This window comes from Ascidiella aspersa, chromosome 5 (assembly GCF_963924565.1).
Source record: "Ascidiella aspersa chromosome 5, kaAscAspe10.2, whole genome shotgun sequence".
In the NCBI taxonomy this organism is placed as follows: domain Eukaryota; kingdom Metazoa; phylum Chordata; class Ascidiacea; order Phlebobranchia; family Ascidiidae; genus Ascidiella; species Ascidiella aspersa.
Genome location: NC_139451.1, coordinates 29,572,695 through 29,636,291, shown reverse-complemented (window position 1 = coordinate 29,636,291; position 63,597 = coordinate 29,572,695). Strand labels below are relative to the sequence as shown.

General features: G+C 42.8%; 1 protein-coding gene and 13 non-coding genes across 14 annotated transcripts; 5 read left to right on the top strand and 9 right to left on the bottom strand.

Moving 5' to 3' along the window:
* Window positions 1-2,991: 2,991 nt before the first annotated feature.
* LOC146146278 (uncharacterized) lies at window positions 2,992-21,271 on the top strand. The gene is made up of 11 exons (XM_083390701.1): window positions 2,992-3,060; window positions 3,294-3,321; window positions 3,566-3,679; window positions 9,192-9,305; window positions 9,634-9,768; window positions 10,274-10,387; window positions 12,638-12,772; window positions 13,278-13,391; window positions 18,473-18,652; window positions 19,056-19,203; window positions 20,544-21,271. The coding sequence occupies exons 1-11, from the start codon at window positions 2,992-2,994 to the stop codon at window positions 20,794-20,796; spliced, it is 1,404 nt and encodes a 467-aa protein (XP_083246827.1). The 3' UTR covers window positions 20,797-21,271.
* An 18,757-nt stretch (window positions 21,272-40,028) lies between these two features.
* LOC146146277 (U2 spliceosomal RNA) lies at window positions 40,029-40,221 on the bottom strand. The gene has a single exon (XR_014499690.1). It is a non-coding gene; the product is annotated as a U2 spliceosomal RNA (small nuclear RNA).
* Window positions 40,222-48,678: 8,457 nt separating this feature from the next.
* LOC146146276 (U6 spliceosomal RNA) lies at window positions 48,679-48,785 on the top strand. Its single transcript, XR_014499263.1, has one exon. It is a non-coding gene; the product is annotated as a U6 spliceosomal RNA (small nuclear RNA).
* A 132-nt stretch (window positions 48,786-48,917) lies between these two features.
* Window positions 48,918-49,082, bottom strand: LOC146146275 (U1 spliceosomal RNA). The gene has a single exon (XR_014501188.1). It is a non-coding gene; the product is annotated as a U1 spliceosomal RNA (small nuclear RNA).
* Window positions 49,083-49,316: 234 nt separating this feature from the next.
* On the bottom strand, window positions 49,317-49,509 carry LOC146146274 (U2 spliceosomal RNA). Its single transcript, XR_014499688.1, has one exon. It is a non-coding gene; the product is annotated as a U2 spliceosomal RNA (small nuclear RNA).
* An 8,432-nt stretch (window positions 49,510-57,941) lies between these two features.
* LOC146146273 (U6 spliceosomal RNA) lies at window positions 57,942-58,048 on the top strand. Its single transcript, XR_014499262.1, has one exon. It is a non-coding gene; the product is annotated as a U6 spliceosomal RNA (small nuclear RNA).
* Window positions 58,049-58,180: 132 nt separating this feature from the next.
* Window positions 58,181-58,345, bottom strand: LOC146146272 (U1 spliceosomal RNA). Its single transcript, XR_014501177.1, has one exon. It is a non-coding gene; the product is annotated as a U1 spliceosomal RNA (small nuclear RNA).
* A 234-nt stretch (window positions 58,346-58,579) lies between these two features.
* LOC146146271 (U2 spliceosomal RNA) lies at window positions 58,580-58,774 on the bottom strand. Its single transcript, XR_014499683.1, has one exon. It is a non-coding gene; the product is annotated as a U2 spliceosomal RNA (small nuclear RNA).
* A 360-nt stretch (window positions 58,775-59,134) lies between these two features.
* Window positions 59,135-59,241, top strand: LOC146146270 (U6 spliceosomal RNA). The gene has a single exon (XR_014499261.1). It is a non-coding gene; the product is annotated as a U6 spliceosomal RNA (small nuclear RNA).
* Window positions 59,242-59,373: 132 nt separating this feature from the next.
* Window positions 59,374-59,538, bottom strand: LOC146146269 (U1 spliceosomal RNA). The gene has a single exon (XR_014501165.1). It is a non-coding gene; the product is annotated as a U1 spliceosomal RNA (small nuclear RNA).
* A 234-nt stretch (window positions 59,539-59,772) lies between these two features.
* On the bottom strand, window positions 59,773-59,967 carry LOC146146268 (U2 spliceosomal RNA). Its single transcript, XR_014499682.1, has one exon. It is a non-coding gene; the product is annotated as a U2 spliceosomal RNA (small nuclear RNA).
* A 360-nt stretch (window positions 59,968-60,327) lies between these two features.
* Window positions 60,328-60,434, top strand: LOC146146267 (U6 spliceosomal RNA). Its single transcript, XR_014499260.1, has one exon. It is a non-coding gene; the product is annotated as a U6 spliceosomal RNA (small nuclear RNA).
* Window positions 60,435-60,566: 132 nt separating this feature from the next.
* LOC146146266 (U1 spliceosomal RNA) lies at window positions 60,567-60,731 on the bottom strand. The gene has a single exon (XR_014501154.1). It is a non-coding gene; the product is annotated as a U1 spliceosomal RNA (small nuclear RNA).
* A 234-nt stretch (window positions 60,732-60,965) lies between these two features.
* LOC146146265 (U2 spliceosomal RNA) lies at window positions 60,966-61,158 on the bottom strand. Its single transcript, XR_014499685.1, has one exon. It is a non-coding gene; the product is annotated as a U2 spliceosomal RNA (small nuclear RNA).
* Window positions 61,159-63,597: the final 2,439 nt, after the last annotated feature.

Below are 63,597 nucleotides of genomic sequence, written 5' to 3'. Positions count from 1 at the left end.
TGTTTCAGACCGTTTTTTGTCCGAAGCTTTATAGAAAAGTAGACATCGTAGAACCTTCAAATTTTCAGACATGGCGTAGAGTGATATGTAGGTGCTTTGTAGAAGGTTATGAGGCTGCAGCCCCAGGGGCCTTTGCTTGGGGGGTAAAAACCTGAAATATTGCGTTTTAGCTCTTTGTAGCTAACGACTGCCATCTGGTAGCAGAAAAACTTTCATACAGAATTCGTTCATATTCGCTTGCTTTGTCAAGCTTGTGAAGTGACGAAGCGACTCACCGCCTGCTGCGCTTTATTGTCCCGCGCGTGAGACTTTCATTGTGCGAAGTGGCACGTCCAAAACAATTACCGAGTAAAAGTTTGCAAAAGTATAGCAAACCATAGGCGTTAAACCATTTTTAGTCTTTAAGAGAATGGTAATATTTGATTTTCAAACACGTAAGCTGGTCAAAATGTAATAAAATGGCCATACGCATTATCTACGTAAATTCTATTTATCAAATATATGTTTCGATCATTCCCCAAAATCTACGCCATATTTGAACCCCTTTCGCATCAAAGGCATAAGTTAAGTGGGGAAGTTTTCGGCCCATATCTGTTTTTGCTTGCAGAAACAAGGTAAGGAAAATGAAACACAAAATATATAATATAAAGTACACAATACAAATATTAAAAAAAATTAAAAAAACAAAAAATTAAAATAAAGTAAAAATTGAAAATAAACACTAAGCCCTGAAAGTATACAACAACCGCACCCCGTCTAGTTTTATTACTAACTAATAGCAAATGCGCACTCTGAAACTATAAAGGGCTCACAACAAAGAAATGATCTAAGTGCTGATGTCTGTCAGTGAACAGGATAATAAGGCGTCCGCGATACACGTTAATTTATTCACAATACTGAATGTTAAAGCGGTAAGTTATACTTGCTGACAAATTCGGAACATACCAAGTTCAAAATACTTGCCATTGATAAGATATCCATTTTTCGCTTTAATTAGATTGATTGTTAAAAAGTATCCTCAACGTAGTACACCTCTGGGAATGTCGCGGCACTCCGGTTGCGGAGCACTGGTCTAGGCAACAACTGTAATGGCAATAGTGTACTTAGAATGGAAGACTAATTTGCGAAATAAACCGCAAAGTAGTGAATGGAACAGCATCCTGTGAATTTTAGCAACCATTTGAATGTAGTGTTCAACTAACGATTTTAATTGCAATATTTGTATTTGAATGGCTACTATTCGAATTAAACAGCAATATATTTATGCTGTTTGATTTGTACGCGCCCATATCTGCAAATTGTAAACAATTGTTGTGCACCTTAAAACAAATTATTGTACGTTGTAAAGTTAAGGTTGCTGTCTTTTAGTTGCCGTTTCAAAAGCTATTTTGCTATTGCAAGTCTGGAAATTTTAAATGAAGTAGTTGTTAAGGTCATCACAAATAAGACTTGTGAATTACAGATTGCAAGTTAGTCATTAATCACAAAGTAGCGGTGTAAAGCAGAAAGGAGGGGGAACACACAATAATAACTAAAATACAATAATACCTAAATCAGAAAAATCTATAAAACCATAGTATTAAAACCAAAGACATAATGAAGCCAAATACGCCGTAATATCCGCGACAGAATATTCAGACATAAACCTGTCTGAATAAGTTTTAAATTAATCGGAATGAGGCCTAAAAGTCACATATAACGCCTGAAACTGTAGGGAGGAAATGGGACGATGGGGGCCATGGTTATGGCATCGGCTTTTTTGGTGTCGACGTTTGGGCGGCCTAGTTTGACCGGCAACGTTAGGGCGCCGCTGTTCAAGAACCGGGTTTTTCAGGCTGTTTGGGGTTATTGGTGGGTAATGAGTGGGTTAGAAAATGGGTTGGGGTTGAAATTATTAGAGGATTTAGTGAGGTACTTAGGGGTGGGTGGGGTTTGGGGTTAGGTAAAATATTGTATAGGCCTGATTCTGGCCATTTAGGTGTTGTTCCAAAGGGTTTAGGTCTTAATCCGATTTGTTTCGTATTACGACTAGTAGGTATTAATGCTATTTTGGTCTTATTCCGAAATGTGTTTTATTTCAACTTTTATGTTGTTCTTATTTTGGTCTTATGGCTGGAGTCCAAAGGAGAGAAGTAAATCGCCAAATGTTTGAATCAAAAGTTTCTAAATAAAAAACAATGTTGCTATTTCATTTAAAAATATGATATGTTAATCAACGTTATACCGTTAAAATGCGCCTTTGCTTAATAGATATTTAAAAATCTATAAACTGCTATTTTTGCGGCTTTGGCTTATCATATGTTATTGTGAAAATTCTACAGCTATGTAGGCGAGTTGTGAAAAGACAGGGCAGTAATTTTTGCCTTTTACCCTGCAATTATTCTACTCTAGATCAGATTTTAGTGCAGTTTTCGCGTATGCAGTGAATCTAATTCTGGCCTTAATTAATAAAAAAATATTATCATTCGTCAAACGTTTTTCAGACGTAAACGAATGTGATTCAAGTCCTTGTCAAAATGGAGCCCAATGTTCAGACAACCCTGGAAGCTTTTCCTGCTCGTGTCAACCAGGATTTACTGGAACTATTTGCGACACAGGTAATTTGCTATGTATGCTCAATGCTCATGTTCGAGCTGTAGAAATTTAAACAAAGCAATCCGCAAACGTTTGAAATGATAAACTATTGGACTATTTTTGTGGCTTGTAGCAAATTAATTGCTAAATCTTAGTAATTAAGGCGCTACAGCTTGGTCAAAAAACACAGCTAAAGCTTGTTGTATCTATTATTGCCAATCGGTTTTGCAACTTGGCCTCACGAAAATTAGCTTGACGGTCAAAACTATAAGTCTTGTCCGGAAATTAAAACCCAACTTCAGTAAAAAGAACATGTAATTTGTCGTTTCATCACTACAAGATTTAATGCAGATATTAATGAGTGCAGCGACCAAGGAGCGACCAACTTTTGCGGAATGAATACTGATTGTATGAATAATGTCGGATCTCACACTTGCCCATGTTCCCAGGGTTATCAAGGACAGGGGTTCAACGGTGACTGCACAGGTAAAGTGCTGTTTATCGCAAGGTTAAGCCTCACATGGTATTGTAGGATGGACTCTTAATGTTCACACTAAACTGTAATGTAATGAGATTTAGCCTAACCTTTCCTCAATATATAAATCTTCTTGCGTTTGAGCTAGCATTCCTCGGAAAACAATTCCATTGTTTAATAGCTAGGGTGCTTTAGCTTTATTTTCATCTAGTTTTCAAATTTTATGTTTCTTATTTAATTTTAGGTTTTTGACGAATTTCAACATATTACTGGTAATTTAGTTTTAATTCAAATTGTGAATAGAGATTATTTTACTTGTTATTGCTGAAGGCCAACAGCTATGAAGGCGAGTTATGAAAAGATAAGGCTGAGGGCAGTTATCTTTGCCACTTGTCTACAATTCGTTCTACTCGAGATCAGATTTTAGTGCAATTTATAGTTTTCACGTTCGTAGTAATTCTAATTCTAGTCTTAATTAATATTAAAAATTATTATCGTTCGTCATTCGCTTTTCAGACATAAACGAATGTGATTCGGGTCCTTGTCTAAACGGAGCCCAATGTTTCAACAACCCTGGAAGCTTTTCGTGCTCGTGTCAACCAGGATTTACTGGACCTCTTTGCAACACAGGTAATTTTCTGAATAGGTTCTAGTAAACCAAACCGCAAAACGATGCATTGCGAAACCTTAGTAATTGAGGCGCGACAGACTTGTCAAAACACAGCAAAAGTCCACAATGACGAGGGTCTAAACGCAATTACTTGTTATTATGGAAAGCCAAAGCCGCAAAATAACAATTTAGAGATTTTAACGAAAAGTATTTGTTATGTAAAGGCGTATTTTACCCTTCATTCACATAACAATTTTTGAAATGAAATAGCAACATTGCTTTTTATTTAGCAAATTATTATTCAAACACTTGGCGATTTACTTCTCCATTTTCTATTTTATACAGCTATACTTTATCATTATAATTATTACTTTGAAATCCATTTGTCTACTTTGTAGTTTACATATCTTATTTGTGGTTACGTAAACAAAATTGATTTACAACTTTCAGACATGTAATAGAAGCATAGCTTTAAAAATGGCAACTAATAAGACACTACCGTTGGCGTTACGTGCAACAGTTGATTTTAACACGACAAAGCCACAATTGTTTTAAAATTGCGGATACCGCGCGTACAGATCAAACAGCATATAACGTGGAATGACATCTTTGCGTTATTCACAACATGTTGAATTCAAGAGCAACTGGGACAATGGCATAGCGTATTTAGGACTTTGACGTGTCAAATGAAACGCATAGTGAACGAATGGCTGCTGTGTGAATCAAACAGCAACATTTCGAATGAAACGTCGAGTTCAGTGCTCCGCAACCTTTTTTACTTGCGGCACACCAACAGGGCTAAAACAATTCGGCGGCACACCTACAAAATTTATTTCTTAGACAATAGACAACTTCGGCAAAAATGCTAGGCAGCAAAGGGAAAAGAAACGATTTTTGTAATGAAACGAATTTAACGTATTGCATTCCTTTATCTTCTGTTTTTGCGATTTTGAAACATTCTAAAATTTCTGAAGCCGACCAAAGTTTTGAAAGTTATACCCCGTTGCAACAACTACCGTAATAAGAGAACAGGGGGCTTTACTATACATAGCGTTCAAAAAATGAAACCTGAAATTGGCGCTTTGTACTTCTTGTTGAGTTTTTTTTTTTAAACAGCTGCCAAGACTACTTATCTAATCGCAAACTGCCAATTCATAATAACATTAATGAGCACCGGACTTTCAAAAATCCAGGGCGTTTTTGTTAAATCAGTACAAATTCTTACTTGTCAGTAATCACCATCAAATTGTAGCAGTACTTGGGAAATCGATTTAGCGCTTCTGTGTTTTATCATTGAAACAATACGTTTTGTCTCTCATCCCTCATAATTATTATATGGGCCGAAAATGTTTCAGACCGATTTTTGTCCGAAGCTTTGCAGAAAAAGTAGACATGGTAGAACTTTCAAATTTTCAGACATAGCGTAAAGTGGCATGGAGGTGCGATGTCGAGGTTTATGACTGTACCCCTAGGGGCCTCTGACTGGGGGGCCAAAAACCTAAAATATTGTGACGTCATCGTTTTAGCTCTTTGTAGCTATCTACTCCTACCTAGCGGCAGAAAAACTCGATACAGAATTTGTTTATATCGCATCGTTGGTTCAACTCGCGAAGGGACTAAGTGGCTGCGTTGGTAAAACTGGGCGCGCGCGACTTGCATTTAAGAAAAGGTTTCACTTAGTAAAATAACCTACTACTCTTACAAAGCAGCATATTTTAAATGCGAAATCTGGTTGCAGTGTTCCCCTCTCTATATGCACCTGCTGCGCATGTTACTCCAATCAAAATAAATCTAAGAACACTGCGTTTATTGGATTTCAATTGGCAAAACTTTCAATTTAAAAGGTGGTTTATTAGGCACATAAACTTGTTTTGCACATTGCTCGAAACTACAGATTTAAAGTCTGTTATAACTGTGCTTGCTCGGACCAAGCCATGGCAAAAATTTACCCAGTAAAAGTTGGCGAAAGTATAGCAAACCAAGGACGTTAAATCATTTTAAGAGAATGATAATGGTTTTTAAACAAGTTAGCTGGACAAAGTGTAATAACATGCTTGTACGCATTATCTACGTAAATTCTAATGTTTCGATCATTTCCCAAATACTACGACGCCATATTTGAACCCTTTCGCATCAAAGCCAGAAGTTAAGTGGAGAGGTTTTCGGCCCATATCTGTTTTTGCTTGCAGAAACAAGTTAAGGAAAAATATAAAATATCTACATAATAAAAGAGAAAGTTTGTGAAATGTGTGTATGTGTGTGGAAAAAAAGTTAAAAAAAAAATTTTAAATTAAAAAAAAACAAAAAAACACCAAGCCCTGCAAATATACTCTATGACAAATATACAACAACCGCACCTCCGTCTAGTTCTTTTTTGGTTTCCTATGGTTTCCTATGGTATGTTTCAGACCGATTTTTGTCCGAAGCTTTATAGAAAAGTAGACATCGTAGAACCTTCAAATTTTCAGACATGGCGTAGAGTGATATGTAGGTGCTTTGTAGAAGGTTATGAGACTGCAGCCCCAGGGGCCTTTGCTTGGGGGGAAAAAACCTGAAATATTGCGTTTTAGCTCTTTGTAGCTAACGACTGCCATCTGGCAGCAGAAAAACTTTTATACAGAATTCGTTCATATTCGCTTGCTTTGTCCAGCTTGTGAAGTGACGAAGCGACTGACCGCCTGCTGCGCTTTATTGTCCCGCGCGTGAGACTTTCATTGTGCGAAGTGGCACGTCCAAAACTGGGCTCGCGCGACTTGCATTTTAAAAAAAGGCTTCTCTTTAGTAAAATTACTTAATGCTCTTAAGAAACAACTTATTTTATCGCTGCAAATTTAAATGCGAAATCTGATGGCAACTCTAATCCAACATATCAACACCAGGCCTACGCAACTTAAAATTGTGTGTTGATATGTTGGATTGGAGTAACATACTATACAGGTGCAAATAGCAAATATTCTCCAAATACGATTTTTTCAAATATTCTCCAAATCGTATTTCATCGTATTGTCGAGTTAAGGCCGTGAACTGGAAGCATTGCGAGTAGAGGTGTTCAAAGCAGAATATCGGCGACTCATTTATAATGCTTGCTTTCAATGCGGCGTTAGCTTTTCTTCGGGCGACCAATAACTTCGCGATAAGCTTCGCCTAATAATCAAGTGTCAATAGGGTGTATTTACCGCCGCAAATTTAAATGCGAAATTTTAAGGCAGTCTACGCCTCTCTGTTAGCACCTGTTGTGCATCTTGTTCCAACCAGCATTCCAACATCAGGCCTAAACATCTAGCAAAACTTTCGATTTAATAGTTTGCGTATTGAGCACATAATAGTGTTTTTCATATTGTTTGAAACTACAGATTTAAAGCCTGTTTTAACAGTGATTGCTCTGACCAAGCCAGGGTAAAAAATTACCGAGTAAAAGTTTGCAAAAGTATAGCAAACCATAGGCGTTAAACCATTTTTAGTCTTTAAGAGAATGGTAATATTTGATTTTCAAACACGTAAGCTGGTCAAAATGTAATAAAATGGCCATACGCATTATCTACGTAAATTCTATTTATCAAATATATGTTTCGATCATTCCCCAAAATCTACGCCATATTTGAACCCCTTACGCATCAAAGGCATAAGTTAAGTGGGGAAGTTTTCGGCCCATATCTGTTTTTGCTTGCAGAAACAAGGTAAGGAAAATGAAACACAAAATATATAATATAAAGTACACAATACAAATATTAAAAAAAAATTAAAAAAAAAAAAAATTAAAATAAAGTAAAAATTGAAAATAAACACTAAGCCCTGAAAATATACCCCCTGACAAAATATACAACAACCGCACCCCGTCTAGTTTTATTACTAACTAATAGCAAATGCGCACTCTGAAACTATAAAGGGCTCACAACAAAGAAATGATCTAAGTGCTGATGTCTGTCAGTGAACAGGATAATAAGGCGTCCGCGATACACGTTAATTTATTCACAATACTGAATGTTAAAGCGGTAAGTTATACTTGCTGACAAATTCGTAACATACCAAGTTCAAAATACTTGCCATTGATAAGATATCCATTTTTCGCTTTAATTAGATTGATTGTTAAAAAGTATCCTCAACGTAGTACACCTCTGGGAATGTCGCGGCACTCCGGTTGCGGAGCACTGGTCTAGGCAACAACTGTAATGGCAATAGTGTACTTAGAATGGAAGACTAATTTGCGAAATAAACAGCAAAGTAGTGAATGGAACAGCATCCTGTGAATTTTAGCAACCATTTGAATGTAGTGTTCAACTAACGATACTATTCGAATTAAACAGCAATATATTTATGCTGTTTGATTTGTACGCGCCCATATCTGCAAATTGTAAACAATTGTTGTGCACCTTAAAACAAGTTGTTGTACGTTGTAAAGTTAAGGTTGCTGTCTTTTAGTTGCCGTTTCAAAAGCTATTTTGCTATTGCAAGTCTGGAAATTTTAAATAAAGTTCGTTAAGGTCATCACAAATAAGACTTGTGAATTACAGATTGCAAGTTAGTCATTAATCACAAAGTAGCGGTGTAAAGCAGAAAGGAGGGGGAACACACAATAATAACTAAAATACAATAATACCTAAATCAGAAAAATCTATAAAACCATAGTATTAAAACCAAAGACATAATGAAGCCAAATACGCCGTAATATCCGCGACAGAATATTCAGACATAAACCTGTCTGAATAAGTTTTAAATTGATCGGAATGAGGCCTAAAAATCACATATAACGCCTGAAACTGTAGGGAGGAAATGGGATGATGGGGGCCATGGTTATGGCATCGGCTTTTTTGGTGTCGACGTTTGGGCGGCCTAGTTTGACCGGCAACGTTAGGGCGCCGCTGTTTAAGAACCGGATTTTTCAGGCTGTTTGGGGTTATTGGTGGGTAATGAGTGGGTTAGAAAATGGGTTGGGGTTGAAATTATTAGAGGATTTAGTGAGGCACTTAGGGGTGGGTGGGGTTTGGGGTTAGGTAAAATATTGTATAGGCCTGATTCTGGCCATTTAGGTGTTGTTCCAAAGGGTTTAGGTCTTAATCCGATTTGTTTCGTATTACGACTAGTAGGTATTAATGCTATTTTGGTCTTATTCCGAAATGTGTTTTATTTCAACGTTTATGTTGTTCTTATTTTGGTCTTATGGCTGGAGTCCAAAGGAGAGAAGTAAATCGCCAAATGTTTGAATCAAAAGTTTCTAAATAAAAAACAATGTTGCTATTTCATTTAAAAATATGATATGTTAATCAACGTTATACCGTTAAAATGCGCCTTTGCTTAATAGATATTTAAAAATCTATAAACTGCTATTTTTGCGGCTTTGGCTTATCATATGTTATTGTGAAAATTCTACAGCTATGTAGGCGAGTTGTGAAAAGACAGGGCAGTAATTTTTGCCTTTTACCCTGCAATTATTCTACTCTAGATCAGATTTTAGTGCAGTTTTCGCGTATGCAGTGAATCTAATTCTGGCCTTAATTAACAAAAAAATATTATCATTCGTCAAACGTTTTTCAGACGTAAACGAATGTGATTCAAGTCCTTGTCAAAATGGAGCCCAATGTTCAGACAACCCTGGAAGCTTTTCCTGCTCGTGTCAACCAGGATTTACTGGAACTATTTGCGACACAGGTAATTCTCTATGTATGCTCAATGCTCATGTTCGAGTTGTAGAGATTTAAACAAAGCAATCCGCAAACGTTTGAAATGATAAACTATTGGACTATTTTTGTGGCTTGTAGCAAAGTAATTGCTAAATCTTAGTAATTAAGGCGCGACAGCTTGGTCAAAAAACACAGCTAAAGCTTGTTGTATCTATTATTGCCAATCGGTTTTGCAACTTGGCCTCACGAAAATTAGCTTGACGGTCAAAACTATAAGTCTTGTCCGGAAATTAAAACCCAACTTCAGTAAAAAGAACATGTAATTTGTCGTTTCATCACTACAAGATTTAATGCAGATATTAATGAGTGCAGCGACCAAGGAGCGACCAACTTTTGCGGAATGAATACTGATTGTATGAATAATGTCGGATCTCACACTTGCCCATGTTCCCAGGGTTATCAAGGACAGGGGTTCAACGGTGACTGCACAGGTAAAGTGCTGTTTATCGCAAGGTTAAGCCTCACATGGTATTGTAGGATGGACTCTTAATGTTCACACTAAACTGTAATGTAATGAGATTTAGCCTAACCTTTCCTCAATATATAAATCTTCTTGCGTTTGAGCTAGCATTCCTCGGAAAACAATTCCATTGTTTAATAGCTAGGGTGCTTTAGCTTTATTTTCATCTAGTTTTCAAATTTTATGTTTCTTATTTAATTTTAGGTTTTTGACGAATTTCAACATATTACTGGTAATTTAGTTTTAATTCAAATTGTGAATAGAGATTATTTTACTTGTTATTGCTGAAGGTCTACAGCTATGAAGGCGAGTTATGAAAAGATAAGGCTGAGGGCAGTTATCTTTGCCACTTGTCTACAATTCGTTCTACTCGAGATCAGATTTTAGTGCAATTTATAGTTTTCACGTTCGTAGTAATTCTAATTTTAGTCTTAATTAATATTAAAAATTATTATCGTTCGTCATTCGCTTTTCAGACATAAACGAATGTGATTCGGGTCCTTGTCTAAACGGAGCCCAATGTTTCAACAACCCTGGAAGCTTTTCGTGCTCGTGTCAACCAGGATTTACTGGACCTCTTTGCAACACAGGTAATTTTCTGAATAGGTTCTAGTAAACCAAACCGCAAAACGATGCATTGCGAAACCTTAGTAATTGAGGCGCGACAGACTTGTCAAAACACAGCAAAAGTCCACAATGGCGAGTGTCTAAACGCAATTACTGCCAAAGCCGCAAAATAACAATTTAGAGATTTTAACGAAAAGTATTTGTTATGTAAAGGCGTATTTTACCCTTCATTCACATAACAATTTTTGAAATGAAATAGCAACATTGCTTTTTATTTAGCAAATTATTATTCAAACACTTGGCGATTTACTTCTCCATTTTCTATTTTGTACAGCTATACTTTGTCATTATAATGATTACTTTGCAATCCATTTGTCTACTTTGTAGTTTACATATCTTATTTGTGATTACGTAAACAAAATTGATTTACAACTTTCAGACATGTAATAGAAGCATAGCTTTAAAAATGGCAACTAATAAGACACTACCGTGTTGGCGTTACGTACAACAGTTGATTTTAATACGACAAAGCCACAATTGTTTTAAAATTGCGGATACCGCGCGTATAGATCAAACAGCATATAACGTGGAATGACATCTTTGCGTTATTCACAACATGTTGAATTCAAGAGCAACTGGGACAATGGCATAGCGTATTTAGGACTTTGACGTGTCAAATGAAACGCATAGTGAACGAATGGCTGCTGTGTGAATCAAACAGCAACATTTCGAATGAAACGTCGAGTTCAGTGCTCCGCAACCTTTTTTACTTGCGGCACACCAACAAAATTTATTTCTTAGACAATAGACAACTTCGGCAAAAATGCTAGGCAGCAAAGGGAAAAGAAGCGATTTTTGTAATGAAATAAATTTAACGTATTGCATTCCTTTATCTTCTGTTTTTGCGATTTTGAAGCATTGTAAAATTTCTAAAGCCGGCCAAAGTTTTGAAAGTTATACCCCGTTGCAACAACTACCGTAATAAGAGAACAGGGGGCTTTACTATAAATAGCGTTAGAAAAATGAAACCTGAAATTGGCGCTTTGTACTTCTTGCTGAATTTAGTTCTTTAAACAGCTGCCAAGACTACTTATCTAATCGCAAACTGCCAATTCCTAATAATATTAATGAGCACCGGACTTTCAAAAATCCAGGGCGTTTTTGTTAAATCAGTACAAATTCTTACTTGTCAGTAATCACCATCAAATTGTAACAGTACTTGGGAAATCGATTTAGCGCTTCTGTGTTTTATCATTGAAACAATGCATTTTTTTCTCGTCCCTCATAATTTTATTAGTAACTAATAGCAAATGCGCGCTCTGAAACTATAAAGGGCTCACAACAAAGAAATGATCTGATGTCTGTCAGTGAACAGGATAATAAGACGTCCGCGATAGACGTTAATTTATTCACAATACTGACTGTTAAAGCGGTAAGTTATACTTGCTGACAAATTCGTAACATACCAAGTTCAAAATACTTGCCATTGATAAGATATCCATTTGTCGCTTTAATTAGACTGATTGTTAAAAAGAATCCTAAACGTAGTACACCTCTGGGAACGTCGCGGCACTCCGGTTGCGGAGCACTGGTCTATAATTGACAATTGTAATGGCAATAGTGTACTTAGAATGGAAGACTAATTTGCGAAATAAACAGCAAAGTATGGTGAATGGAACAGCATCCTGTGAATTTTAGCAGCAATTTGAATGTAGTGTTCAACTAACGATTTTAATTGCAATATGTGTAATTGAATGGCTACTAAACCGCAAATTGTAAACAATTGTTGTGCACCTTAAAACAAGTTGTTGTACGTTGTAAAGTTAAGGTTGCTGTCTTTTAGTTGCCGTTTCAAAAGCTATTTTGCTATTGCAAGTCTGGAAATTTTAAATAAAGTTCGTTAAGGTCATCACAAATAAGACTTGTGAATTACAGATTGCAAGTTAGTCATTAATCACAAAGTAGCGGTGTAAAGCAGAAAGGAGGGGAACACACAATAATAAGAAATGTGTTTTATTCCAACGTTTATGTTGTTCTTATTTTGGCCTTATGGCTGGAGTCCAAAGGAGAGAAGTAAATCGCCAAATGTTTGAGTCAAAAGTTCTTAGTAATTAGGGCGCGACAGACTTGGTCAAAAAACACAGCTAAATCTTGTATGTAAGTGCGATATTATTGCCAATCGGTCTTGCAACATGGCCTCACGAAAATAAAAACCCAACATGAGTAAAATGGACATGTAATTTGTCGTCTCATCACTACAAGATTTAATGCAGATATTGACGAGTGCAGCGACCAAGGAGCGACCAACTTTTGCGGAATGAATACTGATTGTATGAATAATGTCGGATCTCACACTTGCCCATGTTCCCAGGGTTATCAAGGACAGGGGTTCAACGGTGACTGCACAGGTAAAGTGCTGTTTATCGCAAGGTTAAGCCTCACATGGTATTGTAGGATGGAGTCTCAATGTTCACACTAAACTGTAATGTAATGAGATTTAGCCTAACCTTTCCTCAATATATAAATCTTCTTGCGTTTGAGCTAGCATTCCTCGGAAAACAATTCCATTGTTTAATAGCTAGGGTTCTTTAGCTTTATTTTCATCTAGTTTTCAAATTTTATGTTTCTTATTGAATTTTAGGTTTTTGACGAATTTCAACATATTACTGACAATTTAGTTTTAATTCAAATTGTGAATAGAGATTATTTTACTTATTATTGCTGAAGGTCTACAGCTATGTAGACGACTTGTGAAAAGATAAGGCTGAGGGCAGTTATCTTTGCCACTTGTCTACAATTCGTTCTACTCGAGATCAGATTTTAGTGCAATTTATAGTTTTCGCGTACGTAGTAAATCTAATTCTAGTCTTAATTAATATTACAAATTATTATCATTTGTCATTCGCTTTTCAGATATAAACGAATGTGATTCGGGTCCTTGTCTAAACGGAGCCCAATGTTTAAACAACCCTGGAAGCTTTTCATGCTCGTGTCAACCAGGATTTACTGGACCTCTTTGCGAAACAGGTAATTTTCTGAATAGGTTCTAGTAAACCAAACCGCAAAACGCTGCATTGCAAAACCTTAGTAATTGAGGCGCGACAGACTTGTAAAAACAAAGTAAAAGTCCACAATAGCGAGTGTCTAAACGCAAACTCTGCACAAGGTTTTAAGTTCACCGTAATACCCGCAACGATTGTTATTTCAAAAAAGTAGGGCTTTGTGAATTGTTGGCGGCGAAACAGGTTTTAGGCTTCGCTAATGCCGAATAGGTTAACCATTTTTCACAAACGGCTGCTTTACAGCCACTTTTAAGAGGTTTGAAACGTAAAACTTATAAAAACATCACAAAATAAACAGGACTTGTCTGCCATAGCTACAGGCGATCGGACGCAACCAGTGTTTTGCAACAGCAACTTAATGCTTGCCTAGGCCCTAGGGCAGCGTTTCTCAGACACTGAGTGCAACGCTATTTCAAGGTTTTAAAAACCTGCATGGATGAGACTCTCTTATAGCCACAACGATCCGTACAGGCGTTTCGGTAAAATAATTTTTGCCGGTATTGTAAATCGGTGAAAATCCATCCATGTCCCTTTTTTACACGCCACATTTAAAATAAGTGTTCAGGATATCTGTGCACTACATCGAAAAAAAGTGTTTTTAGGTTACGTTTTAAAACATCTCGTTATGATAACATCATATTAGTGTTTGTTGTATATATCTGCGAAATAATTGCCTATCGGATTCTATTTGAATAAGTCGTATTTCTCTCGATCTTGTATTCATTCGAATTAAGATAATTTTAATACTGTGATGGCTCACAGCCTAAGAAATGCACAGAGCAAGATTGATTGAAGCACAAGAAACAAGAAACTAGACACTTTATTAAAAGAAGTACAAACATATCAAAAAACAAATGATACAAAGCTTTCTGAAACACAGAAGATAATTTAAATGACTTGCAACAGTACTCTAGAAGAGATTGCTTAGAATTTAAAGGCCTGCTTCAAACTGCAGATGAAAGGACTGATGATCTTGTAATAGCTGTATGTAATAAAATTGGAGTCAAAATCAACAGAAACGACATATATATTTCACATCGACTACCTCAAGCAGTAAAAAATGATAGGCCAACTATTATTGCCAAATTTACAAAAAGAACAACTGTTGAAGAAGTCTATCAAAAACGCCGTCTATTAAAAACAGAAAATATGACTAAATCGGATGATGCCAAGCTATTCATTAACGAAAGCCTAACAAAAGCCAACAGAAGAAGATTTGTTCAATCCTTAATATACAAAAAGCAAAATAAACAATAAGTAAAAGTGGTATTATTGCATAAATGTATGTATTTTGTGAATTAAGCTATGGATGATATATCTGACTTGCTTGTGAGTGTAACTATTATGACGTAGCAAAATTCTCAAATCTTGTAAACAATATTAATACTAGTGACTTTTTCTTAATCCACATAAACATCAGAAGTATACAAAAGCATTATGATGACCTTCATGCACAATGGTTAGCAGTCGGGGTAAAACTCCTGATATAATTGCATTAAGCGAAACTCATCTATCAGATAATCATATCTCCAGTAACATTACTTTCGAGGGATATGAAAAACATCAACTCCGATCAAAAATGTGGTGGTGTAGGAATTTATATAAAGCAACCACACCTGTACAATATCAACCAAAAATTACAATTAAATGTGACGAACTGTGAAAACATGTGGATTGATATTCAATTTAATCAACAAGTATACACTATTGAGGTTCTAAGTATACACTATTGAGGATCTACAGACATCCAGGATATAATTTTAGTGACTTTCAGGATACATTTTTAAATAAGCTTGATTTACTTAACATGTCAAATCGGTCTTTTTTCATATGTGGTGACTTTAATATAGACCTGATGAACAAAACAAATTTGCAAAACATCCAAAACTACTGGAGCAACATAAATAGTCTTTCAATTGGATCGTAACAAGCCCACAAGAATCACCCCGCATCGCGCAACTTTACTTGACCACATCTATACAAATAGTTCCCTTTCACAAACCAATTTTACCTCTGGTATTGCAACTGCGGATATATCTGACCATTCACCTATATTTGTCATTTCACACTCCATAAAAAATGTCTATCCTAAACAAATAGCGCAATATATTCGAGATATGAGACACTTTAACGAAGAAATGTTCCTAGATGATTTGGAGTCCACACTCCAAACTTCCCTTGCAAGCAGCCAAACCACTGGATCACCAAACAATGCCTTTGTAATCTTTTGCACAACTCTTGAATCAGTTGTTAATAAATATGCCCCTATTCGGAAAAAAACTAGAAAAGAAAGAAGGATGTTTAGAAAGCCATGGATTACCAATGGGATAATAAAATCGATCAAAACAAAGCATAAAATGTTTTCAAAGATGCATTGAAACAAGGAGTTTTTTGAAGCATATCAATGCAAACGCTATCGAAATACATTAAGTCGTGTAATACTTACATCAAAAAGGAACTACTATCATAACCTTCTATCAAATAACAATAGCTCAGGCAAAACATGGAAAATAATAAAGGACATAATCAATATAAAGTGTAGGTACAATCACATTTCCAAAATAAAATCTCCCACTAATACCTTAACCTATGATCATCAAAAAATAGCTGAAACATTCAATAATTTCTTTTCTGAAATAGGCAAGAAATTAGCTGACAAGATACCTTCACCACAGCAACCCAGTCAAATAAATGTAATAATAACTCCACAAAATTCCTTCTATTTAGCTCCAGTAACCACTAATGAAATTTCTGCAATTGTAAGTTCAATAGAATGTAAAAAAGCAACTCAATACAATGACATACCAGTAAAGTTTATTGAAATGGCTGTTGAAATTATTGCACCACCGTTAAGTGACATATTTAACAACTGTTTGCAACAGGGAATTTACCCAGATAAGCTGAAAATAGCTGAAATCATTCCAATTCATAAATCTGGCTCAAAGGATGAATGCACAAATTACAGGCCTATATCTCTACTTTCCACATTTAGTAAGGTATTTGAAAAAAATGATTCAAATTAGGCTCTACAACTACCTTGAAAAATATAAATTTCTGTATGAACACCAATACGCATTTAGAAGTAGTCACTCCACTGGTCTTGCATTAAATAAAATACAAGATGAATTATTATTGAATGCTGATAGGGATCTAAATACCTGTTTTTTTTTTTGAAAAAACAATTTTTGAATTTTGAATTGAATTTTTTTGAATTTTGAATTGAATTCATTGGGTTTCGTATCCCATTAGGCTGCTTGAATGATTAGAATGTTGTCCAATCAGAGTTAGAAGAATTTTAATATATTATTGACAAGTCCAGTTTTAAATCAATTTGTCAATATAGATGCTTTTGGAACTAACACGGATCTGTTCATTATCTTCAGTAGAAAGAGAGTGGCCCAAATAATAGATAAAAGATTCATTCTTTTATTAGCAAACGTTTCGGCAATTTCTTTTGCCATCATCAGTGCAGTAAGTGTGGCTAAGTGTTTTCTAACCATCATATTTGTGCGTGTTTAAAAGCAACTTTTTATGTTTTTACCAAATGGGGTTGGATATTGTTGTATAAACAACATACATATAAAATATTTTAGTGTTGATTCCTGTCAAAAATTTAAAAGTAAGCTCACAGTTTTATAAAGAATATTAAAAAAAATACTTTTCAAAATTAAGCGGTCCGCTCCTGTATGACGTCACAACTTCTATTTTACAGAGTCAAGTTACGCCATGTTCAAATTTTATGAAAAAAATTTGAAAATTGAGTGGAAAAATCGTTGATTTTTAAGATATTTCAATAATGTGTAACTGTTTTTTTTAATAAGTCACGTAACTTGGATTAGATGACTTTTCAAAGATTATTCTCAACATTTATCGACCCACATCTTGAGATTTAACGCAAATTATATTGTATCTGAACCGGAACTTTTAAATTCTTCTGAACCCTAACCGGAACTGAACCGAATTCCGAAAAAATTTTTGAACCCGAACCGAACCTGAACCGGAAAAGTCCAACGGTTCGACTCCCTAAATTTTATCGCAATATTTGTAATAGAATGACTGCTTTTCGAATTAAACAGCAATATTGTTATGCTGTTTAATTTGTACGCGCCGTACCTGCAAAAACTGTTTCAAAAGCTATTTTGCTATTTATTACATGTCTGAAAATAATAAATAAGACAAGTGAATTTAAGTTTGCAAGGTAGTAGTCATCACAATCTCAAAGTAGCTGTGTAAAATAGAAAGTAGAGAAATAAATCGCTTAGTTTTAAATCATAGTTTGCTAAATGAAAATCAATGTTTCTATTTCATTTAAAAATGTAATATGTATATATAAACGTATTACCGTTAAAATGCTCGTTTGCTTAAAATATATTTTAAAATCTATACTGTTTTTTGCGGCTTTGGCTTTTCATGTATGGGGCTGTGGAGATTCTGAACATTTTTGAAAACGCTATACGTTGTCTGAACTGTTTCCTATTGTTTAGACCAGTGGTTCTCAAACTGGGGTCCGCGAAGCACCTAACAAATATCAACACGACGCTCCTGAAGAATAATTTTTTCTGTGCATTAAAATTTTCAGGCAACTTACTTTTCCAAACAAGCTGATTATAGTTGTTTATTTTACAGCTGCTGCGTTGCCACTGTAAGCTGTACGGTAACGGTTTTAAAACTGTATATGATTATATTGCTTTACTTAAATAACGTGATTCGTTAGAGGTTACAAAGCCGAGTAAATAGCAAAGAAGCAAGTGCACCCGTCCCATTGATACCACATTAAAAACAACGTGTTATTTTGTCTTTATTTGTTTATATTTTCAATGGATCGTGAGCAATTTAAAAAAAAATTGGGGGACCGTTGCGTAATTTTTTTTAAAAAGTTGAGAACCACTGGTTTAGACTTTCAAAACAGGAAGACTAAAGATTAAGTGAAAAAAATACTATTACTTCGTTATGCTCAGTAACGTCAATCTTTGGGAATAAAATCATCAATTTTCGGATAGCCCTGTTCTGATATTTTGCTATTAACTCCAACTAATGTTTTAATAGCTGCCGTCTGCCAAATTGCACCTATGACCTTCGGTGGCTCCGTTACAATCCCACCTGGTGGTGCAACAGGCAGCCTAACAATAGAATGCAGGTGTGATCTGGCGGTGGTGGCAGGGCAACCAGACACAACAACCTGCACCGGAACAAACGTTTGGGTACCTCCTTCCCTCTCTTGCCTAGGTACGACACAAGAAATCAATTAAAAAAGAGTAATTAAATCATGTTTTGCGTTATTTGTAAGACGGATTATTTTTACTTTGGATGTTGAGAGATATTTTTAGTGTTCCTCTTGGTAGCGATCAAAAAAATCGTAAAATAAGTGTGGTGTCATCGTATAAGTGCTATACCTTTATTGAGTGGACAGATCGAAAGTGTAATATATATAGTACTACAAGAATCAACCTGGTAAATAACCCTAATTATAATGAACCATTTATTTTGACAAATCACCCTTACAAATAAGGCTCTGAAAAATACCCCATCTAGTTCATATCTTATACAATTTATTTGTATTTAGAAATTCATATGTTTTTACAATTAATACATAATGTATTATAATACAACTCGTATGTATTGCCTTCAGGTTGTCATCCGTGTAAACACGGTTTGAGCTTTTACCCTCGTGGAACGACTGGCGTCAGTTGGTCGAATGCGAGAACTTTGGCATGTCCGGCACTTGGAGGTAGCGACCTTGCGGCTGCTGGGATAAGATGCCGCGACGACGTCTTCGAGTAACAGCCCTTCTTAGATTTAAGTAGTGTCGGGTTTAATTTCACCCAAAGGTTTATTTGTGAAATATTCCCGAGAAATCAAATTCAAAGATAAAAAGCCTAAACATTAGAGAAAAACTTTTTTAGTAACACATTCTGATACTCTGTTTAGAGTGGTCTAACTCAGGATCGCGGGCAACTCATTTTATTGGCGCCCACAATCTTATTTGGTAACAGTGATAAAATGAAAACAAAAAAACTGATTGGCTCACGAACCGATCGCCAGGTTTATAGATTGCTACCCTTTTATTGCTGCACCAAGTGCCCCATCTCAAACTTCATTTTTTTATTTTCTACCAAGCTATGTATCGTATATGGTCTGCGAATGTTTTCAGCATGAGGACGCTGTTTAGTTGTGTGGACTGGGACTCTACAAAATGCTATTTCGGCCGAATGATTTAGTTAAACCAAATAAGCGATTTTTTCCCCGCGCGCTTTTTGGGAGATACTTAATCAGGGTGTTTTTTTTTTGAACCGCGGAACACATCTTATGCAGGAAACAAGCAAAAATTTAGAAAAATGCACTAACTGGGTTATGCGGAACACCAAACACTTTTTTTCAGTTTATTTTAGTGCTATATCTGGACCTGTTTGGATAAGAACGAAATTGACATTGGGGTTCTACTTAATACTTCGCAGAAACAGGCCCACGCTATAAATTACAATCCTGTTAAACAAACCGATTATATATAAAAGTATTGAAAAGAAAATCACGCTGATATGAGTTAAACTAGTGATTTTTGTCGACATGTGCTCTACATTGAATTATTAATTATTTCGCAAACACTCATAGCTTCTTCAAAAAGTAACGTCGAAAGTAAGCTCTAGAAACCTGCTGCTATTAATTTTGGAGAAGACGTGTTTTTTTAAGCACAGACGTAAAATGTTAAGATGATACGTTTACCTTATTTAAATCTCTCCTCAAACGTTAAAACCTCAAACCCTCTTTCACAGTCGCCAAAATTACAAAGTATCGTTCGGCGCAAAAATGTTAAATCAATTTGGCCGAAATCGCATCTTGGCCTATCTACATTCACAAAGACAACCTGTAAAAAATACTTCGCGATAATATTTCATTGTTTATGTGAAAAGCAATTTTAATTTTAATATACTATGGCTACTTTATACATAACAAGACCTACTATTTTAACTGCATTAGTACTAAACCTGTAATGTTGAACTAACTTAAATGCCCAATGGAAACAATTTACTATAAAATACGTTTAAACTAGTTCCACCTTAAAAAAAATGCACCCATACTCTTCCTTGCACTTTCTAACTGGCACTATCTTGTATTTCAGCCGTTTAGTAATGTTTCTTGACACAACCAAGAAGTATTGGATAGGTTTAAGCAGAACAATCGTGGGTGACTTCGTTTGGGTTGATGGCTTTCCTTCCACTGGAACAACTTTCTTTGGCAGTAACGAGCCGGACGGATCAGGCAACTGCGTTGCACTTGAACATTCAGGCAGCGAATTTGTGATGGTCGACCTTCCTTGTAGCGATGTTGATGTTCTTCCCTTATGCGAAGCTCAATGTAATCGGTGTAATTAGTTTTTTATGTCGTCGAGTTTTAAAAGGTATGGCAACCACATACAGCATCTTCTTATTAATCGCTGCTATTGAGTTTATCTGCTATTCACTCACACAATAAAATTTTACTTTTCAAAGAGAAAAATTAAAAATACAGTGTTTAATGTTGAATAGAAGGAAATTGTCACTTTTTAAATGATAATTTTAAACCTTATAAACTGGTGTACAACAATTTATCATTACCGAAAAACATTGCTTTTTCTACATTTATTTGCTTGCCAGTCGTTTAGAGTTAAATAAATAGCCCCCCAAAAAGCCATTTCAAGTAGACTACAATTAAACAGCAATACAAAATAAATTTTATTTAATCGCAATTTATTCGTATAAGAATGTGAATGCTAATTTTTGTGTCCCAATATTCATGTTGTAAAAGTCATCTACCTACCAGTCGTTCGGAATAAAGGGTATTAATTTAAATTCTTTGTTTCGACTAAGAGACTAAAAATGCCAACTTTCAAATATTGGGCGAGTTATTATAGATTTCGGGTAAAGTGGCTGCTATTAAACTTAAACTGTTTATGCATAGACTCTTTCTAGCGTTGTAATTCGTATTTAATTTACAGCAGCAGTATTTTCCATTTCTCCATAATTAGCCTTATCTCTGATAAATACTTTTATGGCTTCTTATTTTTATCATCAGTACTCTTTTAATAGAGAACTTAACTTTGGATAAAAGATATAAAATTTAGTCAAGGAAGCCGGATGATAATGAACATTCTGGACATGTCTTAGGACAGCTTAACATGGGCCAAATAGTAGCATTCGTTGTTAAACTTAAATTAACTAAAATTTACATTAATTTTTTAATAGACAGCTTTCCGAAGGTTGATGAAATGGTTAACAATGGAGGGTACATAACATAAATGGGACTAAACTTAACTTTTAAAAAAACAAGGAAATTCCAATGAGCTCAAATAGAAGATTTTTTCCGTGAAAAAAAGGTCATTCAAAATTACTTTTGCGAGTTTTTCACAAGGCGCCGGGGTGCGCTAAAATCTCCAGTTATTAGTGGACCAAGCTCATAATGACGACCATATTATGTTTTTAGACCTCATATAGCGAACACAAATAGTTTGCCAAAGTTAGACACAAGTTGTAATGATGGTGCACCTATGGATGCTACTTATAAAACAAATCTTGTGTGCAAAAAACATAGTTGGTTATCAGGTAAAAAATTAAAGGACCACTTTTTTTTAAATCCTGGCGCCTTTAGCGAATCGAGGTCTGTAGTTAGGAGTAAGAGGGCGCTGGCTCTATAGACGAGAACCGACGGCTGCCTAAATCCCTTATAAGTCCTTAATCTGACTCCAAAGGAACAGGCCGCAAAAATACCTGTCCTTAACTTCTTGAACACTAGATCAAGTCACACTTCACTCAGTAGATAATTGCCCGTTGAGTATATTCACAAATCTCAGAAACACAATGATGTGACAAATCGGTGATTCAAGCCGCATTTAGAAGACGTATTCAATAAAAACCATTAAGTAGAACCCATCGAGAAACGCGAAAAAGCCGTTGGCTGACGCTTCAGTGGAAAACGGTCTAGTGTATAGTGACGTAGAAGTAGGGTTTTATGGGCGTTTTTATAATTTTTTGGGGGGGCTAATTTTTAAAAGATTTTTCTCTACGGTTCATATGTACACACACGATTGAAAATACAATTCAGGAAACAATCAATTCTTGGCCTTCAATAGCTACGGCTTCAGGTCGTCTGTTCTATAAACAATTTTTCAACACTTATTTGTCTTGGTTGCTCGAACCCTTTGTTACACAAATAAGTTACGAACGTACATTGATGAAATGCGATACATCGATTTACAGAGATACAGGGCGATAAATTTCATGCACAATTCGGTAAGCTTATTAGCATTTGGCGTTAAGGGTATTTAGCAAACATATAATCTGTATCGCTATATTAGCGGTGTCAGACACCAATTCTGTCAGCAGTAACGCTGCGAGTATTAGTAAGGGGGTGGGGGCTGTCGATTCTCTAGTTTATTGTGGGTCACATTGCCCATGGAATTTCGCAAATCTCACTACACACGCGATATTACAAAGCGGTGATTCCAGCCGCTATAGTCTAGCTCAGTGGTTCCCAAACTTTTCTAAAAATTTCGCCTGGTGGACACCCGTTGCAATTATTTTAATATTTCGCGGCCCTATAAAAATTCAACGGTCAGTTAATCCATGTTTCTTGTAGTACACTAGTGCAGTCACAATTCTCTCTAATGTAACAACTTTCTGACTAATGCTAACGATTCGCTGATAGCAGGTATAGTACAGCATAATAGATGCTTTATGATGTAACAAGATACATCACAAGACTAGCTAGACCAGCGGTTCTCAACCAGTGGGCCATAGACCATTATAAAAAAGCTAGATTTATATACGAATTTAGTTTTATTTGTGCCATTAGTTTCTAACGGTTGTATTTAACATTCTTTGTTTATGACATTTACAACTAACAGTTCGGTGTTACGTCACAATGCCTCAAAAGTGGCGTGACGTTTACTGTGTTAAAGCAGGGCATTTGAAATAAAACGTGGTAAGGTAAACACGAGTGGTTTATGTGCGATTGGAAAACCAAGCGAAAGCGAAACTAGTAGTTGACGCTTTTCACGGGTACATTGTTGTGTTCATAACAGTATCACTACAGGAATAATTAGTACACATAGTTATTGCAAGTATAAATAGATAAATTTCCGAAACAGCTTCTTCTGGGATACAAAAAAATAGTTTAAATTTAGATTTAAAACACTTAAATAAAATGTTAAAACGAAAGTTTAATGAAAATTACATCAAGTAAGGATTTACATCAATACATGACTACAGAGAAGAAAAAGGACAATGAAATGTGTTTTAAAGTTCTTGGTCATCATTCGTTGAAAACTTAAACTTCATCTGGAAAAAGTTCATCCAAATTACAAGGATAAAAATGAGAACTTTTTGAACTAAAGGAAGATAATATGAAGCGCCAGCGCTTGGATTCAAAAGGAGATTACTGGCAACATTCCAAAAGAATTGTTAAAGCATCTTATGAAGTCAGTTTTATGATCGCAAAGCAATGTAAACCACACACAATTGGCGAAACTCTCATTAAACCATGTGCTGCAGAAATGGCTAGAATTGTACTTGGCGAAGAAAGCAAAACAAAATTACTACAAATTCCTCTTTCAAACGATACCAACAATATAAAAGACCATGTAATAACAGAAATAAAAAAATCCTAATTAGGATTGTTCTCAATTCAGCTTGATGAAACTACCGACGTTGCTTCTTGCTTCCAGCTCTTGGTTTATTGCAGATACACGTCAGAAAAGGACATAAAAAGCAACATGCTGTTTTGGTCTGCATTATAGAGACCAATACGAGAGCCGTTGATGTAATGGAAAAGTTGGATGCTTTTTTCGACCAAGAAGGACTCAAGTGGGAATGCTTCTGCCATGCTGGGAGCCATGAGTGGCTTACAAGCATTAGTTCGTAGCCGTTCACCCAATGCCGTCTCAATGCACTGCATGATACACAGACAAGCCCTTGCATCGAAAACTCTTTCAGAATCTTTTCAAGATGTTTTGAACACTGTTATCAAGGCAGTAAACTTTGTTAAGAATGGGGGGCATTTGAAATGAAAGCTGAACACTTAAATTTACTTAAGTCCGCTGGTTGTCCAAGGGTAATAATGTTTTAGTTCTCCGGACGAGCTTATTGACTTAAGAAATGACTCTGTCTGTAAAGACATGTTTGAGACTTTATCGATCTGTGAGTTTTGGGCAAATGTGTCTCTGTTTCACATACCCACGCATCGTTAAAGAATGTCTCAAAACACTGTTGCCTTTCAGCAGTACGTATTTATGCGGAGCAGGCTTTTCCACTCTGGTGCAAATAAAAACTAAGGCTCGAAACCGATTAAACGTGGGAGATGATATGCGTTGTGCACTCTCTTCAACCCCTCCAAAACTTGATGAATTGATCGATAAAGTCTAGCAGCAAAAATCATACGTCTTGAAAAGCCCTGTTTCTGTTTGTGCTAACTAAACTTATTTTATACTATTTTCTTTCATAAAAATTTACTGGGCCACAAGAATTTTTGTAAAACGAAAATGGGCCATGAGACAAAAAAGGTTGAGCCTCTGCTCTAGTGCAATGGCAGTATCTCTGAAATGCGAACTCGGTGCGTCTATTATACCAGGTTGCTTCAAACTTTGAACATCCCTCGACCATCAGAAAAATAACGGATTTATGTTCTGCTTGATGTTTGCCATATTTTTAAACTTGTTCGAAATGCTTTTGCTGATTGGGGAATTTTGATAGAAGGAGATGAAGGAAAAATTAAATGGCAATATATAATTATTGAATTGTAATAACTCCAACAAAATAAGCGTTCTGTTCCATATTAAATAGCAGCAGCAAAAAAAAAGAAAGTAAATCTCTTGCAGCACAAGCATTAAGTTCTAGTGTGGCTGTTCAAAGGATGTGCACCAACTGTGAGTTTCTCACGCGAAAAAGTTTGTATGGGATCCTTTTGTTAAAATCAACTGACAGCACTCCACTGCACAAACTGGTTTCGTTGTTTCTTTAGCCTGCATCCAGAGTACCAAAAGTTTGTTTGTTAATTTAGTAGGCAGAGCCAATGTCCCACTAAGTTTTTGTTAATGTGCAATAGCCACAAGATCACCTGAAATTGTTTTTCATTGCTGTCCGACCTGCTGGTGGCTGCAGTAACACCCCAACAGCCTACAAGCGTCTTGAAGTTGTAATAAAGGGTACAAAAATGGTAACTGCTCCAAAAAGGATGCAATAAGCGACACCTGTAAAACAAATTATACCGAGGTTATGTTAACCGATTTGGCATTACCTAAAAATATAACCTCATTGAGCATGTTCCTTGGCACTTGGTTTCCATAAATTGTTAGCACAGCCTAGCTTTTTGACATTCAAAGACAGAGGTCTTTCCAAACCATGAAAAAGTGTAATTAGGGTGTGCTCACACACCGAAAAATGCTTCCTAAAAATGTTGGCATGTCTGGGATTTCCACTTTTTACCATGTATAAGCATCACAATACCTTAGTTGTCTACACACAAGCCAGAAAAATGTACATTGGTTTATTTATTTAGCAGGTTAAGAATGTGAAAAATCATTATTACTAATTTATTTGTTGAGTAGAGGTGTAAAGTAACAGCACAATTTTACTATGGTTAGTGACTATCTAAATTAATTATAATTTATTTATTAAAGTTTGGTAATGAAATCGAAACGGAAGAGGTTTTTCAACCAAAAAGTAGGAATGGGAATTTGTAATAAACGTAAATGTATGCAAATAGTTTAGTACATTGCATTTGTGTAACTCTTTATTAGAAACATATAGCTAGTTCGTAACAATTTTTTTCAATTCTATACAGATGCTAAAAGTGTGTTCAAATTTTGGAAGATTATGACGAAGTTATCTAGCATCAAACAAAGCATGGTATTACATTACAATAACAAACTATTTAACAGTACAGCTTCTTGTATGACAAATAGTTGGTGCCGAAAGCTAATGTTTTCATTGTTGCACGACTGCACGCGTGTAGACATCATGGGTATCTCTCTCTTGCGCTGCCTTTTTTTTCTTTTCACCCGCTTCTAACGTTTCTCTCGCTAATTGGTCCATTTCTATTTTGGACTCGACACGTGCAGAGCTGCTCGTAGCTTTTGCTAAAGCTTGGTCGGACAAAAAAATTGCTGTGTTGTAAGTCATTTTGACATGACATCAAGATAATATAGAAATTTTAAACGGATTACGCTGTCAAACAGCGTGTCCTTAAAAAATGAAGGGCAGTGGCTAAACGAAACTGTATTTGAAGAACACAAAATTGTGCTTCGCTGGTTTTGTATAAAAATCAGCAGCATGATAAGTTGACACAAACAGTCTATGTGCAAAGCTTTGTTGGATTTTTAAGAACGCAATTGACTTGATGTTCCTACACCCTGGTGGAACAAACAACTATACTTTTTCTCAAATAGGTTTAGACAGCAAAAAGGTAGTGCAACAAAGGGAAATTTGTCAGAAATACTGCTTAAAGATTTATTGCCTTTGAAATATATAACACATGTTGGCAATTTGCAGAAATGGTCATTTGCCGTACTTGATATTTTTATTGGAAACCTAAGCAATAAAATACATTTCACCCTTGCTTCAGTTGACATGTTTCGAAACTTCCGAGGGGCCTTTTTACATTGTCCACAATTCGCCATTTCCTTTTGTGTAAAGAAACTTGCCACTACCTGATACCGAACACTGTTTTTTATACATCAGAAAAATAAATGTAGGGCATACTTGGATGGTTTATAAGTACATCCAGCAGACAATGGGCCAATATATGAACATTATTTTGTCAACGCATTGGGCTTCTTTCATTAATTTATTAATATATACATTGGACGATATAATAGTTCGACGTTGGTCTCGTCAATTTTAACCAGGCTTTATCTAGCGAAAGATTTCCCAAAGTGTTTTTGAATGCCTTTTTTAAGTGGTTTTAAGTAAGCTCATCAGCGGTTCTTCATTTTAAAAAACTTACCAACAACATATACATTAAGTCCTCTTTTCCTCCATCTCTGGTACATTATAAATTCCATTAAATTTACCATGTAAATAATAAAAAAAAAACAAGTTTGGTATAGAGAAAAAGCGGCTATTCTACGATATAAACTTGGTTATGGACACAATTGCAAAAAGTCCTTGCCTAATAGCTTCTACAACTCTTCATTGTTGGTTCAGTAAAAAGTTTTCTATTCACTTTTCTTGAAAGGTTTTATATACAATATCACGGACCACCTTAATTTGAAATTGTCAATAAAAACTATTTTAATAACAAGTCTGATAACCATGAGCATTTACCAGCAGGGAAACAAACAAAGTAAAAAATCTAATGTTTTTATTGTTGCACTACTGCGCACGTGTAGAAGAGACATGGGTCTCTCTCTTGCGCTGCCTTTTTTCTTTTCACGCGCTTTTAACGTTTCTCGCTAATTCGTCCATTTCTATTTTGGACTCGACACGTGCGGAGCTGCTTGTAGCTTTTGCTAAAGCTTTGTTTACTTTGGTGCAAGTCATTTAGACATGACAGAAATATGGAATTTTCTAACGGATTACATTGTCAAACAGTGTGTTCATAAAGGGCAGTGGCTGAACAAAACTGTATTTGAAGAACAGAAAGCTTTGTTGGATTTTTCATGAATGCAGTTGACTCGATGTACCTGCACCCTGGAACAAACGACTGTATTTTTCTCAAAATAGGTAGACACCCAAAAAGTATTCAACAAAAGGAAATTTATCAGAAATACTGCTAAACGATTATTTCGATTGGAAAATTAACACAGTTTGCTGGATAAAGGCTGATTTCAAGATCAATGTTTTGCAGAAATCGTCATTTGCCGTACTTTATATTTTTATCTAACACATAGCCACCATGAAGAAGACCGTACATTTGTCCCCGACTAGCTATTTGTAAACACGGCTTGCTTCGTTTGACAAGTTTTGAAACTTCCCAGCCGATTAAATTTCCGACACAGCCTTTTTACATTGTGCATCCGTGGTCTGCTTTTCTACCACTCTTATAAAAATACTATATTGCTTCTGTGACCGTGTGTTTAAAATTGCACGTCAAACAAAGACGCAGGTCAACATTTTTACCTGCGGCGTTAATTATTTTGCCTGCACCATGTGCTATGGACGATATTCCCAAGATAAAAAAAGGTTGTTGCGTCGATGAAAGCCTGCAGCGCAGATCGGCTGTTTAAATCTTATCTGACCCAAAGTAAAGCCTTCATTTTATGTTTGTTATTAAATCATTCTGACGGTTTTTCTAGCTGCCTGGAAGAAGCCACTCGCAAGTTTATCGCCTGACGCCCAGTTTGGGTGATGCCTTTTCCAGTAATACCAATGGACGACAAAATTAGAGGACAATTCAATCTTTGACTAAAGGCGCTTCACTCGCGAGGTTAACAATGCACGACATTTGTCGACTTTGGCAAACATTTTGACAGTTTTACGCCTAGTCACTGGGGTCTCTTTTCGCAGGAGAATGCTGCTGTTTGGTAGCGGGGTATTTTTTGTTGGGGCAGCAGACGTTCGCCCAGTGCCCCCGGATGCCGCACTCCGAGCACGTGAGTACTTGTATAATATGATGTATTTCGTCAAGTCGAATTTGATACTCAAAGTTCTTGTGACAGCATATGTGGCAACGCCTTTGATGTAAAGGTTTGTGGTGCGGTTTAAAGTTCTTGCAATTGGTCTTGGTGGAAAATGTATTCATTGTCTAAGTCCAATTTGTTGTTTCTAGTGGTAATATAGTTTTTTTGCTATAGTTAATAATTTAAGATTTAGTAAGCTAGCTTCAAGTGCAATTTATTTGAAGAAGGTTAATATTGTCTCTCGTTCATGTTTACATAATTTACAGTATAATAAATAGTCGAGTCTTGGGTAGTCTATATAATTTGTTAAGTTTGTAAAAACATTCTTTATTTGCTATCAAATAGTTGGTTTGTCGTTCAGAGTTGTTGAAGAATTTTTTCCTATTATCTCGTAAAAGTATATTGTTCCAATTTAGATTGATGGTGACTGGTCGAGGGGTGTTTTAATATTAATCGAGATTGTACAGTATATGATAAATAGTTTTTAATTTGGCTTTTTTCCAATCAAATTCGGGCTCTTCTGTGTTGATATTGTGGTAGAGTTTGATTAATTTTTAAAATTAAAATATATGTAAAGGACCTTTAATTGAAGATGTGTGCCAAATTTTATTCTAGTCTGTTGTGTATTTGCAAAGTTATTTAGGTAAACTCGAGGGCGCTGTTTCTGCATGAAAACAGCCATATCTTTGGATATACACAAGCTAGATTAACATGTAATGTGTCCTTTGTGCCTTAAAGGCCTAAAAAGAATATTTTGAACATAAGTATCTGACATAACCCCTACATGGTAAACATTAAAAAAATGTAACCGTTAAAACGGGCACTTCTGATACTTTTTTATTTTACGATTTTTTTTCTTTAGGGTAAAAAGTTATATTTGTTAGGTAACTAGCAGGAAAATGGGTATGGTGTTCTTTGCTTTTATTCAATTATGGAAATTTATCTATAACATACATTGCCACTTTCTAAGCCATTTCTTCATTGGACCTAACTAAATTGCAAGTACAAAACAAAATTCCACTCCACATTTCTGTAGTGACATGTTATGCATTTTGTTGTTCTTTGCTGGTCAATTAACAAATTCTTTCTGTGGCCGCTGATGGATATAAACTTGTAGAAAAGTAACCATCACTTCATCTGATTTCTTTAATAGGTCTAAAATACAGGAAAGCCACCATTGGTTGTTGTATTTGCTAGTAACAACCCCCCTTTGCTCATCCCAGTGTGATAGTTGTTTTAAGGAATGTCACAAATCCAGACCTTTTAATAATCTAAACATGCAAAAAATTCAGACACATTGATTCTGGCAAGATTCCTCTGGAACAAAGCATTTCTTTTTCTACTTCCTTATTGAATACAAATGAAAAATTAATATTGCAGATATTTGATGTGGCCCAATCAGGCATCTCTTTTTTGGGGTTTGCATACAATGTTTTCCAATTTTCTGCAGACTTGTCCGAGCAGCCAATCTTTTTACAGTTCCACCTAACCCGTCACATTGTCCTTAATGCCATTTAACATATAAATTAAAGTCGTGTTAAAACATTAGATTTCGGAGATTTTTTCTGATTTTATATATTGTCCAGCAGCACCATCTGTAAACACACTACTTTTTTAACAATGGGAATTTTATTTTTAAAAAGTTTAAGCACTACAGATTAAAGAACTTTGTGCTTCTACTGTAAAAAACCTTTAGAAACAGATAACGATGGCAGAATTTTTTTCCTGGCACCAGATCAAAATATGGATGTTCCAAACAGAAACTGAAGATAAATTTTTTTGTGGCTGCTGAATTATAGGTCACAGCAAATTGTTATGATATGCATAATGTTGTAAATACTTTGTTGTATGACAACCCACAGGGTTGTAAGATTGTCTGTAAGTCTACACCTTCTTCTAATAATTTTAAGCTCCTCAGCTGTGAACTCAGAAATTGTCTCTTTACTAGAAGTTAACACTGATCCAATGTCACAGTTCATTTTAAAGATTGCAGTGAATACAATTTCGGTGCTTGGGCCCAATGTCCGCGAATATTGCATTCGGAACACACGGGTCACATAATTTTGAAACCTAATTGATAGGTGAAAAAGAATTGATTCGGATTTTCTATGTTTTTAATATATTTAAATCTTTCTAGATTAGCGGCAAGAATTTTGGTGTACAGGTCTGGGACATTTAAACCTCCCTTACCTATAGGCATAATTCATTTGGTTCGCTTAAACGTTTTAAAATATTCGGGGTGCCAAAGAAAATTAGTAATATATTCGGAATAAATGGTTGTTAAGATTTCTGTTTAAGACATATTTAGTGTTTGACCCGTGGCTTCTTCGTAATTGTTTTGTATCGTAAATAATGTTTTTACGTCATTAGAGTTTGAAAGAAAAAATGAATTGTGTCGTCAGCATATTGTTGAAGACGAATGTTCATATTATTAAAAGTAATGCCGCTGAGTTGTTTCGTACTGTTTATTTTCTTGCCAGGGTTTCCCCAATGAGGATGCTCGCTTGATATGAATTGGAGAGGTATGCGTACCATTTATTAAAATTTTGCTGTCTATATTATAATATATTATATGTACCCATTTTATAATGGATTTTTCATTTTTTCTAAAATTGTAAACATTAAATTGTGGTCAACCATATCAAAAGCTTTCTTAAAGTCAGTTAGAACTATCGCCAATGGAGTATGGGCGCTTGACTGATTGGAACGCTGCCGAGACCATAGAACAGCCACTAACCCCGCACCGAAACACGGAAGAATCCCCGGGCCCCCTAAACGTACCGACAAGGGTGGGGATTCCTCCTGCGATGAGGCAGGCATCTTTGGTTGGTTTAGAGGAGGATGCCGTCCCCTGCTGATCCGCGCGTGAACGAACTGCTGGGCGAAGCCTGCGACGCGGTGGTTGAACGTTCATGATGTTGGGACCGGTGTACAGTCTGCGAATAGTCGTGGCACAGTAAATTGTAAAAGAACGAGACGTAATGCTTAAGTTAAAAAGAAATAGGGATAAAATACAACGAACGGTTCAATGTAGCGGCGTGGAACCTTCGCCGCAAGTAAAAAAAAAGAACAGCAAGAGCGGTGGCGATTTGGTTAGGGTTTAAAGTAGCAGACGTATATGGTAGAATTAGTTGAGTAAAGGTTTTAACACCGGCGATGGAGAAAATTGAAGGGGAACTGTTAAATTCGGACGTTAACGAGATATAAGTACAGGAACCTAACAACAGAAGGCAGCCACGAGGCAGGAACAAAGATTATAGGGGCCCTAAGTTGTAAATGAACGAGAAGACGTAGTGCTTAAGTTAAGAAGAAATAGGGATAAAATACAACGAACGGTTCAATGTAGCGGCGTGGAACCTTCGCCGCAAGTAAAAAAAAAGAACAGCAAGAGCGGCGGCGATTTGGTTAGGGTTTAAAGTAGCAGACGTATGGTAGAATTAGTTGAGTAAAGGGTTTAACACCGCCGATGGAAAATGGCAGAGGAACTGTTTAATTCGGACGTTAACGAGATATAAGTACAGGAATTACCCTAACAACAGAGAAGGCAGCCACGAGGCAGGAACAAATATTATAGGGGCCCTAAGTTGTAAAAGAACGAGACGTAGTGCTTAACTTATAAAATACAACGAACGGTTCAATGTAGCGGCGTGGACCTTCGCCGCGAGTAAAAAAAAGTACAGTAAGAGCGGCGGCGATAGGGTCGTGTGGTAGGTAGAGCACCACAAAGTTGCCGAAGTTGTAGGGACCTCCGGTGGGGTACAGTGGAGGGCCGACCAGTGGACATTAGAGGGCAGACCGGCAACTGCAGGGACCTCTGGTGGGGGTCGGCGACCACTGGAGGTAGAGGACCGAAGAGCTGGGCAACGTTGCAGGGACCTCCGGTGGAGTGCGGGTGAGGGCTGCGGCAAAAAAATGCCGGGAGCTCCGCTGCTGAAGAGGCCCGGGGCGGAGCGCGGATGGCCGCGTAGGAGCCGCTGAAAACCGGGGGACGAAAACTGCGCCTCACGCTATCAACAGATAGTCGTCGAGCTCCCAACCAGTAAAAACTAGGCCTAACGCTCTCAACAGAGAGTCGTCGGGCTTCCAACCAGTATCTGCGCCTCACGCTCTCAAAAGAGAATCGTCGGGCTCCAAGTCGAGGAACGTGACTACGATACCACACGACAACCGGGGGAATTCGCCTAACAAGTATAGTCTGTTTACGAGGAACTTGGCCAGCTGAAGGGCTCAACTCTTTGCCTTCCCGATCGAAGTTGCAAAGTAAACTCGTGGATGAGGCTCATATGCCACCAATATTAGGTCTCTGAAGAGCAGAGAAGCGATAAAGTTTGGGGTCAGTCAGGAAGAGGTACAACTCTCAGACTTACCCAAGACTTGCTGGTTGGCCGTGGAAAGATTTGGCAAGCGAAAACGTATTTTGCCGTCTCTCGAAAGTCAATAGTTTTAAGTTTTTCAATAGTGTCTAAGTAATCAATGTTGTACTCTAAGTTGTCGTAATCGATATTTTCCATTATTGATTTAAGTTTATTTTCAAGCTTGGTTTGTAGAAAACGATTTTTGGTGTTGTTTTTTTTGGGCGAAAAGAATTGATTCCCATTTTATTTTTTATTTTTCCCATTGTTGACACAAGTCGTCATGTGATTTCAAGTTAGCTTGCCACTGTGCTATTGTATTTTTGATTCTTTGTATATAAATTGGATGTTTTAATAAAGTTACATTAAGTTTCCATTTTCCGCGTCCCTGCGGGATTGTTTGTTTAAATCAGTGTTCTTCAACGGGGGCGATTTTACTGTTTAGGGGGCGATTGGTAAGGCCGAGCGCAATTATCGGTCAAGATCGTTGTTACGTCGTATTTGCCAGTAATTACTGATTTCTATGAGACATTGGTGCTGTACCGTTGTGAGCTTACTTTCTGATACATGTGGTTTTCCTTTTCGCCTGACTGTCGTGGTGGAAGTTGTATTGCTGCCGTTTTGTTTAAACTGAAGTATTTGTTACACGAAAGATTTTGGTGAGTTGCGTTGTGTATAATGTGGTTTTGCAACCTTGGTAATAATATGTCAACATGTAAAGTAACCTTTGCTAAATTTACTACCGCAAATAGTCAGTTCGCCTAGAAATATGGCTTCGTGTATAAGATAACGTCTTTTATGAGTATTTACACTGCTCTTGTTTTGCAGCCTTTTCTTGTGAGCTTTGTCAGAGTGACATCTCACTCTTTCTTGTCTTCATTTGTTTAACTTTAAGTCTTGGTAAGTTTATGTTTATATGTGTGACGTCATAATGAGGCCTTGTTTGCTAAATTGCTTGTTTTTATTTAGGCGTTTGATAAGTTAGTGACGCTAATTACTTCTCCCGGTTCCCCCAAATAGTTGGTGAGCATAATATTTGAATTCGGACCACATGTGAAACGTTTTGACACGTTGCCTTTGTGTAGAAACCGTCTCCTTGAATTGAGCCAGCTTTGATTCTTCGTTCATTTCATCAACAAGTTTCAAATACAAACTGTGTGTGTTGTTTAAGACGCCGAAATAGGAGACGCGTTTCTCTACAAACATTTAGCCTTCATATAGCGTTCTGCGCATAAACCGGGGCGCATAACGAACGCTATAATCGTTCTGGATCCTTAAACTACTTTTTGGTTTGTTCGACTTGTGCACGAGTAAAAAAAAGGTCAAACCGTGGTCAAACATTGTTGCAATGCAAATGCGTGTGTGCCTGCGCGATTTTGAGTGTGCTCTGATCAAGCACGTGGTAATTTCGTTCGACAATCGGTAGCTTGCAAGTCGGACGTTTATTTGTCGCAGGGTACTGCACTTCAAAAAACTAACTGATTTGTGCAGAGAAGATGTCAAGTTTGCTGCTTATAGCGTTAGCGGAAGGCTTATTATATATAATAGCAGTACAAGAAAGTAACAGCGATTTCTTAAATTGTTACTTTTTTGTTTTCTGGTTTATTTTAAATAGTAATTTTATTGCGGAAGGTTATGGCTTCTAATTCTAAAAAAGCAAAAATTAAGTGCCGTTCTTATCTTGTGGGGTACATCAACTTTGGTTTTGTACCATTTCCATCGAATATGCAACTTCCCATGTGTCTTTTGTGTAAGAAAACTCTCAGTAATGAGGCTATGAAGCCGTCAAGGTTGAAGGACCACTTAAACAGGATTCATCCTGACAAAGCAAACAAGCCAACGGGGTTTTTTCAAGCTTTAAAAGAGAGTCATGCTCAAAGTAGCATATGCAATATTTTTGCTAAAAAAGGTGACCAAAACGTCAAAGGACTGATAGCTTCTTACAAGATTTCTATATTAATTGCGAAAAAAGGCTTGCCCTTTACTGTTGGAGAAAGTTTGGTAGCACCTGCTGTTAAAGAAATTATTTCAACTGTGATGGAGAAAGATCCTGCACCTGTACTCCAAGCAGTTCCACTGAGTGATACTACCGTAAAGCGAAGAATTGATGAAATGGGTGCAAACAGTGAAGAACAACTTTGTGAAGTGCTACAAAAAAGCTTCTTTCAGCTAACAACTGGATGAAACCACAACATCAGACAATAATGCATTACTAATGGCTTATGTCCGTTATATATTTGAAGGCAAAATTACGGAGGAGCTTTTATTTTGCAAGTGTTTGGAAACATACACTAAAGGCCAAACAATATTTCAAACTTTGTTAGCTTACTTGCAAGACAAATCTATCCCTCTTACAAATATAGTAGCATGCGCTACTGATGGTGCCCCAGCGATGGTAGGCAGGTATCGGGGGTTTTCATCTTTACTTCGGCAAAAACTTCCCCATTTGTTTACTGTGCATTGTGTGATCACCGTCAGCATTTGGTTGCCAAACGCCTTAGTCCGCGTCTGCAAGAATCTTTGGGTGTTGCTGTTAACGCAATTAACAAAATAAAGGCTAATGCCAAAAATAACCGAATGTTTCGACAGCTGTGCAAAGAGAACGATGAAGAATTCGAGCGTCTTCTGCTTCATACGGAAGTTCGTTGGTTGTCGAAAGGCGAATCTCTTTCAAGGTACTGTGAACTTTACAAAAGTGTAGTGGAGTTTCTTGGTGAAGAATCTGATCTTGCTAAAGATGTAATTACCTGCCACCAAGATGTCAGTTGTTTAGCAGATTTTTTTGAGAAAATTAACAGCGCAATCAACAAACTCCAAGGTAGAAATGCGACGTTGGTTCAATGCAAAACAATAATACGTGGCCTAATGAACAAGCTGGAGCTTTACCAACAAACCCTGAACAGAAGATAATTCCATCACTTTCCTCGACTGTCAAAAGTATTGGTTGATGTCACAGACAATCATTTGCTCATTTACATTGAACACCTGAAAGCTGTTCAAAAAGACATGTACGCTCGATCTTGAAGTTTTTCCATGGATGGTAGAACCATTTACTGCAAACATCTCAGTTAACGAATGTGATTCTGCCATGCAGGAGGAACTACTTATCGACTTGCAAAGTGACGAAAAAGCTCGAGCAATTTTTTTCGCACATGGATGGGTAGATTTCTGGATCAAGTGCGATGATCGATTTCCGGAACTATGGGCAAAAGTGAAGTAGTTGTATTTATTGGCTTTTCCTTCGACATACATTGTTGAACAAGGTTTTAGTGAAGTATTGCACATGAGAAATAAATACCGAAACCAACTTGACATCAACAAGACTGGAGGAAATGCAATTCGACTTAAGCTGACTGGCTTGCACCCAGCTATTACTAGTCTTGCAAATAAGCACCAGGCGCAAGGGTCGCATTAATTAGCTTCCACGAGCTGTTTTATTTCAATAAAATGTGCTTGCTTTTGCTTATTTATATTGTTGGGATATTTGAAGTTTTGTATGTAAATTTTTAGCGACATGAACTTTTGTACAACGGCAATCGTTTCGCAGTCCTCGAACTTAACTTTTCCACCCGGCAACCAGTATGGCCGAACGGCAAGCGATTCCGGCGGCCAGCAACAAAAACGTCTATGATTGACGTAAGTTTTCTGCTTCAGCGCTTCGCGTTAATTCCAGGTGAAAAACGTTTTGCAAACGCACGTGGGTTTTAATCGGAGCGAGTATGGCACGTTGCCAAAGTTATAAAGGTATCGCAACGAGTTAACGAGCCGAATCTCCGATGGTAATAAGAACAAAACGAGTTTTGCTTTCGCAATACGCATACAAAGCTACTTGTATCCTTCTCAAGTTACCTGCGGCCGAGCAGAGCTTACTTTCGGTGGCCGTTTCTAAACCCTTCGGCCCACGCCCGCCGTTAATTTCGAGGCCTCGTTTGAGGGGGCGATTTGGACCAGCACTTTCAACAAAGGGGCGATTTTGTAAAAAAGGTTGAAGACCACTGGTCTAAATTAAGGTTTATAAAGGGGGATTGTTGATGGTCTGAAAATGTGATAGGGATGTGACTGTATTTTATATTAATTTGGGTTTTAAAGTGTTCGAAATATATATGCGATCAATCCTGGAAGCGGCATTACGTCTAATATATGTGAAAATTTTTTTCGTAGGCTCAAAATATCTGTAAGCATCAATATGTTCGTGTTTTAGTTTAGGTTGATATGCAGTGGGATTTGTTGTGTTCTAGTATGTATTGCCCGATGTTAAATATATATTAATTATTATATTATATTATTCGTATCGTTTTTGTTTGTCAGGATAATGGCTTGTATACGTTTAATTGTTATTATGTGATGTGTAATGTTCCAATCATTTTCCAAGTCCGATTTATATAGTAATATTATTCCTGAACGTTCGTATGTGCCACTAGTATATGTATTATCAGGGGCGGTTTGGTAGGATTTGTAATTTATATTGGTTTGTAACGTGTGTAATTTTTGATTATTTATATTATGAGTTTCTTGTACTGCTAATATATGTGGTTTTGTTTTCGAAATAAAGTTTTCTAGATTTAAAAATTTATTTTTTATCCCATTAATGTTTAAACTATGTAGAGAAAAAATCATATCGGATCAGAGAGAAGAACAAATACAAAAAAGAAAAGAGGATTGGATTATTTAGGTTTTTTTAGATTTTCCTTTAAGTTTGGAAAGGGGCCTTCGCCTCGTCCCAGGAGTCTCTTTACGCTGAATTAGGCTGGAATCGGGTGGAGGGGTCGTAGCTCTTAGAACTTCGTCCCTCTCTATCGAGTGACGAGGATTTAGCAGGGCGGTTTGGGCTGAGCGACTCAGCTCGTGGGCGCTTTGGTGTACCGGTATGTAAAGTTATTGCTGGATGATTTTCAAATTCTTCAAGTAAATTAAAATGTTGTTCCGAAATGGCACTTGTCGATGATGGTAAATTGTCTCTCGCAGGGGAGAATATTAGGGGAACTGGCAAATCTAGGATGTTAGGTGAGTCTTGTTGAGATGTTGTTGATGAGGTTTTCTGTGCATCGGGTGGCGGTGGGGGGTCTACTGGGGAACCGGAGGTTTCAAAGTGCTCGATCACCTCAAGGAGCGAGTTTATGTTACCTTGTTGCTGTTGTTGTTGTGAGATTTCTTGCGATGGTTTGTCGTTGTTTAAAGGGGGGTAATTTTGGTCATATTGTTGGGACGATGATGGTAAAGTTTTGGACATCGTTTTGATTTATGCTCGGTCGATTGACAATGCCTGCATCTGTGCTTTTCGGCAACAGGGCATGCGCTGGTCAAGTGACCCCGAGTGTGGCATTTTTCACAATATGGGCCCATAGGCTCTCCGGGACGAAGAACCTGGATAGTGTATTGGTCAAAAACTATCTCCTGTTCGATGTTTTCGAGAATCATATCTGAGATATACAGATTAACAAAACCGTTCCGAAAAGAGGGGAGGTTTTTATGGCAACAAAATTAGCAGTTTTCGAGTGTCCCCCATCCCAAGTATTCTACTATTTCTTTGAGGTCGCTTTCAACAAGGTGAAAGGGTGCAGGGTATAAAGTCACTTTCTTTGTTCGTCTCGGAGGGATGCGAGAAGTGATTAGAAATTTTTTGCCAGTTTTTGTTGTGGTGTGAAAGCCATCTTTTGTTAAGTTGTGGAGTGCCATATGATTGTATTGTTCTTCTAGCGATTCCGGTTTAAAGGTAATAATATATAATTTTGTTGTTCGGTTTAAAGTTCGTCCTCCAATAATATTGTTTGTGTATTCGGCAAATGCACCGTCTTCCTCAAAGAGGTGCAAAAAGTCTTGTATGTCATGTGCTTCGTCACAGACGATTTTAATGTTGAGGGATTTGGCGTCACTCGACATATTTTTATTATTTGTGGTTTGTTGGTGTAGTAGTGATTTTAACGTCAAATAGACGTTAAAATACAATAAATTAAGGTAAAGTGGCAATTAAATAATCAATCAATCAGCGAAAAGCGCTGATTGCTTGATTGGCAATTAGTTACGTCACAGAAAACGTGTTATAATTGCTTTAAGGTAGACAGCGTAGGGTTACATGCTGTCTTTTAAAAGAGCAAGTGGTGGCCGCCCAGGGTTAGATACGGCCACCAGTAAAAGAGCAGAAAAAACACTAGGTGGCAGCCAAGGGCTAGATACTGTCCCCAAAAAAACAAAATTAATAAAGGCGCAAAGGAAAACAGCCCAGGGTTAGTTGCTGTTTTAAGAAAAGAAAAAAGATTCTAGGCTTGCCTGACCAGACAACAAAACTAGACAAAACTAAACAAAACTGTAAGGCTGAGATAGACTCAAAAAAGATATAAGCTGAGTAACGCACTAATTTCGCACCTGTTGAGCAGCGGGCTCAATATACCACCTGGAGTGACGCGGTTAAAGACCCCCGTCAGGTAAGTATGAGTTGTGACGATTTTTCCCGAGGCCCTACTCGACTACTCGCCCGTACTCTTTGTGGATAGCTACCCCATAAGCCCCCCGCATCAACTTTTAGGAACAAAATTTGTCATTTTTGGCCGATCGGTCACCATTTTTCTTTTCAATTTTCGCTCGAAAAATCGATTTATGTTTTGCTTCTTTTTTTCAAAACAAGAAGCAAATTTTCAATTGGATGAAGAGGAATTCCCACAGTGTGGGAATGTGGGCCGTGCCTGGAGGTACTGCAATACCAGGACAACCCGTGAGCAGGGCGAAGCAAGCTTCGGCACCGTGCTCCCTGTCCAAAAATCAGGTTAATACAAAGAGCAAGCGAATCGCTTGCGTCCCAGGTATTAAACTGAGAAGAACAGACTTTTGACTGTACACCGGTTTATTGTGTTGACGGCGATAAAACACGAAAACGACAATATAAACAGGCTTCGCCGGCAATAAGTATTGTGCGTTGCACGCTCGGCCTCCACCGCCGTAACGGCGATGGGTGATAGAATTTGTGGGTTTGGTTTGGTTAAGATTTGATGATTACTGTGGAAAAAAAGGTAAATTTAAAAAAGTTAGGGCCAGATTAGTTAAGTTATAAGCTAAGTGAATTGTGGGGCCCGCCGATGGTAGGGCTTGCAGGAGACGTCGCAGGAGGAACAGAGGGACTGGCGCAGACTGGGCTCGGGTATGGTATTGTGTAATTTAGATACATATTTTGGAAGTGTGCCTAGTGAGTGGAAAGGGGTGAGGGTGGCGAAAAAAGTACACGGGGTGTGGGTATAAAAATATTTAAAAACAATGTAAATATAAAAAATAGTTCGGAACTTTGCATATATATAAAAAAAGGGGGGGTGCATTTAAAACTTGAAAGAGGTTTAAGTGCGGTAAGTGCTTTAATTGCTAGTAAGTGCAATTTTGGGGCGGTAAAGCGGTTAAAAACGAGCTACCTAAGACAAAAAAAAAGATTTAAAAGCTAAGTGTTGTGCAAACCGGGTGGGGATGGTGCGAATTAGTGGGTCGGCGACGTGCGCCGGCCTGCTGGCCTCCGTGTTGGTTGGGGGGCCGAGGTGCTCCAGTGTTGGTGCCAGACAGTTCGGGGGCAGGCTTCCTAGCCGGCCCCATTGGTGTGAAGAGGTGAGGTGTTGACCGCGCGGCATCCGCCCTTTTGCCGTTGACGATGATTCGACTGGTGTGGCGGGCGGAACTGTTGAAGGTGTTGGCCGGGGACGATAGACGAACGTTGGAACGTTAAAGTGTTTGGAGAGTTGGTCCCCGGCTGCCGCGCGGTTGAAGAGTTGGGAGCACCTCGGCGAAACTATCAGGAGTGGGTTTTGATTGGAGGAGGCCAGCTTTAACATTGGAGTGCGAGGAGGGGTTGGCGGCGGGGCGTGGATAGAGCTGGGGTCAAAGGGCTGAAGTTTTCCGAGGTGATGGGGTGGTGAGTGGGCTGGGTTGTTGGCTGATTGATGAACGTACTGGTGAGCTGGTTTATTTGCGGTTAAGTTGATGCCCCGCCGCCGTGATCGTCCGGTTTGTGTTTGTGTGGTGCCAGTCTGCGCTTGCAAAGGATGGTTTAAGGTTTGGTAACAATCCCCCTGCACCAAGATTGCCACACGTGGTGGCTACCCTTGATAGCCAGAGCTGAGCATGCTCTGGCTACCTCCGTCATACGACGGCCCGTGATGCCCAAGGCGCTGAGGGTGGAATTGTTGCCTTGAGCATAGCTGCCCAGGGAGCCGATGATGAAGGTGTGGAAAAGGACTCGCTTCTTGGAAACACGGGCCAAGTTTCCACACAACTCCCTGTACTTTTGGTGCTTACGGGCCGCAGCAGCGGTAAGGGCAACTTGGCCGTTTTCGAAAGGGCACGCAAAGTCCACGACTAAGAACCTGTCGGCGCTCTCGACAATCAAGTCTGGCCGGAGGTTCTCACCCGTGGCATCGGCGTGCTCCCGGCAAACTCGGTCACAAGAAACCTTGGTGAAGGTCCCTGAAGGTACGTGGCGCAACACTTCCCCCTGTATGGCGTCGTGCCGAGATAGGATTTGGGGCATGACGGGAACACAGTGGTTGAGTACGTGGGGAAGTGTCTCGGCCGAACTGCCGCATCTGCAGCACCTAACGTCTGACTGTCCCCCGTGAAATCGTTCCCGAACCTTCTTGACAGGAAGGAGGTTGAGGCGTGCTTTCATCGCGAAAATGCGCTCTGGAATAGTCAGAGCCCCGGGGTTCTTCAACCAGTGGTTCGAATAACCGTATTGGGTGTGGGCCCCTACGGTCTTACCTTGGTCTGGATGACTGGCCCACACTTCCCTCCAACGCTTTGATTGTAAGGCGTGGAGGGTCCTGGTAAATACTGCCCGGTTGCTGGGGGATAACGTCTTGTCACCAGACGTCACAGAAAACTGCCCGTCAGCGCCCGCGACGAATTGAACATCGATCCTTTCCGAGGCCTTGCGTACAAACGTAAACAAGTCTCGTTCCAGACTTCCGCCCGCTCCGCACCCGTTACCACTGACGTTGCCCCCTGATATGAAAGCTGCCATCGCACCGGCATCGACACTTTCAGCTTTGGCCATCCGTTTCGAGAGAGATTCGAGTCGACCCACGGCCACGGCGCGCACCCGCCAGTCCGGTGCTGTCAGCATTTTGAAGGCCTGTGTCACCGCCAGTATGTCGCCCTCGGCGGCAATCGACGGGATCCCCAGGCCTCCGCTGTCTGCTGACGTGTGGTAAAAAGCCACGCACGTTCGTGTTGGGAGGCGGAGTGAAATGCGCACGCAACGCCGCACCGTAGAGTCCACCTTCCTCAACTCCTTTACCGGAAAATGCCGCAACCTCAAGATGAAGCTCAGACGGGGGAGCTCGAATCGCTTCAGTGCCAGCAGCTTCTGGTGTGGCGTGAGGGGCGACTCAAAGAGTCGCTTGATTCGCTCGGCAGACAACTCGAGGGTGGTGTTCGATCGAGTGTCAGGAAGGTATCCCTGCCGCACTCCCAAGTAGCGGTAGAATTCGCCCAGACCAATCACCTTGACCTCCTCGCCCGAGAGCGAGAAAGGCTGCGGATCCCGTTGTCGGCGACTTCCAACCAGCACCTGGTTCATTATGCGGCATTTTTTCGGGTTAAAACGGATACCTGCCCAGCCGGCGAACTCCTCACACACTTTCAGCTGCTCGCACATCTGTGACCTCGAGCTCGAGATGAGACACCCGTCGTCAGCGTATGCCAGCACTTGGGAAAAGACATTAGGAGCGCAATCGAATCTGTATCCGCAACCGGCGCGAGCTTTGACCCCTCTAACAAGAACCTCGGCCACCAGATTGAATACGAGGCCGGACAAGGGGCAGCCTTGGCGTACCCCTCGCCCTACTGGTATCTCGTTGGTAACACCACCCGCCGTGCGAACGACACACGTGTTACCAACGTAGATATCAGCAACGCACTCAATCAAGTAGTCAGGAACCTGAAGCTCGTCCATTATGCTACGAATACAATCGTGACGGATACTGCCGAAGGCGTTCTTGACGTCGAGCCAGGCGACGAAGATGTCCTTCTTCGCCTGTCGTGCATCTACCCAGGCTGAGTCCAACACGAAAACATGCTCGAACGTTCCTTCCACTGGCATGAAACCCTTCTGTTCAGGAGAAATAACGCCACCGTCGAGCGCCCAGCGCTGCAAACGCCGCGCCAACACCGCCGCGTACAACTTGTACAAGTTGCGACAGATGGAAATGGGTCTCCAGTTCGAGACGTCGTCGAGGTCGCCGCCCGGATCCTTGCAGATCAGAGTGACTTTCGACTTACGCCACTGCGCGGGAATCCGACGAGCGATCCTACACCTCTCGAAAAGCTCCGCAAGGACGATGCCCTTGGGATCTAGAGCCTTCCAAAAGCCATAGGACAACCCGTCAGATCCTGCCGCCGAAGCAGTGTTAACGGACTGGAGAACCATCTCCACCTCGCGCGGAGATATTGGAGCAGAGTCCACACCGCCAGAAGCCCCCGATGACGCATCTCCCCCTCCCGTCGTGGCTCGCATCCAGCTTGGTACCGGCTCGAGATGCTCGTACGCCCCCGGTGCCTTAAGGTCGGCGCGAAACTTCTCCTCGATGACTCGAGGAGCTATCCCACATTTGACCTCCCCTTTTAACCCGTCCGTGATGCGGCGAACCGTAGCTCGCTGGTCTCGCCAGAACGCTGAGCGCAAGCACTGCCCTTTGGCGGCCGCCCCCTTTATTGGTATGGTTGTCTTGTTGGGGTGGCCGCGCTCGCGGTTGGTGGTCGCACGGTGCTGAGCACCGCGGTTGTATCGAGGCTTGCGCTGCTTACGCGTAATGTCTACAGAGCCAGCGAGTTTGGTCCACTCCTCTAATGCGTGCTCGAGCTCGCCGAAACTATCGGGGGAAGAATGGGCGTCAATTACATGCGCAAGGCGAGCTCTCAAGTCGTCATTACTGGGGTCGGTTAAAGGTGGGTCGTTAACGTTACATCTAACAGGCAATGAGCTTGACGCATTTTCAGAGCTTGCAACAGGACTTCGGTGGGACACGTCTCCAACCACGGGTACTGGGACCTGATCGGACACAGGCGGACTGCTCGGCAACAAGGCCTCCCATTCACACCTGGTCTTCACGGCCGGTCGCTCTGGCGCGCCCGGAACGGGTTCAGGCGACGGGCAGTTCCCTGCCGCCGACACCTCCCCCGCTCCCGCAACGGTAGCCTCGGCAACGCACGGCTCCACCACCTCGGGAGGTGATGTAGCCTGGTCCAGTTCTCCGGCAGAAAGAAGGTTCGACACAAGAAGTTGCTGTGTCGGACGATCCGTCCACCCTCCTTGAACTGGCGGCCCCTCCTTCACTTTCACCACTTCGCGGCCAGGTGTTTCTCCAGAGAGAAACACGCTCGCTTTCGGTGGCTTCGGATCAGGCGAGACCCCCGTGGCGACGTTAACCCTTGAACGATAGTGATCCCTAATTGTAACTGCCAGTCGAGCGAGGCGAGAAGGAGAGATCTGCGGGATCTCTACCGGAACGCGCCTGGTACTCCCGGTGCAAGGAGTGTTTAGCCAGCTCCTAAGGAGCGTGAACGAAGGGGGACCAGATGGTGAGGTCGCGTTGATGACGCTCGAAACCTCGGAAGGCTGGTAAGGGTCGACGCACTCTGCCGAAAAGGAATTCTGAATGCCCACGGTTGGTAGGTTTGGTGGGGTAACTAGATCTATCTGTGACAGCTTTGGAGATGGCGTACGGACTGCATCGGCGTACGACAACACCGGCGCAACCGTAGCGATGGGGGAAATTAGCGTTACTGAAGAACAGTGAGAACTCCCACTTGGGGGAGAGACGTGGCCATACAAAAACTCACTGTCCGAGGGCGGGGTGGTATTTATCGAAGCCTTCGACTGATAGAAGATCAGCGAAGGGACCTTGCCAACTGTAGAACTATCAGAGTCCTCCCCAACAGAGTGGTTCGCGGGCGAGGGTGGGAGTATGGGCACCGGGATGCTCGGGGGTTTGCCAGAGCCAGAACATGATTTAAAGTGCGAAGAGGCGGGCAATAAGGACATAGCCTTGTCGGCGACGACGCACTCGCACTTGCCACATACTACCCTAAGTAAGACGTTATTAATTTTGTGACAAGTACTGAGGTGGGTTTTTAATGTTCGGACTCTAGCGTATCCGTCATTACCTTTCGGGCAAGCCGGCACGGGGCATTTATAGGTGGTAGCCGCGTCGACGTAGCGCACGTTCAGAGTAAAGGGGCGTTGTTTAATGCTACGCCGAGGTGATAACAGACCGGGGGCCACCACAAAGCTGTTGTTATTGCGTGACGGCCCGCCCGGGTGCTTTTGGTAATGGTGGGACTTGGCAGCTACGAGAGACGGCCAGCGACTATCGCAGACTGGGCAGCAAACGGCCCGAGGAGTCCGCGGTGCAGCGGCGGGGGCGACTGCTCCACAGGCACGGTAATGGTCCCTCACGTTAATGAGGGAGCCACGCGACCTGAAGGAAGCGGAACACTTCCCACAGGCCGCGTCCAGCACTCCAACAGCCAAGCCATGTACAGATGCCAAATGGCGCTTGACTGATTGGAGCGCTGCCGAGACCATAGAACAGCCACTAACCCCGCACCGAAACACGGAATCCCCGGGCCCCCTAAACGTTACCGACAAGGGTGGGGCTTCCTCCTGCGATGGGGCATCTTTGGTTGGTTTGGATGATGCCGTCCCCTGATCCGCGCGTGAACGAACTGCTGGGCGAAGCCTGCGACGCGGTGGTTGAACGTTCATGACGTTGGGACCGGTGTACAGTCTGCGAATAGTCGTGGCACAGTAAAATTGTAAAAGAGCGAGACGTATGTAATAATGTGTAGTAGTATGTAATAGTAAAATGTATGTAATAATATGTGATAATAAAAAGGTAAAATATAAGTCTGCGAGTAGTCGTGGCACAGTAAAATTGTAGAAGGGCGAGACGTATGTAATAATGTGTAATAATATGTAATAATATAATGTATGTAATAATATGTAGTAATATGTAATAATAAAATGTTTGTAATAATATGTAATAATAAAAAGGTAAAATATAAGTCTGCGAGTAGTCGTGGCACAGTAAAATTGTAAAAGAGCGAGACGTATGTAATAATGTGTAATAATATGTAATAGTAAAATTTATGTAATAATATGTGATAATAAAAAGGTAAAATATAAGTCTGCGAGTAGTCGTGGCACAGTAAAATTGTAAAAGAGCGAGACGTATGTAATAATATGTAATAATATGTAGTAGTAAAATGTATGTAATGTAATAATAAAAAGGTAAGATATAAAACTGGTAGAGGGACCGAGGAAGCACAATTTAGAGCCGGCGCGAGTCCTTATTAAAATTGCTTGAGTTGCAGGGGGGGAGGGTATTAAAAGATATAACCGAGGGGGAGTATGATAAATTAAATTAAAGTTAGGTGCTTCTCGGCCAAAAAGGATAGAAGGTTATGCTAAAATACTTGTTTAGAAGGAGACCGGCGATGTGGGCCAACCAGGGGGGGAAGGGTGTCGGATCCGGCGATGATTGAGAGCGATGAAAGGTGGAATAATCCTTTGTGTTTTGATGGTATTAATCCAGAGTGTAATCCGCGAGTTAGGGGTGAAGGGCTGCTGGTGGTGATGGGCCAAGTTCTTCGTAGGTGGTAGTGGGTTGTCGTGTGGTGAAGATGGATGTGGATCGTAGTCACGTTCGGTGGTGTTGTCGCGATTGGAGCAGATGGTGAGGCGGTGAGGCAGATGGATGAGCAGGCTGGTTTGGAACAGATGGTAGAACTGGTTTTGAGGCGGATGGGTTGGAAGCGGATGGTGAGACGGTGAGGCTGGTTGGGAGCAGATGGAGTGGGGAGAGGCGCAGTTGAGATGGTGGCTGGTTTCAGCGGGTACAGCAACTTACGACAGACCGGCGGCTGCGAGAGCCTCCGGTTGTGAAGGTCGGGAACTGGTGCACAAACGGCAGACCGGCGGCTGCGACAGCCTCCGGTTGTGAAGGCTTAAGAGCAGCGGGCAGGTGCAGGGACCTCCGGTGGTGGAGGCGGAGTGCAGGTGTTAGAGGACCGCTGGGCTGTCCAAGGTTGCAGGGACCTCCGGTGGGGGTAGCTGGACGCTGGTGGTAGAGCACCACAAAGTTGCCGAAGTTGTAGGGACCTCCGGTGGGGTACAGTGGAGAGCCGACCAGTGGACACTAGAGGGCAGACCGGCAACTGCAGGGACCTCCGGTGGGGGTCGGCGAACACTGGAGGTAGAGGGCCGAAGAGCTGGCCAACGTTGCAGGGACCTCCGGTGGGGTGAGGCCAAGAGCTGGGCAGCAACCACAGGATGGCACACCGGCAACTGCAGGGACCTCCGGTGGGGGTCGGCGAACACTGGAGGTAGAGGGCCGAAGAGCTGGCCAACGTTGCAGGGACCTCCGGTGGGGTGAGGCCAAGAGCTGGGCAGCAAACACCGGATGGCACACCGGCAACTGCAGGGACCTCCGGTGGAGTGCGGGTGAGGGCTGCGGCAAAAAAATGCCGGGAGCTCCGCTGCTGAAGAGGCCCGGGGCGGAGCGCGCGGATGGCCGCGTAGGAGCCGCTGAAAACCGGGGGACGAAAACTGTGCCTCACGCTATCAACAGATAGTCGTCGAGCTCCCAACCAGTAAAAACTAGGCCTCACGCTCTCAACAGAGAGTCGTCGGGCTTCCAACCAGTATCTACGCCTCACGCTCTCAACAGAGAGTCGTCGGGCTCCAAACCAGTATCTGTGCCTCACGCTCTCAAAAGAGAGTCGTCGGGCTCCAAGTCGAGGAACGTGACTACGATACCACACGACAACCGGGGGAACTCGCCTAACAAGTATAATCTGTTTACGAGGAACTTGGCCAGCTGAAGGGGCTCACTCTTTGCCTTCCCGATTGAAGTTGCAAAGTTAACTCGTGGATGAGGCTCGTATACCACCAATGTTAGGTCTCTGAAGAGCCGAGAAGCGATAAAGTTTGGGGTCAGTCAGGAAGAAGTACAACTCTCAGCCTTACCCAAGACTTGCTGGTTGGCCGTGGAAAGATTTGGCAAGCGAAAACGTATTTTGCCGTCTCTCGAAAAGAGTGCATTTGGAAGCGATTTTCGACAAAACGACACGACGAATTACAATTGGAAAAGAATTGAAAAGAGAATTTGGCAGTCGGACTCTCGTTTTAGCTGGCCTTTGATTTCTGGCCAGGAGTTATTGAAATTTTGCCGACGTCATCGTGACACATCTAAATCAATTGGCTGGGCGATTCGGGTCTTCTCCGCAAAGAGTCGGCGTTTTTCGACGAGGTCGTTGATAAGGAAAAAAGTTGGTAAACGATTGTACTTGCTTCGGCAGTACATATACTAAAATTGGAACGATACAGAGAAGATTAGCATGGCCCCTGCGCAAGGATGACACGCAAAATCGTGAAGCGTTCCTTATTTTGACATTTTACTCGATTCTGCCGACGCTACTCGGAAGACGCCCCCCGAAAATTTCCTCCTGCTCTTTCAGCGTTTTGCAGCTACGACCGGCTCTTGCCGTTTCCAAGCTTTTTCAGAACTGATTAAGGTTTGTATGGGGTTTTGCGCGAACGCACACCCCGCTAACAGAAATTATACGGCCGAGTTACCCGCATTTGGGGTAATCGCAAGGGTCAGCCAAGCCGAAGTGCAATGGCAAGGCCTCGCCTTGGGCCAACCGCCTACGTGATCACGGTTAAAGACCCCCGTCAGGTAAGTATGAGTTGTGACGATTTTTCCCGAGGCCCTACTCGACTACTCGCCCGTACTCTTTGTGGATAGCTACCCCATAAGCCCCCCGCATCAACTTGTAGGAACAAAATTTGTCATTTTTGGCCGATCGGTCACCATTTTTCTTTTCAATTTTCGCTCGAAAAATCGATTTATGTTTTGCTTCTTTTTTTCAAAACAAGAAGCAAATTTTCAATTGGATGAAGAGGAATTCCCACAGTGTGGGAATGTGGGCCGTGCCTGGAGGTACTGCAATACCAGGACAACCCGTGAGCAGGGCGAAGCAAGCTTCGGCACCGTGCTCCCTGTCCAAAAATCAGGTTAATACAAAGAGCAAGCGAATCGCTTGCGTCCCAGGTATTAAACTGAGAAGAACAGACTTTTGACTGTACACCGGTTTATTGTGTTGACGGCGATAAAACACGAAAACGACAATATAAACAGGCTTCGCCGGCAATAAGTATTGTGCGTTGCACGCTCGGCCTCCACCGCCGTAACGGCGATGGGTGATAGAATTTGTGGGTTTGGTTTGGTTAAGATTGATGATTACTGTGGAAAAAAAGGTAAATTTAAAAAAGTTAGGGCCAGATTAGTTAAGTTATAAGCTAAGTGAATTGTGGGGCCTGCCGATGGTAGGGCTTGCAGGAGACGTCGCAGGAGGAACAGAGGGACTGGCGCAGACTGGGCTCGGGTATGGTATTGTGTAATTTAGATACATATTTTGGAAGTGTGCCTAGTGAGTGGAAAGGGGTGAGGGTGGCGAAAAAAGTACACGGGGTGTGGGTATAAAAATATTTAAAAACAATGTAAATATAAAAAATAGTTCGGAACTTTGCATATATATAAAAAAAGGGGGGTGCATTTAAAACTTGAAAGAGGTTTAAGTGCGGTAAGTGCTTTAATTGCTAGTAAGTGTAAAAACGAGCTACCTAAGACAAAAAAAAAGATTTAAAAGCTAAGTGTTGTGCAAACCGGGTGGGGATGGTGCGAATTAGTGGGTCGGCGACGTGCGCCGGCCTGCTGGCCTCCGTGTGGGTTGGGGGGCCGAGGTGCTCCAGTGTTGGTGCCAGACAGTTCGGGGGCAGGCTTCCTAGCCGGCCCCATTGGTGTGAAGAGGTGAGGTGTTGACCGCGCGGCATCCGCCCTTTTGCCGTTGACGATGATTCGACTGGTGTGGCGGGCGGAACTGTTGAAGGTGTTGGCCGGGGACGATAGACGAACGTTGGAACGTTAAAGTGTTTGGAGAGTTGGTCCCCGGCTGCCGCGCGGTTGAAGAGTTGGGAGCACCTCGGCGAAACTATCAGGAGTGGGTTTTGATTGGAGGAGGCCAGCTTTAACATTGGAGTGCGAGGAGGGGTTGGCGGCGGGGCGTGGATAGAGCTGGGGTCAAAGGGCTGAAGTTTTCCGAGGTGATGGGGTGGTGAGTGGGCTGGGTTGTTGGCTGATTGATGAACGTACTGGTGAGCTGGTTTATTTGCGGTTAAGTTGATGCCCCGCCGCCGTGATCGTCCGGTTTGTGTTTGTGTGGTGCCAGTCTGCGCTTGCAAAGGATGGTTTAAGGTTTGGTAACAATCCCCCTGCACCAAGATTGCCACACGTGGTGGCTACCCTTGATAGCCAGAGCTGAGCATGCTCTGGCTACCTCCGTCATACGACGGCCCGTGATGCCCAAGGCGCTGAGGGTGGAATTGTTGCCTTGAGCATAGCTGCCCAGGGAGCCGATGATGAAGGTGTGGAAAAGGACTCGCTTCTTGGAAACACGGGCCAAGTTTCCACACAACTCCCTGTACTTTTGGTGCTTACGGGCCGCAGCAGCGGTAAGGGCAACTTGGCCGTTTTCGAAAGGGCACGCAAAGTCCACGACTAAGAACCTGTCGGCGCTCTCGACAATCAAGTCTGGCCGGAGGTTCTCACCCGTGGCATCGGCGTGCTCCCGGCAAACTCGGTCACAAGAAACCTTGGTGAAGGTCCCTGAAGGTACGTGGCGCAACACTTCCCCCTGTATGGCGTCGTGCCGAGATAGGATTTGGGGCATGACGGGAACACAGTGGTTGAGTACGTGGGGAAGTGTCTCGGCCGAACTGCCGCATCTGCAGCACCTAACGTCTGACTGTCCCCCGTGAAATCGTTCCCGAACCTTCTTGACAGGAAGGAGGTTGAGGCGTGCTTTCATCGCGAAAATGCGCTCTGGAATAGTCAGAGCCCCGGGGTTCTTCAACCAGTGGTTCGAATAACCGTATTGGGTGTGGGCCCCTACGGTCTTACCTTGGTCTGGATGACTGGCCCACACTTCCCTCCAACGCTTTGATTGTAAGGCGTGGAGGGTCCTGGTAAATACTGCCCGGTTGCTGGGGGATAACGTCTTGTCACCAGACGTCACAGAAAACTGCCCGTCAGCGCCCGCGACGAATTGAACATCGATCCTTTCCGAGGCCTTGCGTACAAACGTAAACAAGTCTCGTTCCAGACTTCCGCCCGCTCCGCACCCGTTACCACTGACGTTGCCCCCTGATATGAAAGCTGCCATCGCACCGGCATCGACACTTTCAGCTTTGGCCATCCGTTTCGAGAGAGATTCGAGTCGACCCACGGCCACGGCGCGCACCCGCCAGTCCGGTGCTGTCAGCATTTTGAAGGCCTGTGTCACCGCCAGTATGTCGCCCTCGGCGGCGATCGACGGGATCCCCAGGCCTCCGCTGTCTGCTGACGTGTGGTAAAAAGCCACGCACGTTCGTGTTGGGAGGCGGAGTGAAATGCGCACGCAACGCCGCACCGTAGAGTCCACCTTCCTCAACTCCTTTACCGGAAAATGCCGCAACCTCAAGATGAAGCTCAGACGGGGGAGCTCGAATCGCTTCAGTGCCAGCAGCTTCTGGTGTGGCGTGAGGGGCGACTCAAAGAGTCGCTTGATTCGCTCGGCAGACAACTCGAGGGTGGTGTTCGATCGAGTGTCAGGAAGGTATCCCTGCCGCACTCCCAAGTAGCGGTAGAATTCGCCCAGACCAATCACCTTGACCTCCTCGCCCGAGAGCGAGAAAGGCTGCGGATCCCGTTGTCGGCGACTTCCAACCAGCACCTGGTTCATTATGCGGCATTTTTTCGGGTTAAAACGGATACCTGCCCAGCCGGCGAAGTCCTCACACACTTTCAGCTGCTCGCACATCTGTGACCTCGAGCTCGAGATGAGACACCCGTCGTCAGCGTATGCCAGCACTTGGGAAAAGACATTAGGAGCGCAATCGAATCTGTATCCGCAACCGGCGCGAGCTTTGACCCCTCTAACAAGAACCTCGGCCACCAGATTGAATACGAGGCCGGACAAGGGGCAGCCTTGGCGTACCCCTCGCCCTACTGGTATCTCGTTGGTAACACCACCCGCCGTGCGAACGACACACGTGTTACCAACGTAGATATCAGCAACGCACTCAATCAAGTAGTCAGGAACTTGAAGCTCGTCCATTATGCTACGAATACAATCGTGACGGATACTGCCGAAGGCGTTCTTGACGTCGAGCCAGGCGACGAAGATGTCCTTCTTCGCCTGTCGTGCATCTACCCAGGCTGAGTCCAACACGAAAACATGCTCGAACGTTCCTTCCACTGGCATGAAACCCTTCTGTTCAGGAGAAATAACGCCACCGTCGAGCGCCCAGCGCTGCAAACGCCGCGCCAACACCGCCGCGTACAACTTGTACAAGTTGCGACAGATGGAAATGGGTCTCCAGTTCGAGACGTCGTCGAGGTCGCCGCCCGGATCCTTGCAGATCAGAGTGACTTTCGACTTACGCCACTGCGCGGGAATCCGACGAGCGATCCTACACCTCTCGAAAAGCTCCGCAAGGACGATGCCCCTGGGATCTAGAGCCTTCCAAAAGCCATAGGACAACCCGTCGGATCCTGCCGCCGAAGCAGTGTTAACGGACTGGAGAACCATCTCCACCTCGCGAGGAGATATTGGAGCAGAGTCCACACCGCCAGAAGCCCCCGATGACGCATCTCCCCCTCCCGTCGTGGCTCGCATCCAGCTTGGTACCGGCTCGAGATGCTCGTACGCCCCCGGTGCCTTAAGGTCGGCGCGAAACTTCTCCTCGATGACTCGAGGAGCTATCCCACATTTGACCTCCCCTTTTAACCCGTCCGTGATGCGGCGAACCGTAGCTCGCTGGTCTCGCCAGAACGCTGAGCGCAAGCACTGCCCTTTGGCGGCCGCCCCCTTTACTGGTATGGTTGTCTTGTTGGGGTGGCCGCGCTCGCGGTTGGTGGTCGCACGGTGCTGAGCACCGCGGTTGTATCGAGGCTTGCGCTGCTTACGCGTAATGTCTACAGAGCCAGCGAGTTTGGTCCACTCCTCTAATGCGTGCTCGAGCTCGCCGAAACTATCGGGGGAAGAATGGGCGTCAATTACATGCGCAAGGCGAGCTCTCAAGTCGTCATTACTGGGGTCGGTTAAAGGTGGGTCGTTAACGTTACATCTAACAGGCAATGAGCTTGACGCATTTTCAGAGCTTGCAACAGGACTTCGGTGGGACACGTCTCCAACCACGGGTACTGGGACCTGATCGGACACAGGCGGACTGCTCGGCAACAAGGCCTCCCATTCACACCTGGTCTTCACGGCCGGTCGCTCTGGCGCGCCCGGAACGGGTTCAGGCGACGGGCAGTTCCCTGCCGCCGACACCTCCCCCGCTCCCGCAACGGTAGCCTCGGCAACGCACGGCTCCACCACCTCGGGAGGTGATGTAGCCTGGTCCAGTTCTCCGGCAGAAAGAAGGTTCGACACAAGAAGTTGCTGTGTCGGACGATCCGTCCACCCTCCTTGAACTGGCGGCCCCTCCTTCACTTTCACCACTTCGCGGCCAGGTGTTTCTCCAGAGAGAAACACGCTCGCTTTCGGTGGCTTCGGATCAGGCGAGACCCCCGTGGCGACGTTAACCCTTGAACGATAGTGATCCCTAATTGTAACTGCCAGTCGAGCGAGGCGAGAAGGAGAGATCTGCGGGATCTCTACCGGAACGCGCCTGGTACTCCCGGTGCAAGGAGTGTTTAGCCAGCTCCTAAGGAGCGTGAACGAAGGGGGACCAGATGGTGAGGTCGCGTTGATGACGCTCGAAACCTCGGAAGGCTGGTAAGGGTCGACGCACTCTGCCGAAAAGGAATTCTGAATGCCCACGGTTGGTAGGTTTGGTGGGGTAACTAGATCTATCTGTGACAGCTTTGGAGATGGCGTACGGACTGCATCGGCGTACGACAACACCGGCGCAACCGTAGCGATGGGGGAAATTAGCGTTACTGAAGAACAGTGAGAACTCCCACTTGGGGGAGAGACGTGGCCATACAAAAACTCACTGTCCGAGGGCGGGGTGGTATTTATCGAAGCCTTCGACTGATAGAAGATCAGCGAAGGGACCTTGCCAACTGTGGAACTATCAGAGTCCTCCCCAACAGAGTGGTTCGCGGGCGAGGGTGGGAGTATGGGCACCGGGATGCTCGGGGGTTTGCCAGAGCCAGAACATGATTTAAAGTGCGAAGAGGCGGGCAATAAGGACATAGCCTTGTCGGCGACGACGCACTCGCACTTGCCACATACTACCCTAAGTAAGACGTTATTAATTTTGTGACAAGTACTGAGGTGGGTTTTTAATGTTCGGACTCTAGCGTATCCGTCATTACCTTTCGGGCAAGCCGGCACGGGGCATTTATAGGTGGTAGCCGCGTCGACGTAGCGCACGTTCAGAGTAAAGGGGCGTTGTTTAATGCTACGCCGAGGTGATAACAGACCGGGGGCCACCACAAAGCTGTTGTTATTGCGTGACGGCCCGCCCGGGTGCTTTTGGTAATGGTGGGACTTGGCAGCTACGAGAGACGGCCAGCGACTATCGCAGACTGGGCAGCAAAAGGCCCGAGGAGTCCGCGGTGCAGCGGCGGGGGCGACTGCTCCACAGGCACGGTAATGGTCCCTCACGTTAATGAGGGAGCCACGCGACCTGAAGGAAGCGGAACACTTCCCACAGGCCGCGTCCAGCACTCCAACAGCCAAGCCATGTACAGATGCCAAATGGCGCTTGACTGATTGGAGCGCTGCCGAGACCATAGAACAGCCACTAACCCCGCACCGAAACACGGAATCCCCGGGCCCCCTAAACGTTACCGACAAGGGTGGGGCTTCCTCCTGCGATGGGGCATCTTTGGTTGGTTTGGATGATGCCGTCCCCTGATCCGCGCGTGAACGAACTGCTGGGCGAAGCCTGCGACGCGGTGGTTGAACGTTCATGACGTTGGTACCGGTGTACAGTCTGCGAATAGTCGTGGCACAGTAAAATTGTAAAAGAGCGAGACGTATGTAATAATGTGTAATAGTATGTAATAGTAAAATGTATGTAATAATATGTGATAATAAAAAGGTAAAATATAAGTCTACGAGTAGTCGTGGCACAGTAAAATTGTAGAAGGGCGAGACGTATGTAATAATGTGTAATAATATGTAATAATATAATGTATGTAATAATATGTAATAATATGTAATAATAAAATGTTTGTAGTAATATGTAATAATAAAAAGGTAAAATATAAGTCTGCGAGTAGTCGTGGCACAGTAAAATTGTAAAAGAGCGAGACGTATGTAATAATGTGTAATAATATGTAATAGTAAAATTTATGTAATAATATGTGATAATAAAAAGGTAAAATATAAGTCTGCGAGTAGTCGTGGCACAGTAAAATTGTGAAAGAGCGAGACGTATGTAATAATATGTAATAATATGTAGTAGTAAAATGTATGTAATGTAATAATAAAAAGGTAAGATATAAAACTGGTAGAGGGACCGAGGAAGCACAATTTAGAGCCGGCGCGAGTCCTTATTAAAATTGCTTGAGTTACAGGGGGGGAGGGTATTAAAAGATATAACCAAGGGGGAGTATGATAAATTAAATTAAAGTTAGGTGCTTCTCGGCCAAAAAGGATAGAAGGTTATGCTAAAATACTTGTTTAGAAGGAGACCGGCGATGTGGGCCAACCAGGGGGGGAAGGGTGTCGGATCCGGCGATGATTGAGAGCGATGAAAGGTGGAATAATCCTTTGAGTTTTGGTGGTATTAATCCAGAGTGTAATCCGCGAGTTAGGGGTGAAGGGCTGCTGGTGGTGATGGGCCAAGTTCTTCGTAGGTGGTAGTGGGTTGTCGTGTGGTGAAGATGGGTGTGGATCGTAGTCACGTTCGGTGGTGTTGTCGAGATTGGAGCAGATGGTGAGGCGGTGAGGCAGATGGATGGGCAGGCTGGTTTGGAACAGATGGTAGAACTGGTTTTGAGGCGGATGGGTTGGAAGCGGATGGTGAGACGGTGAGGCTGGTTGGGAGCAGATGGAGTGGGGAGAGGCGCAGTTGAGATGGTGGCTGGTTTCAGCGGGTACAGCAACTTACGACAGACCGGCGGCTGCGAGAGCCTCCGGTTGTGAAGGTCGGGAACTGGTGCACAAACGGCAGACCGGCGGCTGCGACAGCCTCCGGTTGTGAAGGCTTAAGAGCAGCGGGCAGGTGCAGGGACCTCCGGTGGTGGAGGCGGAGTGCAGGTGTTAGAGGACCGCTGGGCTGTCCAAGGTTGCAGGGACCTCCGGTGGGGGTAGCTGGACGCTGGTGGTAGAGCACCACAAAGTTGCCGAAGTTGTAGGGACCTCCGGTGGGGTACAGTGGAGAGCCGACCAGTGGACACTAGAGGGCAGACCGGCAACTGCAGGGACCTCCGGTGGGGGTCGGCGAACACTGGAGGTAGAGGGCCGAAGAGCTGGCCAACGTTGCAGGGACCTCCGGTGGGGTGAGGCCAAGAGCTGGGCAGCAACCACAGGATGGCACACCGGCAACTGCAGGGACCTCCGGTGGGGGTCGGCGAACACTGGAGGTAGAGGGCCGAAGAGCTGGCCAACGTTGCAGGGACCTCCGGTGGGGTGAGGCCAAGAGCTGGGCAGCAAACACCGGATGGCACACCGGCAACTGCAGGGACCTCCGGTGGAGTGCGGGTGAGGGCTGCGGCAAAAAAATGCCGGGAGCTCCGCTGCTGAAGAGGCCCGGGGCGGAGCGCGCGGATGGCCGCGTAGGAGCCGCTGAAAACCGGGGGACGAAAACTGTGCCTCACGCTATCAACAGATAGTCGTCGAGCTCCCAACCAGTAACAACTAGGCCTCACGCTCTCAACAGAGAGTCGTCGGGCTTCCAACCAGTATCTACGCCTCACGCTCTCAACAGAGAGTCGTCGGGCTCCAAACCAGTATCTGTGCCTCACGCTCTCAAAAGAGAGTCGTCGGGCTCCAAGTCGAGGAACGTGACTACGATACCACACGACAACCGGGGGAACTCGCCTAACAAGTATAATCTGTTTACGAGGAACTTGGCCAGCTGAAGGGGCTCACTCTTTGCCTTCCCGATTGAAGTTGCAAAGTTAACTCGTGGATGAGGCTCGTATACCACCAATGTTAGGTCTCTGAAGAGCCGAGAAGCGATAAAGTTTGGGGTCAGTCAGGAAGAAGTACAACTCTCAGCCTTACCCAAGACTTGCTGGTTGGCCATGGAAAGATTTGGCAAGCGAAAACGTATTTTGCCGTCTCTCGAAAAGAGTGCATTTGGAAGCGATTTTCGACAAAACGACACGACGAATTACAATTGGAAAAGAATTGAAAAGAGAATTTGGCAGTCGGACTCTCGTTTTAGCTGGCCTTTGATTTCTGGCCAGGAGTTATTGAAATTTTGCCGACGTCATCGTGACACATCTAAATCAATTGGCTGGGCGATTCGGGTCTTCTCCGCAAAGAGTCGGCGTTTTTCGACGAGGTCGTTGATAAGGAAAAAAGTTGGTAAACGATTGTACTTGCTTCGGCAGTACATATACTAAAATTGGAACGATACAGAGAAGATTAGCATGGCCCCTGCGCAAGGATGACACGCAAAATCGTGAAGCGTTCCTTATTTTGACATTTTACTCGATTCTGCCGACGCTACTCGGAAGACGCCCCCCGAAAATTTCCTCCTGCTCTTTCAGCGTTTTGCAGCTACGACCGGCTCTTGCCGTTTCCAAGCTTTTTCAGAACTGATTAAGGTTTGTATGGGGTTTTGCGCGAACGCACACCCCGCTAACAGAAATTATACGGCCGAGTTACCCGCATTTGGGGTAATCGCAAGGGTCAGCCAAGCCGAAGTGCAATGGCAAGGCCTCGCCTTGGGCCAACCGCCTACGTGATCACGGTTAAAGACCCCCGTCAGGTAAGTATGAGTTGTGACGATTTTTCCCGAGGCCCTACTCGACTACTCGCCCGTACTCTTTGTGGATAGCTACCCCATAAGCCCCCCGCATCAACTTGTAGGAACAAAATTTGTCATTTTTGGCCGATCGGTCACCATTTTTCTTTTCAATTTTCGCTCGAAAAATCGATTTATGTTTTGCTTCTTTTTTTCAAAACAAGAAGCAAATTTTCAATTGGATGAAGAGGAATTCCCACAGTGTGGGAATGTGGGCCGTGCCTGGAGGTACTGCAATACCAGGACAACCCGTGAGCAGGGCGAAGCAAGCTTCGGCACCGTGCTCCCTGTCCAAAAATCAGGTTAATACAAAGAGCAAGCGAATCGCTTGCGTCCCAGGTATTAAACTGAGAAGAACAGATACTACACTTGATCTTAGCTCTAAAGAGCCGAGAAGCGATAAAGTTTGGGGTCAGTCAGGAAGAAGTACAACTCTCAGCCTTACCCAAGACTTGCTGGTTGGCCGTGGAAAGATTTGGCAAGCGAAAACGTATTTTGCCGTCTCTCGAAAAGAGTGCATTTGGAAGCGATTTTCGACAAAACGACACGACGAATTACAATTGGAAAAGAATTGAAAAGAGAATTTGGCAGTCGGACTCTCGTTTTAGCTGGCCTTTGATTTCTGGCCAGGAGTTATTGAAATTTTGCCGACGTCATCGTGACACATCTAAATCAATTGGCTGGGCGATTCGGGTCTTCTCCGCAAAGAGTCGGCGTTTTTCGACGAGGTCGTTGATAAGGAAAAAAGTTGGTAAACGATTGTACTTGCTTCGGCAGTACATATACTAAAATTGGAACGATACAGAGAAGATTAGCATGGCCCCTGCGCAAGGATGACACGCAAAATCGTGAAGCGTTCCTTATTTTGACATTTTACTCGATTCTGCCGACGCTACTCGGAAGACGCCCCCCGAAAATTTCCTCCTGCTCTTTCAGCGTTTTGCAGCTACGACCGGCTCTTGCCGTTTCCAAGCTTTTTCAGAACTGATTAAGGTTTGTATGGGGTTTTGCGCGAACGCACACCCCGCTAACAGAAATTATACGGCCGAGTTACCCGCATTTGGGGTAATCGCAAGGGTCAGCCAAGCCGAAGTGCAATGGCAAGGCCTCGCCTTGGGCCAACCGCCTACGTGATCACGGTTAAAGACCCCCGTCAGGTAAGTATGAGTTGTGACGATTTTTCCCGAGGCCCTACTCGACTACTCGCCCGTACTCTTTGTGGATAGCTACCCCATAAGCCCCCCGCATCAACTTGTAGGAACAAAATTTGTCATTTTTGGCCGATCGGTCACCATTTTTCTTTTCAATTTTCGCTCGAAAAATCGATTTATGTTTTGCTTCTTTTTTTCAAAACAAGAAGCAAATTTTCAATTGGATGAAGAGGAATTCCCACAGTGTGGGAATGTGGGCCGTGCCTGGAGGTACTGCAATACCAGGACAACCCGTGAGCAGGGCGAAGCAAGCTTCGGCACCGTGCTCCCTGTCCAAAAATCAGGTTAATACAAAGAGCAAGCGAATCGCTTGCGTCCCAGGTATTAAACTGAGAAGAACAGATACTACACTTGATCTTAGCTCTAAAGAGCCGAGAAGCGATAAAGTTTGGGGTCAGTCAGGAAGAAGTACAACTCTCAGCCTTACCCAAGACTTGCTGGTTGGCCGTGGAAAGATTTGGCAAGCGAAAACGTATTTTGCCGTCTCTCGAAAAGAGTGCATTTGGAAGCGATTTTCGACAAAACGACACGACGAATTACAATTGGAAAAGAATTGAAAAGAGAATTTGGCAGTCGGACTCTCGTTTTAGCTGGCCTTTGATTTCTGGCCAGGAGTTATTGAAATTTTGCCGACGTCATCGTGACACATCTAAATCAATTGGCTGGGCGATTCGGGTCTTCTCCGCAAAGAGTCGGCGTTTTTCGACGAGGTCGTTGATAAGGAAAAAAGTTGGTAAACGATTGTACTTGCTTCGGCAGTACATATACTAAAATTGGAACGATACAGAGAAGATTAGCATGGCCCCTGCGCAAGGATGACACGCAAAATCGTGAAGCGTTCCTTATTTTGACATTTTACTCGATTCTGCCGACGCTACTCGGAAGACGCCCCCCGAAAATTTCCTCCTGCTCTTTCAGCGTTTTGCAGCTACGACCGGCTCTTGCCGTTTCCAAGCTTTTTCAGAACTGATTAAGGTTTGTATGGGGTTTTGCGCGAACGCACACCCCGCTAACAGAAATTATACGGCCGAGTTACCCGCATTTGGGGTAATCGCAAGGGTCAGCCAAGCCGAAGTGCAATGGCAAGGCCTCGCCTTGGGCCAACCGCCTACGTGATCACGGTTAAAGACCCCCGTCAGGTAAGTATGAGTTGTGACGATTTTTCCCGAGGCCCTACTCGACTACTCGCCCGTACTCTTTGTGGATAGCTACCCCATAAGCCCCCCGCATCAACTTGTAGGAACAAAATTTGTCATTTTTGGCCGATCGGTCACCATTTTTCTTTTCAATTTTCGCTCGAAAAATCGATTTATGTTTTGCTTCTTTTTTTCAAAACAAGAAGCAAATTTTCAATTGGATGAAGAGGAATTCCCACAGTGTGGGAATGTGGGCCGTGCCTGGAGGTACTGCAATACCAGGACAACCCGTAAGCAGGGCGAAGCAAGCTTCGGCACCGTGCTCCCTGTCCAAAAATCAGGTTAATACAAAGAGCAAGCGAATCGCTTGCGTCCCAGGTATTAAACTGAGAAGAACAGATTTTTGACTGTACACCGGTTTATTGTGTTGACGGCGATAAAACACGAAAACGACAATATAAACAGGCTTCGCCGGCAATAAGTATTGTGCGTTGCACGCTCGGCCTCCACCGCCGTAACGGCGATGGGTGATAGAATTTGTGGGTTTGGTTTGGTTAAGATTTGATGATTACTGTGGAAAAAAAGGTAAATTTAAAAAAGTTAGGGCCAGATTAGTTAAGTTATAAGCTAAGTGAATTGTGGGGCCCGCCGATGGTAGGGCTTGCAGGAGACGTCGCAGGAGGAACAGAGGGACTGGCGCAGACTGGGCTCGGGTATGGTATTGTGTAATTTAGATACATATTTTGGAAGTGTGCCTAGTGAGTGGAAAGGGGTGAGGGTGGCGAAAAAAGTACACGGGGTGTGGGTATAAAAATATTTAAAAACAATGTAAATATAAAAAATAGTTCGGAACTTTGCATATATATAAAAAAAGGGGGGGGGTGCATTTAAAACTTGAAAGAGGTTTAAGTGCGGTAAGTGCTTTAATTGCTAGTAAGTGCAATTTTGGGGCGGTAAAGCGGTTAAAAACGAGCTACCTAAGACAAAAAAAAAGATTTAAAAGCTAAGTGTTGTGCAAACCGGGTGGGGATGGTGCGAATTAGTGGGTCGGCGACGTGCGCCGGCCTGCTGGCCTCCGTGTTGGTTGGGGGGCCGAGGTGCTCCAGTGTTGGTGCCAGACAGTTCGGGGGCAGGCTTCCTAGCCGGCCCCATTGGTGTGAAGAGGTGAGGTGTTGACCGCGCGGCATCCGCCCTTTTGCCGTTGACGATGATTCGACTGGTGTGGCGGGCGGAACTGTTGAAGGTGTTGGCCGGGGACGATAGACGAACGTTGGAACGTTAAAGTGTTTGGAGAGTTGGTCCCCGGCTGCCGCGCGGTTGAAGAGTTGGGAGCACCTCGGCGAAACTATCAGGAGTGGGTTTTGATTGGAGGAGGCCAGCTTTAACATTGGAGTGCGAGGAGGGGTTGGCGGCGGGGCGTGGATAGAGCTGGGGTCAAAGGGCTGAAGTTTTCCGAGGTGATGGGGTGAGTGGGCTGGGTTGTTGGCTGATTGATGAACGTACTGGTGAGCTGGTTTATTTGCGGTTAAGTTGATGCCCCGCCGCCGTGATCGTCCGGTTTGTGTTTGTGTGGTGCCAGTCTGCGCTTGCAAAGGATGGTTTAAGGTTTGGTAACAATCCCCCTGCACCAAGATTGCCACACGTGGTGGCTACCCTTGATAGCCAGAGCTGAGCATGCTCTGGCTACCTCCGTCATACGACGGCCCGTGATGCCCAAGGCGCTGAGGGTGGAATTGTTGCCTTGAGCATAGCTGCCCAGGGAGCCGATGATGAAGGTGTGGAAAAGGACTCGCTTCTTGGAAACACGGGCCAAGTTTCCACACAACTCCCTGTACTTTTGGTGCTTACGGGCCGCAGCAGCGGTAAGGGCAACTTGGCCGTTTTCGAAAGGGCACGCAAAGTCCACGACTAAGAACCTGTCGGCGCTCTCGACAATCAAGTCTGGCCGGAGGTTCTCACCCGTGGCATCGGCGTGCTCCCGGCAAACTCGGTCACAAGAAACCTTGGTGAAGGTCCCTGAAGGTACGTGGCGCAACACTTCCCCCTGTATGGCGTCGTGCCGAGATAGGATTTGGGGCATGACGGGAACACAGTGGTTGAGTACGTGGGGAAGTGTCTCGGCCGAACTGCCGCATCTGCAGCACCTAACGTCTGACTGTCCCCCGTGAAATCGTTCCCGAACCTTCTTGACAGGAAGGAGGTTGAGGCGTGCTTTCATCGCGAAAATGCGCTCTGGAATAGTCAGAGCCCCGGGGTTCTTCAACCAGTGGTTCGAATAACCGTATTGGGTGTGGGCCCCTACGGTCTTACCTTGGTCTGGATGACTGGCCCACACTTCCCTCCAACGCTTTGATTGTAAGGCGTGGAGGGTCCTGGTAAATACTGCCCGGTTGCTGGGGGATAACGTCTTGTCACCAGACGTCACAGAAAACTGCCCGTCAGCGCCCGCGACGAATTGAACATCGATCCTTTCCGAGGCCTTGCGTACAAACGTAAACAAGTCTCGTTCCAGACTTCCGCCCGCTCCGCACCCGTTACCACTGACGTTGCCCCCTGATATGAAAGCTGCCATCGCACCGGCATCGACACTTTCAGCTTTGGCCATCCGTTTCGAGAGAGATTCGAGTCGACCCACGGCCACGGCGCGCACCCGCCAGTCCGGTGCTGTCAGCATTTTGAAGGCCTGTGTCACCGCCAGTATGTCGCCCTCGGCGGCAATCGACGGGATCCCCAGGCCTCCGCTGTCTGCTGACGTGTGGTAAAAAGCCACGCACGTTCGTGTTGGGAGGCGGAGTGAAATGCGCACGCAACGCCGCACCGTAGAGTCCACCTTCCTCAACTCCTTTACCGGAAAATGCCGCAACCTCAAGATGAAGC

What these genes read in the sequence shown, in the direction of transcription:
- LOC146146278 (XM_083390701.1), top strand. Translation starts at nt 2,992, where the DNA reads ATGTCGGATCTCACACTTGCCCATGTTCCCAGGGTTATCAAGGACAGG. An exon ending in GTTCAACGGTGACTGCACAG is followed by an intron (nt 9,769 to 10,273) that starts GTAAAGTGCTGT and finishes TTCGCTTTTCAG; the next exon opens with ACATAAACGAATGTGATTCG. An exon ending in TCCTTCCCTCTCTTGCCTAG is followed by an intron (nt 18,653 to 19,055) that starts GTACGACACAAG and finishes TATTGCCTTCAG; the next exon opens with GTTGTCATCCGTGTAAACAC.